The sequence below is a fragment of the Dipodomys spectabilis genome, unplaced genomic scaffold, assembly GCF_019054845.1.
Source record: "Dipodomys spectabilis isolate Male_0828 unplaced genomic scaffold, ASM1905484v1 ptg000365l, whole genome shotgun sequence".
Lineage (NCBI taxonomy): Eukaryota > Metazoa > Chordata > Mammalia > Rodentia > Heteromyidae > Dipodomys > Dipodomys spectabilis.
This window is the reverse complement of record NW_024871042.1, coordinates 7,487,340-7,559,428: the sequence shown is the minus strand read 5'-3', so window position 1 is coordinate 7,559,428 and position 72,089 is coordinate 7,487,340.

The following is a 72,089-nucleotide window of genomic DNA, read 5'->3' as shown; positions in this document are numbered from 1 at the left end:
GGGGAAAGGAAACTGGGTACACTTTCCACAACCACTAGATATGTAAGAATGCCTTCCAGCCCAGTCACATAGACCAGTAAACACAGCTGTCCTCTGACTGGAGCCCTAACTGAACACAGAAGACCATACTCAGGCCCAGAGTGGTTATATGAGTAAATATGTAGAGAAATTGAAAGCCTTCCCATGTACAACTAACAGAATGAGAAAGAAATCAAGAAAACAATTCTATTCACAGTAGCCTTAAAAACAAACAAACCTAGCTATAAGAGTAATCAAAGAAGTGAAAGGTCTCTGGAATAAAAACTACAAAACCATGAAGAAATTAAAGAGGCTACCGGGAGATGGAAAGAAATCCCATGTTCATAAGTTGGCAAAAAATAATGCAATAAAAATGGCTATAGCACTGAAAGCAATCTATAGGCATAATGCCATGCTTACCAAAATCCCAAGGTCCTTCTTCACAAAAACATGAAAATCAGTCCAAAAATTGATACAGAAGACATCGAATATCCAAAGCAAACCTAAGCAAAATAATAATAATAATAATAATAATGCTAGAGGTATCACAACATCAGACTTCAAGCTATATTACAAAGCCATAAGTAATTAAAATAACGTAACACTGGCAAAAAACAAACCGGCAAAAAACAAACCAACAAAAAACACCAGGCTCAAAGACCAATAGAACAGATCAGTGAAACAGAACAGAGATTCAGAAATAAAAACCACACAGCTACAGCTATATACATTCCATAGAATATTACTTAGCCGTAGATTAAAATGAAATTATGTCATTTGCATGTGCCATTTGCAAACTGCATCCTACATAGAGCTATTTATCATCCATCATGCTTAGTAAGATAAGCCAAGCTTGAAAAAGTCAAGTATCAAATATTCTTGCCCATTTTTGGAATATAGATCTAAAATAATGAGGAAGACGAGAAAAAAGAGGAGGAAGAAAAGAAGGAGCTGGAGAAGGAGGAGACGTGAATATAAACAGGGAACTATCTGGGAGGATCAAAAAGAGGGACGAGGGGAAGGAAAAGATGCTGAGATACTGAGGGAGGGGTAAAAGGATCAAAGGACATGATATATATATATAATATAATATATATATATAATTATGAAAGCCTGTTTGGAGTAGGGGGAAAGAGGAAGGGGAGGAATGGGAATGTAAGGAGCGATGAACCTGTTCAAAGTACACTGCATGCCTGTGTGAATTATCATAAGGAAATCCCTTCTATTACTTACTTGTGCTAATTCAAAAGTAATCTTTTTAAATATCAAAACTGGATTCATTTAGACTTTATAGCATGTGTTTTAAACCAGTATTTTCATTTTAAGAAATGCTTAGTCTAGCCACTTGTCAAGTGTGCAGCAAGTATCGCAAGCAATCGTTTGGCCAAAGTACATACTCATAGGACTCCCAGCTGAAAAGATGAAAACACATAATGGCTCTTCCTCTTCCTTTGCCTAGCTATATAAATAGCCTCTGCTGCCCAAACAAAGTTTAACTTGGCTTAAAATGTTTCTTCATAACACAAAAACGTTAGCCTCTGGCCTCATTCTCTCTGTCTCTGTCTCTGTCTCTAATATCTCTCACTTTCAGTCTATCTTTCTCCCTCCCACACTTTTTTTCTTTGTATTTCTTGATTTTATCTAATAAGTAAGAAAACTAGGAATTATCATCAAATAGTCAGCAATACTCTGATATTTAAAAATACAGGCTAAGCCAGGCCCAGGCACTGGTGGCTCACACCTGCAATCCTACCTATGTAAGAGGCTGAGATGTGAGGATCACAGTTCAAAGCTAGCCTGGGCAGGAAAGTTCAATTAACCACCAGAAAACTAGAAGTGGGACTGTGGCTCAAAGTGGTAGAACAATAGCCTTGAGTATAAAAGCTTAGGAACAGCACCCAGACGCTGAGTTCAAGCCCATAACATACATACATACATACATATTAAATTTGTTTTAAATAGAAATATATGGTGGGGCTCTATCCCAAGCTGGACAACTGCTAGGTTGAGTCCAGGAACCTAAAGGCAAAACTACTTCTTTCTCCTCTTCCTGGTCCCCCTGCGGCTGGTTGATCCCCTAGCCTCAGACCAGAGGCTGACGATGAACACAGGAAGCTAGCTTACATGGAGGTAATCTGGGGAGGACTGGTAGGAGAAGAGGGTGTAGGACTAGGAAGGAAGAGAAGTCAATAATTAGATGTGGGAAACTGACCTCAGTCCCTCTGGGATGTCTGGGAAAAGGAATGAGGAAGATAGGCTGGATATCTACTGGCTCCCATTTGTCCTTGATTAAGGGCAAATTAATCAAAGACTAAGCAGGTTCTTGTGCCCAAAGAAAGCCCCAAACCAGGGCATCTCCCTTATAAGTGACTGAAATAATGCCTACAGCAATCACACGTTACAGAGGTTGTGAAGACCACAAAGAGGGTGTGACAGCTTGGGCTGAAGCCTGACCCATTCCTATCAGTTCCCCCTTGGCACGATCTTTTGTTCTTTTTATTGCTTTTACTAGATGAGTCTCTGTGTACATATGTGTAGATTTACAAATGTACGTCTATGTATATCTCTGTGTACATGTAAGCATGGCTGTGTGTTTATCTGTCTGTATGTAGATGTACATGGATCCATATTTCTCCCCAAACTAATAATTATCAAAACCTATACTAGCTGAGTGCCACCGGTGCATGAATGTAATCTTAGCTATTCAGGAGGCTGAGAGCTGAGGATCACAGTTTAAAGCTAACCCAGACAAGAAAATTCAATATATATCCTACAAAATTAAAAAAAAAAAAAAGTGAGGTAAGTTTGGAGGGATGGGTGAGAATGTTGAAGAGTGACATTGACCAAGCTGCATTGCATTCATAAACTGCTACGTTAAACAACAACTCCTTTATACAACTAAAGATGACAGTGAGAGAGAGGGAGAGCGAGAGCGAGAGGGAGAGAGAGGAAGAGAGAGAGTGAGAGCGAGAGCGAGAGGAGGAGAGAAAGTGAGAGCGAGAGCAAGAGAGAGAGCAAGAGTGAGAGCGAGAGGGAGAGAGGAAGAGAGAGAGTGAGAGCGAGAGCGAGAGGGGGAGAGAGAACGAGAGAGAGAGGGAGAGGGGAAGAGAGAGAGGGAGGAGAGAGGAAGAGAAAGAGAGCGAGATGGAGAGGGGGAGAGAGAGTGAGAGCGAGAGGGAGAGAGAGGAAGAGAGAGAGAGCGAGAGTGAGAGAGAGGAAGAGAAAGAGTGAGAGAGAGCGAGAGGGGGAGAGAGAGAGGGAGAGAGAGAGCAAAAGAGAGAGGGAGAGAGAGAGCGAGAGGGAGAGGGAGAGAGAGAGAGAGAGAGAGAGAGAGAGAGAGAGAAGAAAGCCTATGAGACTCTTATCTCCAATTAACCACCAGAAGCTAGAAGTGGAACTGTGGTACAAGGGGTAGAGACTAAGCCTGGAACATAAACAGCTAAGAAACTACACTCAGGTCCTGAGTTTGAGACCCACTATTGGCACGTACACACACACACACACACACACATATACTCACACACACACACACACACTCACACACACTCACACACACACACACATATACTCACACACACACACACACACACACACAAGCCTAATACAATTTTTGGACAATGGCCAGGAAACGCCATAAAAGTGAGTGTGTTTATAACTTTCTAAGCTAAGAGCTGGTCATTTTCTATAAAAAGTGAGAAAGCAAATACTGTAGACTTTTCAGATCGTGCAATTCCTGTTGTAACCTCCCAGTACTACTTTTGTAGCCTGAAAAAAATCCACAGACAATTACAAGTCTATGGTTGGGCCCATATTTGGCCCATGGATTTGCCAACCATGGTTTAGGTTATAAGCCAGAATTTTTCCTTGTTTTAGTTTCTTTACCCACACAGCCCTTCTCCATCTCAATTTTTCGGCAAAGAAATCACCATCAGGATCCAAACACCTCAGCTCCAGTCCCCACCAACATCCTAAAATGACACAATTTGGCCAAAAGCAAGCTTATACTTGTATTTCTGGTACTTTTTTTTAATATAGAGATGACTCTTCTATTCTTTTTTTTTTTTCTTTTCTGTTGGTTGTGGTGCCTGAACTCTGGACCTGGATGCTGTCCCTCAGCTCTTCAGCTCAAAGCTAGCACTCTACCACTTGAGCACTCTACCACAGTGCCACTTCCGGCTTTTTCTGTTTATGTGTGGTGCTGAGGAATCAAACCCAGGGCCCATTCAAGGCAAGCACTCTACCACTGAGCCACCTTCCCAGCCCTACTCTTCTGTTGTTAAAATGCTATTTCTAATGCAATCAATTCCTTTCTTTGATTTAGCAAAGTCATTTCTCTCCTTCCTTTCATTTGCTTATCTATAAATGTCACAGTTCTTTATCCTTAATCTGCTTTCTTTTAGTTGCAGCCATTTTCTTCCTTGTACAAATAAAAGTAAACAAACAACCCACACAACTGGTTAAGAAGTTCAGACTAAGTCCATAGGGCTAATTACTTAGCATTACTAGCTCTATCACAAAACAGACAGCTGCCTGATAGAATCTTGGAATTTAACAGCAAAATCAGTCTCTTCTCTTCCTTGCCCCTTCTCTTCCATCCCTTTACTCCTTGAAAGGAAAGAAAAGTTTTCCTTGACGAAGAGGAGATATCTGAGGCAAACTTCTTTTAGTGACAACAGGGATATACATAGGAGGAAGAACATACAAAAGAAACACAAGAATCACATAGCACATTAAAAACAGCAACAACAAAGAAAAACCTCTTGTGTCCATATCTTGGGATTCATTTCTCTTAGCATCATCTTATATGTTCATATGTATATAGCTTTTGAGTTTTTCTGCTCATCTGACAAGATTATCCTAGATATATACTAATTATTGCAAATAAGGGAAACTATGGGACCTATGTTTCTTTGGGTCTGGCTTACGTCACTTAATAAGATTTTTTTTCCAAGTTTTTCCATTTCCTAACAATTGGGGCGGTATCATTCTTTCTGATGGAAGCATAGCATTCATATAGATAGATAGATAGATAGATAGATAGATAGATAGATAGATAGATAGATAGATAGATAGATAGATAGATAGATGAATGATATATATATGCTATATATATATATATATATATATATATATATATATCACATTTTCTTGATCCATTCATCTACCGAGGGGCATCTGGGTTGGTTCCATACCTTAGCTATGGTGAATAATGTTGTGATAAATATAGCTGTGCTGGTAGCTTTAGTATGGCCTTGTTTCTGATCATTGGGGTAAATGCCCAGAAGTGGGATTTCCGGGTCATAGGGGAGCTCTATGTGGAGTCTTTTGAGGAACCTCCATACTGCTTTCTAGAGTGGTTGAACAATAGTGTAGTAAGGTTCTCTTTTGGCCACATCTCCAGCATGTTGTTATTAGATTTCTTGATTACAGCCATTCTAGCTGGGGTGAAGTGAAATCTCAATGTTGTTTTGATTTGCATTTCTTTTATGGCTAGAGAAGTTGAGCATTTCTTTGTGTGTCTATTGGCCATTCTTATATCCTCTTCAGAGAAGTCTCTCTTTAAGTCTTTAGACTACTTACTAATCAGTCAGTTCTTTGAGGATTTGTTGTTGGGGGATTTAATTACTGAGTTCTAAGTATATTTTATTTATTTATTTTTATTGTGAAAATACTGTACAGAGGGGTTACAATTACATGGGCAAGATAATAAATACATTTCTTTTTTTTTTGTTTTTTTTTTGTCGGTCGTGGGGCTTGAACTCTGGGCCTGGGCGCTGTCCCTCAGCTCTTCAGCACAAGGTGAGCGCTCTACCACTTGAGCTACAGCGCCACTTCCGGTTTTTTTCTGGTGGTTTATTGGAGATAGGAGTCTCACGGTCTCTCCTGCCCGGGCTGGCTTTGAACCGCGATCCTCAGATCTCAGCCTCCTGAGTAGCTAGGATTACAGGCGTGAGCCACCAGCGCCCAGCTATAAATGCATTTCTTATCAAGCATTGTAGCCTCCTCCCTTGTTTCCCCTTCCCATCCCTTCCCATCCTCCCCCCATCCAATCCTCCCCTCACCCCCCCCCCCCCCCGCCCGCACCAAAGTTGTGAAGTTCGTTTTTGACATAACAACTTGTACATCTAATTGTTGCAATGGGTCCACCTGTATCCTTATTTAAACGATTTGTTTTTCCACTTCCCCTCCACAAATTATACCGACATGAAATACAGTGAAAGCAGGGTTATACTGAGGGGGAAGGACATACAAAGCAACAAAGAAATAATCTTATAAATGTGTTAGAAACAATTGCATGAAAGAAAAAAAAACATTTGAATACATATCTTAGGGTTCATTTCCCTAACATTACCTTATCTGACCTTTTCTGCTTGACTCAGACATATACTAGATATTGCAAATAAGGGAAACCATGGGACCTATGTTTCTTTTGGCCTGGCTTATTTCACTTAATATAATTTTTTCCAAGCCTTTCCATTTCCTAACAAATGAGGCAATGCCATTCTTTCTGAGGGAAGCATAGAATTCCATTGTGTATATATACCACATTTTCTTAATCCATTCATCTACTGAGGGGCATCTGGGTTGGTTCCATATTCTAAGTATATTTTAGATATGAGACCGTTATCCGTTGTATGACTAGTGAAGATCTTCTCCCAGTCCATAGGCTTTCTGTTGATCTTGCTAGCTATGTCCTTTGCCATGCAGAAGCTCTGCAGTTTCATGCAATCCCATTTGTCCAACCTCTCTTTGTTTGTTGTGTTCCTGGGTCTTTATTAAGAAAATTTCGGTTTGTGCCAAGGCACCCTAGAGTTTCTCCTATTCCTTCTTGTAATGTTTTCAGGGTTTCTGCTTTTACTTCAAGGTCTTTAATCCATATCACTCTGGTACAGAGTGATATGTAAGGATCTAACTTTAAATTTCTACAGGTGTTTAACCAATTGTGCCAGCACCATTTACTGAAGAGGCTGTCTTTCTTCCATTCCATTTTTTGTCTCTCTTATTGAAGATTAAGTGGGTATAGGTCTGCAGGTTCATTTCTGGGTCTTCAGACCTATTCCATTGGTCCTCAAGTCTGTTCTTGTGCCAGGACCAAGCTGTTTTGATTTCTATGGCTTTGTAGTAGAGTTTCAAGTTCAATATTGATATTGGTATTCCTCCAGCTCTGTTCTTTCTGCTAAGGATTGTTTTTGCTATTTGGGGTCTTTTATTGTTCCATATGAAATTTTGGATTACTTCTTCTATTTCATTAAAGAGTTACATTGGGATATTGATGGGAATTGCATTGAATTTGTAGATAGCCTTGGGAAGTATTGCCATTTTCATGATGTTAATTCTCCGAATCCAGGAGCATGGGAAGTTTTTCCACTTCCTTAGTTCTGCTTTAATTTCCTTTTTCAGGTTTTTAAAGTTTTCATCATAGAAGTCCTTCACTTCTTTAGTTAGCTTCTAGGTATTTTATTTTTTGTGGGGCTATTACAAAAGGAGTTGCTTTCCTGATTTCAGCTGCACTCTTCTCATTATTGGCATACAGAAAAGCCATTGATTTTTTTTGGGGGGGGGGGGGTCCGTTCGTGAGGCCTGAACTCTGGGCCTGGGTGCTGTCCCTCAGCTCTTCAGCTCAAGGCTAGCACTCTACCACTTGAGCCACAGTGCTACTTCTGGCTTTTTTCTTTTTGCTTATGTGGTGCTGAGGAATCGAACCCAGGACCTCATGCATGCAAAGCAAGCCCTCTACCACTGAGCTACTTTCCCAGCCCCAAAGCCATTGATTTTTGAGGGTTAATTTTATACATTGCTACTTTGCTGAGGCAAACTTTTACTTCACTTTCTCCCCTCTCTAGGAGAGGCCTGGAATTCTGACAGTGTTGGCAAACTTTCACTTCTTATATTACTCAGAGCCAAAACACAAGATAGATACTTACTAGTTGCAGCAAAACAAACAACATCAAAATACCTGTGGAGGTATTTTCCCCCACAGCTAGAAGGCAGGTAATTTATATTTCAAACCATTAAGATGAAGTTAGAGATTGCAAGACATGAGGTATTCACATCTGTTATTTTCAAAACACAACTCATACTGGGTTTTAAGTCAGACTTATGCTAACTCATATTTAGGGAACAAGACATGACATATTGATGTGTGTATCCCCATCTCTGGATGGTTATAGAAATTTGTTATAGAACATTGTTGAGATTACTTTCAGGGGATAAAGTCCCATTTGTTCACCTCAGGGACAATCACTAACATGAATCCTGTCCCAGGGGAGCTCAAATCCTGAAGCAAGATGGCAGTCATCAAAATGAGGAGCAGAGTTGACAATAGCAGGAAAATGTCACTGCGCCATCCCTGCTGGATGAAGTGTTTGCCTTTCTGCCCTCTATTTTCTCTTCCCGCCATGGCCCGATCTTCATCTGGTTGAGAATTCCATCTGGGTGTCTTCTGACCTCATCTGCTCCTGGCTCCTGCTGTGCCCTGCTTTGTTCTTCATTCATCAATTAAAAGTTTGCTCCCAGACGCTTTTTGGAAGTTGACACGTTGTAGTTTGAGACTGTGCATGGGGCTCCTTTATCAGGAGAAATCTGTGCCGGCAGAGCAGGCAGCGCTGCCTGCTTTGGATCTCCTTTTCTTCATCATCACACAAAAGCCTTGTGACCCATGGGCCGCTCAGCTGGGCCTGGGGATGGCATCTGTATGCACAGGTGACCAGCAATAAGTTACTCTCAAACTCAGAAACTTCACACAATGATTTCATTTACTCATTATTTTGGAGCCAGAGATTCAGAAAGAGCTTTTCTCCCTTGGAGTCTCTTTAAGTGATTCTCATCAGATATCTTCTCAAGTTTTATTGTTTGTTTGTTTAATCTTTCAAATGTTCATTGGGCTATACATCCAAGGTGACTTACCTGGCTGACAGAGGATGCTGGCTCTTGGCTGAAATCTCAGCTGTGGCTGCCAAGAGCATCTACACACCTATAGGTACCTATATATGTGGCTGTGTTTCTGGTTCTTGCAGCCTGGCTTCGTAAACAAGCATCTCCAGGGCCATGCCCACAAAGGAAGTGTTCCAAGAAACAAGGTGGCAGCAGTAAGTTGTCTTCCCTGGCCACAGAAGCTGCTCAGCCTCCTGTATGTCGCAAATACTTCACTAAGCCTGTTAGAAGGGGAAGGGACACAGACTCCATCTCTAAATGGAAGGAGGCATTTCAAAGAATTTTTACCCCCTTTAAAGGTCCAAAAGAGTAGACCCTTTCTCCTATTGAATGAATCACCTGCAGAAGCCAAATCACAAAAATGTCTGTGCCAGGAACTGGGGAAGGTTCCTCCAAGACAGTGGCAGGAGGGTGTCCCTAGTCTGGGAAGGAAATAGTTTGGTGTGGTGGGATGAGGAAACCTAGATCACAAAGATACAAGCTCAGAACCTCTTCATCCTATTGTGAAGATGAGATGGAATTAAATGAGAAACATATATGTAGGTGTACATACATATATATATATATATATTCACACACATCTATACATATATATATATTATATATTCCCAGTACATGGCCTATAGCCCATAAGTAGGGAAATGTGGCCAACAGAGCTGTAGGAAAAGACCCTCCACCTTGCTAAAGTCAGAGCTTTGCCTTACTCAGGCTACTGTATGGTTCCTTGCTAAAGTCAGAGCTTTGCCTTACTCAGGCTACTGTATGGTTCCTTGCTAAAGTCAGAGCTTTGCCTTACTCAGGCTACTGTATGGTTCCTTGCTAAAGTCAGAGCTTTGCCTTACTCAGGCTACTGTATGGTTCCTTGCTAAAGTCAGAGCTTTGCCTTATTCAGGCTACTGTATGGTTCCTTGCTAAAGTCAGAGCTTTGCCTTACTCAGGCTACTGTATGGTTCCTTGCTAAAGTCAGAGCTTTGCCTTACTCAGGCTACTGTATGGTTCCTTGCTAAAGTCAGAGCTTTGCCTTACTCAGGCTACTGTATGGTTCCTTGGGCAGGAGGTGATCCTTGCTTCTCTGTTCTCCCTTTTCTGTCTTCTTTCCTTTCATCCCTCCATCTCTTCCTCCATTTCTTTTTTCCCTCATTCTTTCACTTGTTTGATTGTACTCATACCTCCAGTTCCAAGCTGTCAATATCGGGTACCAACTGCTTCCCTTGGATTCAAGCTTCAAGGTCACCCCTGCCTCAGTCTTTTCCTGGCGTTTCCACAGTGAACTCCCAGGCATTGAGTTATGCCAAGAACACAATGGCTTGGGGTAGGCTTTGTTTTTTCTAGGTAGTCCCCCACCACGGAAGCTCTTTCTCACAGTGTCTCTAAGGAACCCATTTCTCCATGAATACTGTATCTTTGTCCCCTGGTGCCACAACTCTCCTTGCTTCCTTCAAAGTGTAAGAATGACACCATTGTGTTAAGAATATAGGACCAAGGGGCTGGGAAGGTGGCTCAGTGGTAGAGCACTTGCCGTGCATGCATGAGGCTCTGGGTTCAACTCCTCAGCACCACATAAGCAGAAAAAGCTGGAAGTGGCTCTATGGTTCAAGTAGTAGAGTGCCAGCCTTGAGCTGAAGAGCTGAGGGACAGTGCCCAGGCCCAGAGTTCAGGTCCCATGACCAACAACAACAACAAAAAGAATCTAGGATCAGCTGGGCACTGGTGGCTCCCTCCTGTAACCCTAGCTACTCAGGAGGCTAAAATCTGAGGATCATGGTTCAAAGTCATCCCAGGCAGGAAAAGTCCATGAAACTCTTATCTCCAAGTAACTACCAGAAAACTGGAAGTAGAGGTGTAGTTCAAAGCAGTAGAGTGCTAGCCTTGAGCAAAAGAGCTCAGGGACAGCATCCAGGTCCACTGAGTTTCAAGTCCCACAACCAACAAAAACAACAGCAAAAAAAAGAAGAAGATAGAATATAGAGACTGAAGGTGGAGCCAGAGGCTCAAGCCAGTAATCCTAGCTACTCAGGAGCTGAGACATGAAGATCATAGTTCACAGCCAGCCCAAGCAGGAAAGTTCATGAGATTCTTATCTCCAATGAACTACCAAAAAGACAGAAGTGGAGTTGTGGCTTAAGTGGTGGAGCACTAGTTTTAACCAAAAAAATTCAGAGCACCCAGGCCCTGATTTCAAGCCCCAATACCACCACACACACACACACACACACACACACACACACACACACACACACACACACACACACACACACACACACCACAGCCTGAATAACCTATATCTATTCCTAAAGTACCCAACACAGCTGCTCTCGTCCTAGATTCCTATCACTGACTGCACCTTGCCAGGACATGTAGCAAGCTCTCCACACACTTCCAAATAGCTTATCTCTATCATACCGTGCCATATCTGCCCTTCCACATCTACACCCATCCATGGAACCCTCATGACCAGTCTCACCAGGCTTAAGAACAGTGAGTGATCTGGGACCAAAACAAACCTGTGATGGATAATCTGGGGGTGTGAGGGGATCAGGCCTTTTTTCCCAACATTAAGCCCACCCTCAGGGTAGGAGGCCCAGGAGAGTCAGCACACCAAGAAAGTCAGAGGGAAACTATGTCAACTTTGTGACACAAAATAACCACTTGTGTTTGTATTCTCCCCCTCTAGGAGCACCCAATATCCCCTTTCCTGTTTAAAAATGATCTGCAACTTACAACATTATTGAGGTACTTGGTTCTTTGCTTTGCTTGTTTTGCCTTAGGTCATCCTGAGGGCAGAACATCTGTCAGCAACTTTTCTACAGCATAAATCCTTTCCTCAATCATGTCAAATCCTCTCTAGATATTCCGGATATTAGCCTTTCCTTCTTCCTTCCTTTCTCAATCTCCCCACCCTTTCTCTCTTCCCTCCTCCTCTCTTTTCTCTCTTCTTTCTTTCCTTCTTTTTCTTCATCCTCTCCCCTCTCCTGATCCTCCTCTTCTTTCTCTTCTTCACCTTTACCTTTTTGTTTTTTGTTACTTTTTAATTCTATCACTGCCCTTTCATTGAATTGAGCTTCTCAGTATTCACCTCCCAAGCTCTGAAATTCATCAATTCTTTGCTGGCACAGCTCCATTTATGACCACATATAGGAATCTGGGCCAAGAGCCTGCTTGAATAGAGAGGCCCTCTCTCATGAAAGGGCAAAGAAGACAATGGAAATCTACATGATGACTCCACTGAGGTAGCAAAGAAAGTACCCCATAAAGGAAGAACAAGCCTGGTGGTCCAGCAATCCTTGGAGGCATACATGATTACACCTCTTTGTTTTCAAGAAGAAGTCACTGAAGGTTGAAGGTGCTAGGTGACATTTGACAACCATAGTCCAGTTTGCACCAGTGTCCCACAAAAGATGCAATCAATCACGTCAGCCTCTCTTCCTGACCAGCCTCCTGGCAGCAGAAAGACCACGGCGGCTGGGTTGCGCTTTCATCTTTGTCTGACTTGCCTGAGGTGCCCGATCCAGTCTTTAGCAAAACCTTGAGCAGCTCTTCTCGATTCCCACCTTGCAGGGCTTTTTTTGTTTTCCTTTGGTGGCTTGAAGGAACCTGGGTGTCCCTGGTCCTATGCAAAGTGTGGAATCTCTGTGAGAATCATAGGCGCAACCTCTCTTCAGCCTCTCACAGGTGACCTGGAATGGGACTGTACCGGGTCCAACGTGGTCCATTAGGACACAAAAGGAACTGAAAATCATGCATCTCCACACTGAGTGTGTCCTGAGGTGAAAGAGTCCACAGGAAGCCTGGGTGATACAGAGGATGCTCACCTCTGTGGTCCAGGTCTGCAAGCTGAAGACAGGAGGACTGCAGAGCCATGACCATGAAATCAGAGCAGTCATGCTGCACTTGACCAAGGTGAGCCCCTGTGGGTATCACCCTAGTGGATTCTGTTCTTCCAAGGCACTGTATAGAGATGAAGAGGATGGAAGACACCGCCAGACAGCCAAAGTGGGGACAAATTTCTCAGATGATCCCCAAGAATCACAGAGATCCTCTTGCTGTTGAACTCTTGTTCCAGGGAGCCAGAAATGTCTCTTGGGGGAGCATATACGTTTGGATGGTGCTCTAAGGGACACCATACTCATAGCCTTCCTGCCTAGCCTGACCCCACCCCAAAGGCTCCAAAGCAATGTGAGCCACACTGACCTTCCTTCTCTGAGACAATTGCGTTGCTTTTGTTAAAGGGAGTCTCTCCCTAGGTTTGCCTCAACACAGCGTTTAAAATAGCAGCCAGGTCTGCTGGTTTGGAATTTCCTGGAACCACCCAGTTCAGGGATATTCAGGCTCAAGCCCACTCTAGCTGACTGTCAAAGTGCTGCTTGACCGATGGCTTTTTTCCTGAGTTGCTCCTGCCCCACCCTTACAGTCCAGTCTGAGCCAGGGGCATTCACTGCTGCTGTGTGTATCCAAGAGGGAATTTGACCACTCCTCAGCCCTGACCTCAGGGCTTGAGAGAGAGAGAAAAGGTTTTCTGGGGAGATTCAGCACCCTTCTTGGCAGGTGTGAAATTCTTTTCCTTCTTAAATTGTACTTTCTTACTTGTAGGAAATGATTCAGAAATGTGCTCAAAGTTTCACTTTGTGGGTGAAATCATTGGCATTTGACTAAGACAAATTCCTAACACTTCACAGGGAATAAAGCTGGCACAAATGGCCTCTGGTGGGAGGTGGAGGGAGAGACTGATCCATGGGGGTGGCTGTCTTGCCAGGCTAAGACATCATTTCCTCCACCTAGGGCTCCATTACAGTACAGGCTTGGGTACAACAAAACAACCACCACATCACAAGAAGCATACAACCAGACACAAAATAGATAGTGTACCAATCTGATTCCTTATTGAAGTCTAGAGTCTAGTGACATGTCTATTTTCCATGTCCTCCCACTAGACAGTATAGGGGAAGTCAGAGAATGGGCTGAGGGTTCTTGGACACGGGTTTTTTTCTCCACCTGGGCCTTGAACTCAGGGGCTTAGGTGCTAAGCCTCTTTGTACTGAAGACTAGAGCTCTACCACTTGAGCTACAGCACTACTTCTGGGTTTTTGTGAGTAGATTACTGGAGGTAGGAGTCTCACAGACTTTTCCTGCCTGGGCTTGGAACTGTAGTCCTCAGATTTCAGCCTCCTAACCTGTAGCTAGGGTTATAGGCATGAGCCACTGGTGCTGGGCCATGGATGTTTATTGGCATTCCATCAAGGTAAAATGGACTGGCTTAGCAATAGCTCTGTTCCCAGTTCATCCTACAGCAAGCACTCTGTTTCCTGGATACCCACTCCACAGACATTTTGAGTGTCATCTGCTTCCAGCCTAGAGATGACAGTGAACAAATGGACTTGTCTAGGGCCTCAGGGCCACATTGACCTCTCTCCTCAGCACATAGTGTCCTACCAGCCTAATCCTTCTCTGACTACTAAATGATTCCTACATAAATTCCCTGTTGGATGCTGCTTTCATTGTTCGTAACCCAACTTGAACATTTCTGGTTTTTTCTATATGTAGAGGCTGAAGGTGACTATCAGTTGAAGAAACAGTTTTAGGGTTCCTCCTAATGTGTCCTACATGGGTGGTGTATCACTTTCCTTTAGAGCATGGAGGCCTAGTCTGCTGGTTCCATTTTAGGATTCTCATGGGTCTCCACTCCAAAGAAGAGCAGGGGAAGGAGGCAGCCCAGGGTTGTGGTAGTCTGTCCCTTACTACCTCTATGGCCCCAGAAAGTCACTTATCCTTACTAGCCTAGTGTGTCCTCATTTGCAAAACAGTTGTCAGGGGCTCCCACTGAAATCATAAACCAGGGAGCACTTTGGAAACTTGAGCATGCTATGTAAATGGGAGCTTTTATTATGTATGGTCAAGTTTTTATGAACTGCTAAAGGAAAATTTGGCTAAACACCCCTTCCTCCTTCTCAGCCAACTCAGGAAGCTGGGACAGCTCACTGTTTTATGGAACCCACCCTCATCCTTCAAGCAGTCTTGAATGTTTTTAACACTCAGACACATCTTGTTGAGTGTTTAAATCAACACGCCAAATTGAACCAAGAAAATACATTCCTGCACAGCCCTGAAATTATGATGTGCAACCTCACCAAAAAGCAGTATGCTGTAGCTTCGCTCATGGCCTGAATAACTTTGTTTCCACATTCTGGGGATCCCATCTAAATCATGAATATTGTTATGTCAGTTAAAGCTATGCACCAACCAACAGGAGCCAACTTATGAAAGAAATCCACCCAGAGGCCTCTCCAGGAGAAATGCCACTGTCTCCTGCAGTAGAAAGTTGACTTGGAAAATAAGTCATCCTTTGTTCCTCCTACATAGACATCAATTGACCTTTGGTCAATGAGCCTTGCACTACTTGGCTATGTAGGGAACAAGATTACCCTCCATCTTTGGCCTGGCCTTCTCCATGCATCCCAACAAAGGGGCTGAGTAAGTAGTGACCTCTACTGAAACTTCATTCACAGCCAAAGTTGGCCTAGCTCTGTTGCCTGGGTTGGTCCCAGCTCCTGGGACTGTCATTTAAGCCTATAAACTCTTTAGGTTTGCGGGTGAAGGAGATTTCTCTCTGTGTTCTTGGGCTTCCTATATGTCTTTGCATCCCAAAACAGAGCCGATTCTGGTTCATAGTTTTAAGAAAACTTGGGGGAAATCATTTGTTCTGCATGATTTTTCGAGCTGAAAATTTGACTACATGAAATTCCTAGAGACGAAGGCCCATGGGAGAGCTTTAGCCCCAACTGAGCTACCCCATTGGCTCACAATGCAAATGGCACCTGAGACCTAAATCAACCCCCAGGATCAACAATATGGTAAAAAAAAAAAAAAAAGCCTGTCCTAGACCACTGCTTCCCTCAGTTCTTTAGCATCACCTTCAGCATTGTTTCTGGCATTATGGAAAATGTGCAGAGACATAGCATGAAATCTAGAACAATGTTCAGGAAGGATTACTTTAGGCCTCATTTGAAAGAGATGAAAACTGGGCCTGAGAAAAGCCAAGTGATTTTCCCAGGGCTAAATGAACGTGTGAGACCTAAAAAACCAAGTTATATCTAGAGCCCAGATCTTTTGACTCTAATCCCAAGGTTGGGAGATGATGTGGGTTTACCCAGCACAAAAATGGAGACAATGGGGGAGAGGGGGAGTAGTTGGGGAGGTGGGGAAGGAAGGGATGGTAGGGGATAGACAAAGGAGGAGGCAACAATGCTTGATAGGAAATGTACTCATTACCTCACTCATGTAACTCTAACCCCTCTGTACAGTATTTTTACAATAAAAAACGTAAAAAAGAAACAAAAGAAAATCACATGGTACATTATAAACAACAACAACAAAAATGGAGATAATCTCTGTGCTCCACAATAGTATCTTGAGTAAGAGCATAATACAAGTCCTTCCTCCTAGGGTTACATGTGAGAGAGGGCTACTTTCAAGATTTCTTTTTAAACACAGTCATCATCAGGCCCATACATTACAAGACATTCCTCGAGTATATATATACAAGCAGAGAGTTTTTCTCAGCACTGTCTCTAGCATTGACCCCGAGCCAGAGTCTAAATTCCTTAAGATTGTGGATGAGGTTCATTGCACCTTGGGAATGGGTTTAGAATTCCAGCTTAGGTGAGAAGGGTTTGAGAATCCAAGTTCAATTGGTTCCCATTGCCCACTCAACGTGGCAGATTTGGTTTCCCATCCTGATATTTCCTTTTCTTTAAGTTAAAGTATTTGCTTTTGATGCATAGGACCCATGCAGTGTCGATACTCAGCTGAACTCATGAACGTAGATATGGGTGAAGTGGGGGTGGGGTGAGGAATCAAAAGATTACTTTGGCCTTCATTTGAAAGAGGAGAAAACTGGGCCTTAGAAAAGGCCCAGTTGTTTGTTTGTTTGTTTTCAACCTGCTCAAGGAGCTCCACGACATACCCTATGCAAGCTACCTGCCCTCTCCTTCCTCACCTCCCCAGGAATCTCCCTGATGACTAGGGCTTCCTATTCCAAATAAACTCCAATAAATCCTTGTCTCAAAGTCTACTGATAGGAGAACTCTCCATCTTTACTGAGAGCATCCCTCATCTGGTGCAAGTGCCTGCTCTGCTACCTGAAATCAGGAAGTGTTTCAACACATAACTTCCAAAGAAAAGTGATACAGTTCAGGCTATGTAGGAATGAGCTTGACCATCTTGCAGGAGAGACTGACCCGGGCAAATAAATGACAACCTAGAAAAACAGGGGGCATGGGGGACGGGGCAGAGGTAGCAGCTGAAACTTGTCTGGAAGTGGCATAGAAAAGAGTATGATTGTCTGAACAAGGGACCGTGATGTTTTAAATAACTGAAATGGCCAGATGAGAAAGTGTCCCGACCCGCAGGATGTCAACGAGGGCGGTAAACCTAAGCAAGAAGGAATGAAGGGACAAGAGACACGAAGAATGACAGCAAGACAGGGATTCTGATCAAGCTGCAAATTTTTATTTTTCACACAGGGGTATTTATATGCTTGGAATAAGGAAGCTTTTTCATTGGCCATAGCAGCTGCAGGATGTTTGCTTAGGGCAGGATGGAAAGATCGGATTCCGTAAACTCAGCCTCAAGATGTTCCAGTGGCCTATCATGTTGAGAGACTCAACTTTTGGCTCCCGACAAGAAAGCAAGGAGGAGGCCCAAAGAGCGACACGAAAGAGCAAATGCAGTGAGTGAAAAGTCCTGCAGCCCAGCTCAGCCTTCGGGAATTACATGCTGCCCAGCCATAGTGTGGTCACCAGTAGCCTCCAATTGCTGGCTCTGTTAGAGTAGGTAGAGCTTGTTCAAGCCCCACAACTGACCCCACCCTAAAAAAAATAATCGATAGCGAGTAGGTAGAGCTACAGAGATCTACCTTGCTGCGGCCAACTGTTCTTGGGCTGGTGTGTACTGAATGACTGAGAAGGGCAGGTAAAAAGGCCTGGCTATGTCGACCCAATTCTGGAGCCTCTGACAAAACGCAAAATCTCCAGCAACCTGTAAAGCTAGCCTAAGTTTTTCTATTTCTGTATCACATTCAAGTTTTGTTTCTGTCTACTCTTACTTCTTATCTTCCCGCCCCTGGTGTTGATCTCCAATATAGGGACCATCAAGTCATAATAGAGTTGCCAGTTTAATTTTAATTTCAGACAAATAATGCATTATTTGGTGTAAGTATCTTCCAAATAATGCACGGGCCATACCTACATTTTTTAAGTATTCATTGTTTGCCTGAAATTTTATTTAGCTGGGTATTCTGTATTTTATCTGCCAACACTATCTCTAATACACTAGTCTTATTCTAAACTCCATCTCCTTATCTTCTCCAGGGAACCCTGGCTAAGACAGCAAGAGATACGAGATCTCAATGTAGCCTGGAAGCCACGTGAAGGAGTTGGCTGGCAGAGGAAGCAGCAGCAGGTAGAACGGAGAAGGAGGCACTCACCTAAGAAGACAGAGATTCCAATCATGGAACCAATGGGAAGCTCTGTGCTGGAAGCAGAAGAAATAGACTCTGGGTTTGCATTTCAGAAACACCCCACTGTGGAAGTTAGGAGGAGTGGACTGGAGGTCGAGCAGATATCCATAACTATTCTTCTGCTTCCTGGGCTGGACAATAATGTAAGATGATGAAGTCCAGGGAATGATGGAAGATAGAGATATGATCATCAGAAGAAACCCAGGGACTTTCTGAGATGCCTAAGAATTAGGACCGAAGGTGTGAGGATAAGTATGAGAAACAGGAAAAAAAAAAGAAAAAGGAGATGAACAGAGTACTTCTCAGGTTCCTGGCTTAGGAAACTTGAAATGCACTAGTTTAGTCCAATAACAAGTGTCTTTACTCAGTGTTTACTTGGTCAGAAACCTGGGCTAAGTTTACAAACCAGGACTTATGAGACATTTAACCCCAAGGTAACAAAGTAAGTGAGACAGTCAAAGGGGGAAGAGATGAGAGGCCAATGTAGAGTGAATGGAGGAGGCCCAGTTGTTTAGATGCCAAGGATAACTTCTGGACCAACAATATCGAGCTGCCTTCGGGCAGGTAAAGAAAGAAGTTACCCCACAAGCTACCCCACAGGCTAGTATGTGTTTTCCCCAGACTGCATTGGAGAGGTGCTTTCATGGGTTACCTGGGCATAAATGAGGACTGATAGCATGAGCAAGTGAAGAGAAACATGAAGCATCAAGACAAGAATACAGTATAGAAAACAGGTGCTAGGGACTCACCTGTAATCCTACCTACCTAGGAAGCTACAGAGTGGGAGGATCACAATTCAAGGCCAGTCCTAAGGGTGCAGATATTTGTAACTCTGCATCAACACAGTGCATTCAGATATGAAGTGTGGAAGTTTCAAGCTGAGGTCTTCTGTCTGTAACAGATAATGTGGAGAATGGGATGCAACAGAAGTTGGAGGATTAATTCCCTTTCCCACAGTTCACCCTCTTGCCAGCTTAATAAAGATCTTGAGACAGAAAATTGCTCAGACTTAAAGCAAAGAATTCATGTCCCTAACAGCATGGAAGGAATTAAAGAAAACCCTTGTCTTTCAGACACAGAACCAAGGCAAACAAAGAAAGGAATTTCTGAGCTCCTGGAATAGCCCTAGGAAACATTATCTAAAACCAATCTCTTCCTTAGAGCTTTCTCCATAAATGAGCTCATCTGTTTCTGAAACTTTATTTTTATCCCTCCTCACAGACATCTGAAAAAAAATGAAAGCTTGCTTGGATTGATACCTAATTCTTTACCTTTCATACATTTCAGCAAGAATTTCCCAGCAAACAGTAATGCCTTTCACAGTGTTGACAGGTAGAGAGTTGGAAGGAAAAGAAACAGGTAGAGTTAATGAGAAGTTCAGAGACAGACTTGAAATCCCACCTTGGAAAGGGGTACCTGGAGCTTTGTGGCTATAAAATGGCCTCTGGTGGGGTTTTGGGTTCCAGACTCTGAATATCATTTCTCAATATCATGTCTTAAATGTGCATCTTACTGGGGAGGCCAGGATGATCTCCAAGTTTTCCTATTTTCACCTCTGTGTAGCAGATTCAAAATTTTCAGAGAAGCAATGATGCAGAGTTCACAAAGGGTTGTCAAGTCAAATCTTTCACATCAGCTAACTTTTGTGTTGCTAGAGCTATGGTCCACACTGATCCCAACTGTTTGTTCAAAGACTCAGGAACTTTATGTATCTCTAGTGTGCCAGGGAACCGTCAGGGGACATTCACCCAAAACTCCAGGAAGATTCCCGGGAAAGAGGTTCTGGAAACCAAATTTGCTTCCCAGTAACTCTAGTTGTCCATCCTTCTGCTCTTGTCCAGATTAGCTCTGAGTCCTAAGGCTGAGGAGGCTAAATCAAAGCCAAAGGAGTTCATGGAGAAACCAAGACCTGGGCCAAACAACCACGTAACAGAATCAAAAATCCTGAACCTGAAATCCTGGCAAATCTTTTGACATGGCTTTTGGCCTTGCTTTGTGACAGGGATAGGGAACCTTTTTTCTGTCAAGGGCTATTTAGATATGTATAATAGCATTCCTGGGCTACCCAAAGTAATCAACTTAAAAATTAGTCTGATATGTTTGGCCGACCATTTAATGTACTCACTTACGTCTATGGCTTCTCTCTGGTGAGTCATGTGATTATTGGCTGATGTTGATGGATGTTGCTACTCATAACTGCTTTCCCAGGTGTAGGTCAGTCAAGTCTGAAGAGCAGTTGACTCTTAGCTGTATTGGTAACGCCTGTCTTGTTCCCAGTAGAAAGTTATTCTGAACACAGATGTGTCATTCAATGAACGTCTCCTCAGAGTGGGAAATATCTCCTTTTCATCAATAAAACAAGCCTCCCAAACACATCCTCCCCTTTTGTCATGCCTGGCCTCCAGTGATAGCACTTTTTCTCTGTGTGTTGAACTCTGCAGTCATCACAAAACTGGTCTGGTGGCACAGTATATTCCATGTTTCATCACAAGTCGGAGAGAGAAACTAGGAATTTCCTGCAGAATTCTTCTTTTTTTTTTTTTTCTTTTCCAGTATCTTAAGGCTAAGTCAATAATCTGATTAGAGATAGTTTTCTGAGAAAAACTAACATTGAAACATTCTTGTTTCTTCCTCCTGTACATGCTTGTCTTCCCTGAATTCCTAGAGATTTGGGGATCTGGCAGATTAGAATAATCTCAAGTGAATCAAAAGGAAATCAAGCACATCAAATCCACAGGTAAAATGGCATTTCTTTATAGTGAATGCTTCTTTTTAGCTGACTTATAAGACTGTATCAAAATATTAAGATAGGGCCACCTGACATGGTTGAGCCATAATAAGAAATATATAAAACAGGTATAGTCCAGGGACAGAGGAGGTGACTGGTCAAAAGTGTATGTTCTTCTTGGTATCAGCCTGCTGGTACCACCATCCACACATGCACTGATAGACACATGTATACAAAGAGAGCGAGTCTTCAGGGCCTTTGGTTTTTTGGTCCTCTTCCAACTCTTTCTCAGAAAGAAACCCTGTGACTTACCTTATACAGTAGTGCAGATGACTACAGAGGCAAAATTAAGACTTTTCACCCTAGCATTTACATTATTATTTTAAGTGATCAGAAATGTCAATCGAAGAATGAAAGGGCAGTGGTTCATACCTGTAATCCTAGCTACTCAGGAGGCTGAGGTCTGAGGATCACAATTCGAAGCCTACCTGGGCAGCAAAGTTCATGAGACTCTTATCTCCCATTAACCACAAAAAGCCTGAGCTCAAAGGGTAGAACACTAGCCTTGAGCATAATAGCTGAAGGACAGCACCAGGCCCTGACTTTAAGCCCCAGGACTGGTGCACACATGCACCCATACCCCGCCCCCCCCCCCCCCACACACACACGGAAGATGATTCTAATTAGAAAATCAATTCTCTGCAAGTAAATAGGCAAGAAGTTGGGAGGAAGATTCCAAGAATACTGATTTTGAATGGTATTGCCATACATATAGGCTTGATATTTTAATGAAGATATAAGGTGAGATGTGGGATTGACCCTGCACTGTAGATACAGACAAAGTTATCAAAACAAGAAGAAAAGTATAACTAGAAGTCAGAGAATCTGTGACTTCCACCCCTGTTCCTTTCTGTGCAAAAGACCAAGTGCAAATCATGTTTTGTCCTTTTCTTAGTGATATTAGAATTTGAACTCAGGACCTTGCACTTGCTAGGAAGGTGCTTTACCAGTTGAGTTATGATTCCAGCCTCTTCTGAAAACAGCATATTTATATTTATTTATTCATGTTGAAAGTAAAAGAGTATGAGTCAGGTTCAGGAAATATCAGGGGGAATTTAAAAAGCACAGAAATGATCCTTAACTATGTCACCCCAAAGCTACCAAAGTTTTCTAAAAAATAAAAATAGTTTTATGTGTATGTGACAGTATTGGGGCTCTTGCTTACTTTTGCTATTCAAAGCTGGTACTCTACCACTTGAGCCACAAGTCTACTTCCAGATTTCTGATGGTTAAATGGAGATAAGAATCTCCTAGCTTTGGTGCCCAGGCTAGCTTTGAAACACAATCTTAAGGTCTCAGCCTCCTAAGTAGTTAGGATTATAGGTGTGAACCACTGGTGCCTGAAAAGTTTTCTAAAATTTATACAAAGGACCTGCTGAATAAGTGTCAGATACCATTTTTAAGATTTCAGACTGGTTGCTTAAGGCTTGTGAAACTTCTGATGAACAGCTTATTGCATTACTGAGAGGCTGTAGAACCTTTACAATTATAGTGGAACTTAATAGAAGAAGTTAGGTCATTGGGGACATACTTTTGAAAATAGCATTGGGGTTTCCCCTGTGTACCTCTATTTCTCTGTTTGGGGAGGCCTATTGTGGGTTAGGAGTGGGGGTTGCATAAAGCTCAGTAGCTATGTACAGATGACCTTATAAAATGATGCTAATATGGAAACAAGAGGAGATTTTTTCCTTAGTGTGCTGTATGCAGTTCTTTTTTCTCCCCGCCCCCCCCCTTTGCTTTATCCCCTGTTGTCACCGTTTCTCATTTGGGTACCCTTGGTATTGTATATGACTTTATCTGATTTGGGGATGGGAAGGGGAATCACAGACATGGTGAGACAAAGGACAAATGCGTCAGTGATCCTCAAAAACACCACGTTGGAAATGAATTTTACAACTTGTGGGGGAGGAGGGGAGTTGGGGGGAAAGCAGGAGAAACCAAGGGAGAGGGCACACTGTTTAGAAGAAATAAACTATTTCCTTAGTTCTGTAACCCCTCTCTATATCCTTTACAATAAAAAATAAAATAAAAATAAATAAATTTTTAAAGAAATGGAGCATTGAGACTTCAGTCTCTTCTCTCCTACTTTTTCTTTTTTTTAAATTTTTTTTAATTGTGAAAATACTGTACAGAGGGGTTACAATTACATGGGCAAGATAATGAGTACATTTCTTATCAAGCATTGTAGCCTCCTCCTTTGTTTCCCCTTCCCATCCCTTCCCATCTTCCCTCCTGTCCCCCACCCAATCCTTCCCACCACCACCCCCCCCGTGCCCCCCCACCAAAGTTGTAAAGTTCGTTTTCGACATAACGACTTGTACTTCTCATTGTTGCAATGGGTCCACCTGTACCCCTATTTAAACGACTTGTTTTTCCCCTTCCCCTCCATACTTTTTCTTGCCAGGCACGATGAGAAAAGCAGCTCCTCAGACATGAGCTCTCACCATTATGTGCGGCCTCACTACAGGCCCCAAACCATAAGCCGAAGCCTCCTAAAATGTGAGTCCAACTGAACCTTTCCTCCTTCAAGTTGACAGTCTCAGTGTTTTGTAGTTTGGGTTGTTGTTGCTGTTAGATAACAGAAAGCCAAACCCACCATTTCAATCAGTATTTCACTACTGGCACCGATTCAGGCTCATGCTTAGCACCTGAAAGATCTACATGGGGGCTTCCAGCGTCCATGTTCCATAAACGCTTCCATAAAAGTTTCATTTGTGTGCCATGAAGTTCAGTGTAATCACCAATCAAGTAAGCCACGGCATCTAGCCAGAGAATTCATCTTGTTTCAAATAAAGGGAAAGCAAAGAGTAAGCCATGCTTATGACATTGGTGTTTCTGCCCAGAATCACAAATGCCTTTCTAGGGAGGAGAAGGTGATGACGTGCCACTGGGAAGTTCTTGGAAGGCTGAGCTGCAGCCGCCCTGTTTCCCATGGAGAAACCCCCAACCCCATCTGAGAACTGTGAATCTTTCCAGTCCAGTTATTTGACAGTGTTGGGAGACCCGTGTGGGGAGAAAATAACACGCTTCATGTACATGTGCACAAAAAGCACTGTTAGAATGCAAACACTTTCTTATGGATAAATAGGCTGATTATCAAGATCTTCTGGATTTCTAAGCCCTAGAATCACCTGCAGGTAATGGAGCCTTCAACCTTCCCTCAGCTCCAAAACCCATCTCTACTTGAACTAGATTTGTTTCAGGGTTTAAGAGTTCTGATGCTTGAAGTTTACTGTCTTTGTTATTTCGACATATAAAGTGTTCTAACAAATCCTAGCCACCCTACTATACCATGTATGTTCAAGTCATCCCTTTGTGCCCCTGATCAACATCTGCCCATACCCTGCCCCAGCCTCTCTGGGGACACCACTCTACTCTTCTTTAATTTGAATATTTTCATTTTCATATACAAGGAAGATCATGAAGGTTTTGTTTTTCAGTTTCCGGTTTATTTCACTTGCCATAAGGTCCTCCAGATTCCACACTGTGACAAAATTTCCTTTGTTTCTAAGACTGAATGTTATCCCTCCCCTACATCAACACACAAAGAATTATGACATGATTTAGAGTATGATGTACTGTACAACAGGCCGTGGAGCTCCCGTGGTTGTTCGGTTGTCTGGGCAACTTCTTTTAGCCATGGATTCATTTGTTACTCACTGTGTGCTAGATTAAAGTCTCGCACCAGAGATACAGCAAGGAAGAAGGCCAATGGCAATGGAGAAAGTATATCTCTGTGTGTGTGAGTGTGTGTATGTGTGTAGGAAAGAGAGAGAGAGAGAGAGAGAGAGAGTTGTGTAACACCTACTTCATCTCAGGAAGAGAAGTACTTCCTTGGCTTCTCATAGTGAATCTAAAAGAGAACAAATGCCCATAGGATATTGTATGGCACACTCTCTGGTGTGCTCCTTCAGCCAAGTAATCTCTCAGAGCATCTTCATGGTGGGAAGATCAGGAACTTTCTCTGAGGAGCAGGGTTCCAGGCTGATGTTGCAGTTAAATGAACTCTTCCTTCCTTCTTTCCCTTCCTCCCTTCTTCTCTCCCTCTCTCCCTTCCTTCTTTCTTTCCTTCCTTCCTTCCTTCCTTCCTTCCTTCCTTCCTTCCTTCCTTCCTTCCTTCCTTCCTTCCTTCCTTCCTTCCTTCCTTCCTTCCTTCCTTCCTTTTTTATTGGTTTGGCAGTACTGGGGGTTGAACCCAGGGCCTTCCACTTACTAGTCAGGCTCTGTGAGGATCTCATTCTAGCTTGATAGTCTTTGGTAGAAGCAGCACTCTTTTCTAGAGAATATTTTGGATGTTTCTGGAAGTGATTATGGTTGTAACAGTTATTGAGGGTACTTTCTCTATTCCCATGGAATGCCAAGTGCTATTTAATGCATGAGATGATGCCATATTAATAAACAATCACATGTGGCCCATAAAACACTGAGAGATCCCCCTGGATACTTTTGTAAGGTAAGAAAGTTGTTTGTAATTCTCTTGTCCAAGAACCTAAATCTGAGTTTTGCTATGGATTTTATATGCACTGAAGTTTTGAGGATATCCAGATTTCTGCAGATGGCAAAAATGACATTTTCTTTCTGAGCACAAATAAGAGTTTTACATTTTGCAAAAAGCATACCACAATATACATATTCCTTGTGATGATATCCATAAGGTTGTCTTTTATATTTTTACTACTTGAATTTTAATTCAGGGCCCTGAGTTTACTCATCTGGTTCTCTTCCACCTGATCCATACCTCCAGCCTTGTTTTGTGCTGGTTATTTTAGAAATAGAGTCTCACACTGAAACAAGGATATAGGTTAACCCATTGTAACAATGAGATGTACAAGACACTACGTTGAAAACAAACTTTACAACCTTGGGGGCAGAGGAGGGAGGAATTGGGGAGGTGGGGAAGGAAAGGATAGTAGGGGAAAATCAAAGGAGGGGGTAACAATGCTTGATAGGAAATATACTCATTACCTTACTCATGTAACTTTAACCCCTCTGTACAGTATCTTTACAATAAAAAATAAATAGAAATAGAGTCTTATAGACTTTTTTGCCTGGGCTGGCTTCAAATCATGATTCTCCAGATTTCAACTCCCTAAGTAGCTAGGATTACAGGTATGAGTCACCAGTACCTGGCTTTATAAAGTTGTCTTTTTACTACCAGGAAATGCATAGCTAGGACTAAGTCAGTACCTAATGATGTTTACCTTCTGTGTACATGTATGTAATGTCTCTATATACATATATATATGCAACACGTATATTTAATAAGGTTTATTTTATGGTGAATTATATGATTCCATTTGCAGAATTTTATAGCCATCTTCAAATATTTTGCAGAAATAAGCAAGACTGACAAACCTGAACAAATGAATTAATGGTTGGATGGATGAATGAATGAGAAATTATGCAACCAAGAAATCACATAAAATCTTCTTTGAGGTCTGTCTCTCTAATTCAGCTTATGGCATGAAATTCTTAAAATAGTTGCTCTTTCATTTGTAGTATTATTTTTTATCTTCCAAAAATGGAAATGTCTAAGTAAAACTTATTTTTAGTTATACAAATAATACATTCGTACTGTCTTCCTGTCAAATTGCGAACATTAACAGGGCTACATTCCCCATCAAAAATGAACTTAACCCTTACCTTCTCTTGCAGGCAGGAAATATATTCCCTTCCAGGTTTTTTTCTATGTGCTCACCTCTCACTTTACCTAGATCTATATGTCATGGATTTTTGGAGCTGTGGGTAGGTAAAAGAATTTACTGAAACAGGAGACAGAGAGAGCAGGAGACAGACACAGAGAGCAACTGGGCAGTGGAGCCCTGTGCGCCAGGACAGGATGTAGAGTGAGGTTTGTGCCTTGGGTTAAGTTGCTTCTGACTGGCCATCTTGTTTTTGTGTGAACCAACTTGACTGGCTGTCCTTTCTCAGACCATGGATCAAATTAATTAATGGAAACATTAATGTGTGTGTGTGTGTTGTTGTTGTTGTTGTTTTGCCAGCCCTGGGACTTAAGTTCAGGGCCTGGGCACTGTTCCTGAGCTTCTTTTGCTCAAGGCTAGCACTCTGCCACTTGAATCACAGCACCACTTCTGCCTTTTTCTGCATATGTGGTACTGAGGAATCGAACCCAGGGCTTCATGCATGCTAGGCAAGCACTCTACCACTAAGTCACATTCCTAGCCCCTTCACGTTTTTTTAATAACAACCAACTCCTTATTCAGATAAGAATTGATGTTATAGAGATTGACTCATGACAAGATAACATTTCACAGGCAATTTGCATCTATACTTACCACTAAGACTAGACAGTCTTCAGGGAATCTTTTTAACAAACATTTTTATTATCTTTAGGTACTTGTACAAAGGAGTTGCCATTCAACAAAGCAGTTTAGGAATATAGTATGTCTTGATCAATATCACCCCTTGAAACACTCTCACCGGCCGTTCCCAACCCACGCCATCAATGGGAACATCTTGAGAGATCAGTTTTCATGCCTGTATTCCATTTGGTTCATTTCCTTTGCTTGGCTCACCTCCACATTCCCACCTGGCCCATTTTGTGCATTTGGCTCCTCCTTGCATTTCACCTGACTTTGGTCAATTTAGCTGTCTACCCTGTGCCTCTAAAAGAGGGTCTTCTCCACACTACACCTATGCTCTAACTACACCTTTCCTATACCTTCCTCTGTATCTATGTATTGTTTACAGACCACATATGATATATATTATATGTATCATAAAAAGGAAACATTTTTGCAAGATGCCTGCATATAGGGCTATAGTTTTATCATTTGTCCCATCTAAAATGTGATGAAATATTATTCTCATCGTAAGAATATTGAGTTAGGACTTTCAAGAGGTGATGGAGCCATTGAGACCCTGCCTACAGGTTCATTTCCATAGATGAAATGAATACCACTATAAGAGGGCAAGTCATCCCCTTTTGCCTCATGGCCCTTCCGCTTTCTGCCATTTGAGGACAAAGGACACAGCATTCAAGGCTCTATCATGGAATTAAATTCACTGAACCTCTGGTACCTTTATTTTGGACTTCTCAGCCTCTGGAACTGTCCAGTAATACAGTTATGTTATAAATTGTCCAGTCTAGGCCACGTGCTGTAATCCTATCTAATCAAGAGGCTGAGATATGAGGATTGTAGTTCAAGGCCAATGCAGGTAGGAAAGTCTGTGAGACTGTTAACCATCAGAAAACCCAAAATGGAGCTGTGGCTCAAAGTGGCAGAATGCTAGCCTTGAGCGAAAGAGCTCAGGGACAGCACCCAGGTCCTGAGTTCAAACCCCATGACCAACAAAAATAAAACAATACATTGTCCAGTTTATCACATTCTATAAAGCAGCATAAATGGAATAAGACACACACACACACACACACACACACACACACACACACACACACACACACACACACACACACACATATATACATAAGACCTTTGTCTTCTCTGATACCATATATAATTTCTCTCTACAGATTCAAGCTCTTCTTATAAGAGTATGCTATGACAATTGCCTGGTGTTAAGAACCTACTGCTTACTTGAAGTAGTTTAATAATTGTTTAGTTCATTGTTCCTTATTGTCTTATCCCATAAACCCCAATTGAACATCTTCAAGGATCGGGCTTCTCATTGTGGGTTTGGGACACACAGATATCTAAAGGCAGGGAATGTGTGATCTTGCGAGGGAGAATATTACATGAAAGGCCATCACATTAGGACTAGAGTGCCCTCAAGGTGCTCTCTAACAGTGCTCTCGAACTGACATCACCTCTGTGGATCTTCTAGAAGGTTTTAGCTACGTGACCTTGGACCTGGCACACCAGGTCTTGCCACCTCTACTGTTTCCTGATGGCCCGAGAATTGGCGATAGTGATGGTGATGATGATGGTGATGATGATGATGATGATGATGATGCACTACTGTGAATTCTTCCTCTGCTCTGTGACTTCTCTTTCACATCCTAAACCATTCACCTTCTTTTTCTTTTTTTGGGGGGGGGGAGGGGTCTGGTCGTGGGGCCTGAACTCTGGGCCTGGGCGCTGTCCCTCAGCTCTTCAGCTCAAGGCAAGCGCTCTACCACTTGAGCCACAGCGCCACTTCTGGCTTTTTTTTTTCTTTTTTGCTTGTGTGGTGCTGAGGAATCGAACCCAGGGCCTCATGCATGCCAGGCAAGCGCTCTACCACTGAGCCACCTTCCCAGCCCCACCATTCACCTTCTTTCACCCTTTCTCCCTCCAGATCATCCAAGCACCCATCCCAGGCAATATAAGTAACAAGTTGTTGGGCTCCCAGCCCCTACTCCACAGATGGGCCCCCACTTATCCCAATCTGAGGGTGGCTGTGTATGGAGCAGGTTATAAACACTGCCCGGGCCTGACTGGGTCTGGGATGGCACAGTGGTTGGACTGTCTCCTCTGAAGCCCTCCAGGTGTCTCCTAGCTGTATCCTTCCCCCTACCTGAGTTCTCTGGGAATGGGCAACTTGACTAGGTCTGAATGTCTCTTCCTTCCCCTTGGGACAGCCTTACTTTTCCTTCAGGAAGGGCAAGGCTTCTCAGGCAGGAAGCTCCACACCCAGGGGACTAGGGCTCATGTGGCCTCCAACTGTGCTGTCACCTTCAAATGCCACAGGGATAGATTATAATGAGGATATATGGGAATGAGCCAAGTCAGGCTGATAAGACAGTAAGCTTACAGAAGTGATTGCACGTGTGTTCATACAACAACATGAGATCAAAGAGAACCATGAAGACTTTCCTATGAATATAAACTGTATTAAATAAAACAGGACTGCTTTATGTCACGTAATGAATTTATGAGCCAAGACTTAGAGGAGTGTGGGGAGAGAATATTCTAACAACAAATTCCTATATTCCAAAATTTTGATACATAATAGCTTTCCGATAATCATCAGTTTTTCGTCTTTCACAAAAGAATCTAAGTCCTTTTGGGTTTTATCTTTTTGAGAGGGCAGCGTTGGGGGTTGGACTTGGGGCTTTGGGTAGGCTAGGCAATTGTTCTGCCACTATGCTATATTTTATATAATTACTATTTTTATTATTCCAGAACTAGATTTCCTTTGAGAGCAACAAGAGACCCACTACTTAATCTCACTCTTTCTAAATCCACTAAAGGGACCAACATTTCTAACATTTTCCTTATGTTTAATTTCTGTTTTTCACCCTTAAGCCATCCCTTTCTGAGTTATTCTATCATAGTTCTCTGTGGATAATTTCATCTTTGCATAGCAATTAATAAGAGGAAAAATGTTGTTGTCCAGCCAAGCACTGGTGGCTCTTGCCTGAAATCGTACCTACAATGGGAGGCTGAGATTGGGAATATTGCAGTTTTAGGCAAGCCTGGACAAAGTGTCCATGAATATCCAGCTTAATAGAAAAATCTGGACAATTTTCAACATAGTATCTAGTGAGTATCACTGCTGAATTTCTTCACTATTTATCCCACCATTTCTGTGTTCCCCCTTACCCTCCCCAAAACAAATAAACTGATAAGACAAAAGGCACAGAAATCAAAAACAGCAAGAAAGGAGAAGAAATTTTAAAAACCTCTTGTTTTTATTTCTTGGAGTTCATGTCGATAAACACCATTTTATATGATAATATGCCCATAGCTATTGAACCTTTGTGATCCTCTCCTAAGAACATCTTCCTTTGGTATCAATGTGTAAATGTCTACAGTCCTATATAATTTATCATGTCCAAGTGTATTTTTTGTCTTTTACCATCCAATGTTTTTACTTGTAGATTTATCTGTTAAAAATAGAGACAGAAATAGACCTGTGGGCTAAATGTAACACCAACAACTTGTTTATACCTTGGTTTTAAACAAAATACCGTTCAGAGGTATTTATAGAACATTGAGGAAATAGCAGCAGTCATTGGCTATGATTTCAAGTTAAGCAATTAGTATAACATTATCTGCCCCAATATAGGCTGTGGGGTGAAATTTGATGATGTTTCGTATTTGGATCCAAATTTCTGCAGGATGTCTACAAAAAGGGTTGGGAGACATTGAGGGCCTAGGTCACTGATACCTAGGTGATGAGTGTATAGTGAATACTTGCCTTTGTCCCAAATTTTCCAAAGGAAACTATCAGAAAAAAATAGATTATAATGGAGGAGATGGGTGGGGAGAAATGGGAGAGAAATTGGAGAAATGGGAGAATGGGAAAAATGGGAGAAGGATGAAAGGGTTGACACTGATCAAAATGCATCATACTCATACACTGGCATGTTGAATTGAAACCTCTTTGTACACTTCCTTAAGGATAAAAATAAATAAAACTATATATATATATATATATATATATATGTATATATGTATGTATGTATATGGCTTTGGAGAAAGCAAGATGATAAAAATAAGAATTGAAATAAAATCTCACTTTAAAAAAAGCCAAGAGAGGGGAATGGGTCGGGAGGGATGAGGGAGAATGAGTTGTACTTATAAACTGATTGTGGAGTGGTAACTTCTTTGAACACTTACTGAAAGATAATAAAAAATATACTTTAAAAAAAAGCTTAGCTTTACTTATCATACAAAGGGTGCAGCAGGGAAGGTGAGACAATGTCAGGGAGCCATAGTCCACTTTACACCCCCACACACAAGTGCATGGGACTGCCAAAGGCACAGGTGAGCTTATACTGACACATTTTCCCAAAGGAAGAGGACTGCAGAGCTCCACATTGTTACACACACACACACACACACACACACACACACACACACACACACACAGGAGGAGCTCAAAGGAGCTAAGTCTTCCTCCCAAGGCACCTGGGATTGTTAGATCTACCTCAGCTCAACATACTTACCATCCTGGCTTCCCCTGTCCTTGAAAAGGAGGAGGAAGGATATTATTAGCCCATTAGCACCATAGCTCCCACTCCCTGGCTTGGGTCTCTGCGCTATGCTATTTGCAGATGAAAATGTTTGCTGATCAGGAAGCTGTAGTTCCTCTGGGAGCTATGGCCATGGACCATGCTTCTCTCCTTCCTGGATAGGGGCTCTGGGCATGGCGTTTGGGAAATAACAAGAAGACATTTCCCCGTGGTTGTTAACATATAGAGAGCTGTGAGAAGTCTTGAGTAAATGAAACAAAGTGAAATCCCTTTATCTGTGAACAAGGGTAAGCACAGAGCAGTAGACAGCATCACCAGGAAACACCCCTGATACTTCCTCTCAAACCCTTCTGGAGAACACTGTCCAGAAGTGTGCCCTTGAGGAAATCTGACCAAGTGATATTTCTTTATGGATGCCTTTCAACATTGTCTAAAATATGACAAAGTGTGAAATGGAGCAGGCTCCCATTTTTAAACTAGAACCCAAGGATTCTTTAAAAAAAAAAAAGTGACTATATGCCAGCTACTTGAGAGGCAGAAAGATTGTGGACTGAGGCCAGGTCTCAAATAAAAGACCATATTTGAAAATAAGCTATGCAAATAAGTATGGGAGCATTGCTCAATGATAGGGTGCTTTGCTAGAGACCCTGAGTTCAATCCCTAGTATTACCCAAAAAGGGGAAGAGGAGAGAAGAGGATAAAAGTGGAGGGAAGGGGAGAGGGAGGAGGATAGCTATGCTGAAGATCTGCTAACCAGTCTACATAGCAAAAGTACATGTGTCTACTATACTAGTAAAGATGCCAGTCAAGGTGTAGGACCTTATTTGAGTCTAAGCTGAGGCCAGTGGTGGTATTTGGTATCCTCTATGATGAACTTCAAGCTTTATAGTTTGGGGCCTTTGGTTTTTTTTCAGCTGGACCTTAAATTTTTATTACTTTTTAATTGATATTATCTTTGTTTAATTACCTAAAACTCATTTCTGTTGCTATTTTTCCTCTGTTCTTTAGCATAGTAACAAAATACGTCTATTTCTTATTAAATGCTTAGTAATACTTGCCCTTGTAAAGAACAGTTGGAAACCTGAAAATTACCATCATTCCAACACCACAGAAGTGACTAACATCAACAGGGGTTTGAAAATATAGCTCTTCCACTGTCTCTAGAGTCTTAAGTCCTCTTTTCCTTCCTTCCCCTGTTGGAGATAAATGGATTCCCTATATATAGTTCTACATTCTGAGGTTCCTGTGGGCTTAATGTACAGCTGAGGAGCACAAACTGCCAGTTCCCCCTCCCTCAACAAAGTCATCTGGGAAAGGGACCTTTAACAATGCCTTCCCAGGAAATATCCCCACAGTGACTTCGGAAGGGCGTGTATGCACAGGGCTATTTTGCACTGGGTTCTGAGCCCACCCCGTTCTGAGTCACTGAACTCTCCCTTATCAGCCTCACCCCTCTTACAACTACTACCTTTGACCTGGCCACATCCTCCCCTCCTCCTCACTTCACTCAATTCTGTATGTTCACCAGATGCTGACTCAATAGTATCTCAGGACAAGGAAAGACAGAAATGGTCTGAGTTAAACATGAATTGAAAATGTAAGCCTGCAGTGGTGGCACACGCCTGTAATCCTAGCCACTCAGAAGGCTGAAATGTGAGGGTTGTGGTCTGAAGCCAGCCCAGGAAGGAAAGACTTTGAGATTCTTATCTCCAATTAACTATCTGAAAACCAGAAGTGGATCTGTGGCTCAAAGTGGTAGAGAAAAGTTCAGGGACAGTGCCCAGGCCCTGAGTTCAAGCCCCCTGACCAACAAAAATAGGAGAAAGAAAAAAAGAAAGAAAGATAGAAAGAAAGAAAGAGAGAGAGAGAGAGGAAGGAAGGAAGGAAGAAAAAAAAGAAAAAAAGAAAGATTTTGACAGGGAAGGAGGAGGCAAGGAAGACAAGAAAGGAGGAAGGTAGGAAGAAAGAAAGAAAGAAGGAAAGAAAGAAAGAAGAAAGAGAGAGAGAGAGAAAGACAAGGAGGGAGGGATGGAGAGTATGCTAAGTCCTTAGCAGATTTGATCAAGAGAAAAAAAAGATGAAAGAAAAATGACATATTGCAGTATTTAAATGGAAGAAAATAAGCAATAGCCTAAATTTCACAAATACCAAAGAATTTATCAGAGAATGGTATAGTCAACCTTAAGTCAGATAGTTATATAACTTAGATATTATAGACAAATTCCTTGAAAACATGCAGCCTTAGAAATGTATTAAATAGAAAATAATTATTTGAGTATGACTCATTCTGGGCAAGGTTACAGAGCTTAGAAATAAATCCAATCGCTTCAGGGGAAACTGAAAGATATCAAAGAGTGACCCTAGATAGAAAAGGGAGATCTCATGTCTTAAAAGTTGTGTTTGGTTCCATTTCCAGAACCAACAGAGCAAATGAAAGCTATTGAATGTTTTAAATATTTCAAATTAGGGAAGGGTATATCTTTGATTTGATCAGATAGAGAATGTTGCATCTGACTTTCCTGACTCATTCACAAAGGCTAAAAATGGCTAAAAAATGGTAAGGCCGTGTGAGACTGATTGTCAGGGAGACTGTAGAATAAGGGAAGAGAAAGGCAAGTTCAGCAGTTATGTCTTCAATGGGGAGGGCTAGGAAAATAGAATCACATATGGTACTTGAGATGTACTGATCTGCTCTATAGCCCAAGCTCAGAGCTTCTGAGAGTCATAGCCTTCCTCTCTCCCCAAATAAAAAATTACCAAAAAATTATTTACATTTTTCTCCTTCTTTATAATTATTGTCCCAAATCAGTTGGAATTAGACAAGTATTGGGTAGGTTCTATATTTTGTAGAAACTCAAAACTTACCCTTATTTCTTTTTATTCCTCTCATTTTTCCTTCAGTCTACTTCTATGCTCTAGGTTTCAGTGTTTCTGCTGTTTGGAATGGTCACAGTTCTTCAGATTGCTTCCCTTTTTCTTTCATTCAAGGTGCTGTACATCCTTGGTCACTCCAGGACACCTAGTTAGATCCTTGCCATCTTCACAATGGCTGTTAGAGAAAGGTTTTGAGGCTAGATAATTGGTATATCTTGCTAGAAGGAACAAATGCATTTTTTCCACTTTATAAGCTTACTATGGAAATGCAATGAGGGTAATTTCATTGGTAAAGGCCTCACAGGGATTCTTCTTTTCAACCGAAATGACATTTTAAGAATATTTTGTGCAATACAATCTCTCTGCAAATTTATTTAGTTCCCAAGCCTGAGATTTATTTTTGTGCCCATAATTTCTTGACTTAGGAGCATTTAATTCTATTTGACATTCCCAACCAATGTCTTAGGGCTATGCCTTCAATATTGTTTGTGGGGAGAGATTTTTCTCTGAAGAAAAAGACCTGATTGAAGATTAATTCATACACTGAGCAGTCATAAGCATTGGGAATGAGTTTTATAGGAACTCTGGTATCCAAAAAAGTGGGGGTAATCATATCATTTGCACTCTAACTGGGGGCATGTGGAAAATGGAACTCTATTTTAGTTGAGTATTTATTTAGTTGAGTAACCTGATGGAATATTATGCTGGGTATGGGATGGTGAGTATTTGATAGGGACACTAAGGAGCTTTAGATGAGAAGGGACAATAAGAGACATAAATGTAAATTGTAGAATTTAGCATCAGCCAGCTTGGATCTGGCTCTGACAATGACATTTGTGATCTTCTGGCCTTGGTCATGTATGTTAGCCTCCCCTAGAATCTGACATTAACTCTGACTTGAGTTGTAGTTATCTATGTTTATTATAAGCATAGAGCTCCCCTATAACCCAGCAACCCCACTTCTGGGTATTTATCCAAAATGACAACAAACAAGGCCATACTAAAGCTACCAACACAACCATGTTCATTGCAGAATTATTTACCGTAGCTAAGATATGGAACCAAAACAGATGCCCCTCAGTAGATGAATGGATCAAGAAAATGTGGTGCTGGGCACTAGTGGCTCACGTCTGTAATCCTAACTACTCAGGAGGCTGAGATCTGAGGATCACAGTTCAAAGCTTACCGGGCGCTGGTGGCTCACGCCTGTAATCCTAGCTACTCAGGAGGCTGAGATCTGAGGATCACAGTTCAAAGTCAGCCTGGGCAGGAAAGTCCATGAGACTCTTATCTCCAATAAACCACTAGAAAACCGGAAGTGGCGCTGTGGCTCAAATGTTAGAGTGCTTGCCTTGACCTGAAGAGGGCAGGGACAGTGCCCAAGCCCAGAGTTCAAGCCCCAAGACCGACAAAAAAAAAAAAGCCAGCCTGGGCAGGAAAGTCCGTAAGAATCTTATCTCCAATAAACCACTAGAAAACTGGAAGTGGTGCTGTGGCTCAAGTGGTATAGCTCTTGTCTTGAGCTGAATAGCTGAGGGACAGCACCCAGACCCAGAGTTCAAACCCCATGACTGACATAAAAAGAAAGAAAGAAACAAAATGTGGTTTCTTCTTCTTGTATATACATTTTTCTAATTTGGGGAGGGGAAGGGAAATAACAAAATGCTTAAATAAGGATATAGGTTGACCCATTGTAACAATGAGATGTACAAGACACTATGTTGAAAACTAACTTTACTACTTTGGGGAGGGGAGGAGTTGGGGAGGTGTGGAAGGAAGGGATGGTAGGGGGAAAACAAAGGAGGAGGTAACAATGCTTGGTAGGAAATGTACTCATTACCTTATTCATGTAACTGTAACCCCTTTGTACAGTATTTTTACAATAAAAACATATATTAAAAAAGTGTGGTATATATACACAATGAAATTCTATGCTTCTATCAGAAAGAATGACATCACCTCATTTGTAAGGAAATGCAAAGACTTGGAAAAAGTCATATTATATTTATTTGGATGTTCCCAACAGAGCTCTTGGGGAGAGGACAAGGAAGCCCATGAGAAAATTACTTCTGTAGGCATCTGGAACCCACTCCTGCTTGAGCTTCTGGATGACAGTAGTGACCTGTGTCTCCATCATCCCATGCAAGAGGAGAGGAAGTTCCAGTGAAATCCACCACATTCTATTTGTTTTTGCCTGAGAATTGATCCAGGCAGTAGGACCTTCTTCATATTTCTATGGAGCATGTCAAAATTATGTCATGAGACAATTTCATATTTATTACAAACTTATAGATACTATTTATAACTTACTAATGCTTCTAAGTATCAAGCTTATCTTTATGAAATCACTTAAGAGTAACTTGAGGACATAATGTCACCCAACTTTTTTTTTCTACACACGAGAGTATTCTCTGACGCAACCACTGTAAAACAGAAAATCATCAGTAGCCCATTATCCCAAATAGGTCTGAGTTTTATTCAGGTTTCATTGTCCCATTCTTGTCCTAACAATGGCTTTTGTAGAAGGATCCATTTCCAAATCATGGGTTGTGTTTACTCATCAAGTATTTGTATTTTATTTTTTGCAATGTTGGGCATGGAAACCAAGGCCTCACATACAGTCTCACAATAGTCTACTACTGACTTTTATGGCCCTGATATTTTGAAGCATATAGGCTGTAGTGTTTAACATACTGCTCTATTGTTCTGTCATGAGGAATTTCAGGACTTGCATGTTTGCCAGGAACATCCCATAAATGATATTTTGCTGTTCTCATTTCATCTTACCAAGATCCACATGACTTCAGCTCACCCTCTTACTGGTGGTGTTATCTTTACTAGCAAATTAAGGAGATGTCTGCTGAACTTCCTTATCGAGCTACTTTTCCCCTTTATAATAAATATGAATACTAGGGGGAGTATTTGATGCCATGTGAATACCTTGTGTCTCACCAAGTCATCCTCAAACTTGTGACTGCAAATTAATATACCATTCTGGTCAATAGTATAGAAGTTTCTCAAAACATTCATCATAGAATTTCCCTATGATCTAAATAACCCCATTGCTGGGTATTTATCCAGAGAAACTGCAATCAATCCATTGAAGAGATAGCAGCACTACTGTGTTCATTCCAGACTTATTTTGCAATGGTAGAAATATGGAGATGAACTAAATGAAGACCAACAGACAAATGCATAAAGAAAACATGACATATGTTCACAATGGAATACTATTCAGCCATAAAACAAAGGAAATTCTATCATTTGTGACAACATGGATGAGACTGGAAGACATGAAGATATTATGCCAAGTGAAATAATCCAAGCACAGAAAGATTAGGACGATAGCCTTTGTATCTATAATCTAAAAAGGTCAGATACATTTTAAAAACTGAAAAAAAGCAAGAGCAAACAGGAACAACAACAAAAGTGGAATCTGAGTTGTTACAAGTAGGTATGGTTAAGGGTTTCAGCAAGAAGACAAAGAAGGAGAGAAGGAGAGGAACCATCGGGTGGGCAGCAAGGCCATCAGTGATGCCAGGTGACCGGAAGTGAGAAAATGATTTGATGCTGCTTGCACCAGATCACTCCTGGCCTCTGTTTCTTCCTCTGAGAGGGATTGTGCTGGCACAGGAGATGCCCTGAGGATCAAGAAAGGCTCTTCCCCAGAGCTTTCAGAAAGCTCTCATAGAGAGCAAGAGCCAAAGCAGCCTCTAGGAACAAGAGACAGTGAATTCTGGTTGTTTAAAATCAGCCTACTTTATGCACTTGTTCTCATGGCTGTCCTGGGAAGTGAACATGAAGGCTCAGCATACTAGGAAGGTTTTTCCCTAGTGGCTGTTTATTTGTGAACAGCACAGTGGTGCTGTGGGTACAGCCATGCGCTATAAATCACTTAGAGATGCACATGTGTTCCCTCTTATTGACCACTCCACTTTTTTCTAGGGTCTCTAGAAGACCTTCTGCAGGGTGGTGGATAGTAAGAGAAAAAGAGAGAGAGAGAGAGAGCTAGGGAGAGAGACAGAAAGAGAGAGAGAGAGTACAGAAGCCTCATGGGACATTTAGGGTCAAGCTGTGTAAGTGGCACTCATATCTGACTGTCCAGAGCCCAAGCACAGAGCCCACCCCAAGCAGAAGGAGGATGGAGCTATCATTCAATATATACAAAGGAGGGACAGGAAGCCAGTTTGCTGAAAACGTTGTATTTTAAAACCTCTGCTTCAAACCTCAAAAACTTGTTTCTGGAGGCAGAGATAAGGAGCTTTATGGCTCAAGGCCAGCTCAGGCAAAAAGTGAGATCCTATTTCAATGAACAAGCCAGGTATGGTGGCTTGAGCACCTGATTCCAGCTACATACGACACCATAGGTATGAGGTTATCAGTCTGAAGATGGCCCTAGACCACATTGCAAGAGCCTAACCAAAAATATTAAGGCTCAAACACTGGAAGCATGATTCAAATGGAATTGTGCCTGCCTAGCAAGCTTAAGGCCATGCGTTTAAATCCCAGTACCGGCACAAGTTAGTAGAAAAGAAGTCAGTCAGGAATTGCAGCCTATGCAGTGTACAGATGGCAGGATACGCTGATAAACCAAAGCCTGCCTGACAAGAAATGGGGGCAGGAGGGCTACAAAAGAATAAGGAAGTAAGAAGGAGAAAACAATGAAGAAATAAGAATGAGCATAAATCTTTGGTGCTACAATCTTATTGCAGCAGAAAGGAGAGCTACCAACTAGAGTTCTCCCAAGAGCAGTCTCAGTAGTGAGGAACACAGCCCAGATGGCAGAGGTGAGCTGAAGTGCTGTCATCCTGGCGCATATCTATGCCACGTGCTCTCTTTCTCTGCCATATTTCTTTTCTAGTAAACTTTCCTATCATCTTTACCTATGTTTGCTTCTCACCTGAATTATTCTCTTGCCAGACACAAGGACCAAAGTCAACAAAGCTGCCTTAAATTGTCTGGTAACACACAGTGCATTGGCCAGGAAATAAGAGATTAAAATACATTGCTTTCTGACTTGGGTTCATCAAAAAGTAACAGCCCCATGGAAGGGGTCAGGATGATCCCTAGATCTATTGTTTGTAATAGGTACAGTTTGGCTAATTTAAGATGCATCTGTATGGACCAATGTCCAAGCCAGTTCCGTGTGTCCTTGGGGAACATTGCCGTGTGTCTTCTCTTCTCTCCTGTCTATGCACAAGCTTTACCTTGGGCTTCCTTGCTCCACCTTCCATTGTATTCCTCTCTGGATAAAATCCATAGAAGATAGACCTCTGACAAGAAAACTTGGGATAGAGCGCCTGGGTTTTCAGGTGGGCAGTGTTTGCTGTGGCCTCTGCTTCCCTTCTTAATAGAGCCAGTTAGAGCTGCCCTTCTCTGCTGTAACTGCTGAGATCATTGGATAGTTTTCTCTGGGAAAGAAGCCAGAGCTCTCTGATCCCCTTGGGCACTGAATCGCCAGCAGAGCTTGGCTGGCTGAGGGCCCAGCTGTGAGCAGAAGAAACGAGATAGACAGATCTGTGTGTGTCTCTTTTATTATCATCCTAGTGCATCTGGAGCCCAGGAGAGAGGATGGGAGCACGAGCAATTAATCGGGGACTGTGAGGTTCAGCCAGTCCTATCGCAGTCCCTCTGTGGTAGGGTCATTTCCATTTCCCTTTTGTTCTCCTTTGCATATTAATCAGCAAGAAGAGAGCAGTATTATTAGAGCAGTGGCTGGTGCCAGCACTAATCTCATCTGTCCCTGCAGCAGGCAGTCTCAAGTAGCTGAATCTCCCCCAAATCATGGGGCCTTCTGCCCACTCCCTAAAGTGCAATTACGCTTCTACTTTTTTTTCCCAAATAGTGGAATGCACACATAACACATACACAGATGGACACATACATGTGAATACACATGTCCACATGCACAGAACATAAACACTACACAGGGTGAAGTGGGGCTTTCCTACCACACACCAGACAGCAGCTCCTTACAATGGCTTCTTCTTTGTCTTCAGTCAACACTTTGAAGTCCAGCCTCCAGCACAAATGCAAAGCATATAAAATATCATTGAGACAGGTGCTGGTGGCTTCTAGCTACTCAGGAGGCTGAGATCTGAGGGTTGCAGTTCAAAGCCAGCCTGAGCAGAAAATTCCCCATGAGACTCCTATCTCCAATTAACCCCTCAAAATCCAGAAGTGGTGCTGTGGCTCAAAGTGGTAGAATGCTTCCTTGAGCAAAAGAGCTCCAGGGACAGGTCCAGGCCATAGGTTCAAGCCCCATGACTGGAGATAGATCGATAGAGAGATAGATAGATAGAGAGAGAGATAGATAGATAGATAGATAGATAGATAGATAGATAGATAGATAGATAGATAGATAGATGATAGATAGATAGATAAATATGATCTAGCTCTCTCAATTCTTTCTGCCAAAGGGAAAATAGATTGAACTTCCTCCAACTTATAAGATGGAAAGAAAATGACAGCAAGGAAACAAAGAGAGAATGTGTGACAAAGATGTCATGATTATAAAAGGTTGCTTTCACAAGTACATCTATTTCCATTCAATCCCTGAAACTTCTGTGACTGACAAATTGGCCACCACTTGCTTATTCTGTGGCACTGTCTTATTTCTGCTGGACTCCAGGGATATGCTGGATGGTAGGCCTACAAACTTGCTTCAAAGAACCTTGTCCTATGGTTACCCACAGCCTTGTAAGGCTGGTACTCAGGTAATAGCTGCATTGGCTGGTAGGTTTGAGGATGAGACAGAGAGGGACCTTTAGTGCTTCATCTGCACTAACCGAATGAAGGAGACACACTCCTGTGTGCTCCAGAGCTGAAAACACAACAGTTCCCATTAACCACCAAGTGAAGCTGAGCACAGAGACTGGGAATTAGGTCATCAGACTCAGTGTTCAAGGAGTGCACATCTGTTTTATAGCTTCCATGATTCAAAGGCAAGCAAGACAAGCATGTCACTTTCCTGAGAAGAGCAACAGAAATTGTCATCATCTTGAGTGGTGACATTTGTTCAAACGAGTGATAAGTTGTCCTCATTTGCCTCAAAATCAGCTCTTTTTTTGACATTTTAATACATGCATACCATGAAGAATGATTAAATCAGGGAAATTGGAATTCCATCATCTTCAACATTTCTTTGTGTTGGGAACATTCAAAAATCTTTCTTTTAGCTATTTTGACATATGTGATAAGTTATAGGTTATGAAGTCAGTAAGTCAATAATAACGTCAATAAGCTATTGACTGTGCTATGGAACAGTAGAGCTTTTTTTTTTTGTAATTTTATGCTGGTACTAGGGCTTGAACTCACAGCTTTGCATTCTTGCTCCATTTTTTTCACTCAAGGCTGGTGCCCTTACACTTAAGCTATCCCTCCACTTCCAGTTATTTATATGTTTTTTATTGTAGAAATACTGCACAGAGGGGTTACAGTTACACGAGTAAGGTAATGAGTACATTTCCTACCAAGCATCGTTACCTCCTCCTTTGTTTTTCCCCTACCATCCCTTCCCTCCCCATCTGCTTCCAGTTTTTTGGTGGTGAATTGGATTCTCTTGGTTAAAACGATTCTCTTGGATTTGTCTTCATGGGATGACTTTGAACTTCAATTCTCAAGTCTCAATTCTCCTGAGTAGCTACAATTATAGGCTTCTTCTTTTTCTCCAACTGTAATTTTGTACCCAATCACTGAGTTTTATTCACTCCTGCCCCCAATCGCAGCTCCTGGGAACCATTATGCTACTCTCTACTGCTCTGGGGTCAATTTGCTTAGCTTCCACATGTGAATGAGAACATGAAGTGCTCCTTTTTCTGGGCCCAGCTTATTTCACATCACATAATGTTCCTGTTCCATCCTTGATGCTGCTGCGGTGAAAATGTTCAACATCACTAATCCTAAGAGAAATGCAAATTACAATCAAAATGAAAACCACCCCATCCTGTAGAATGGCTATCATCAAAATGACAATAATAACAATAGCAGTTATAATAATAGCAAATGATGGCAACGATGTGGAAGGAAGCTTTCACACACTGCTGGGTGGGGGATGCAAATCTGCATAGCAATTTTTTAATATAAACTAGGGCTCATGATCCAAAATCATTGAAATAACATTCTCTTTCCTTTCCTTCTGATACATTTTTTTAAAATCTAAGTCAAGCCAGATTGAAATGAGCAGCTGGGAATCCCAGGAAAAATGGGGGGGGGGGGGGAAGGGAACAGAGTTGGAAAAGGGAAATGTGAAATCCAAATTATATTTATATTACATATATATATTGAATATGAACATGCTCTGCCCTAGATATGTGAAGACCTTGGGCCTGGAAACTATATCTTGAGTTCAAAACAAGCAAAAGAGGCCAGATGAACAGGCGAGTGTCTAGACTACAGCGAGGAACTACATGGGGTAAGGTGGGAACAGACAGATCAGCAGTTACAGAAATAAATGCAGGGTTCCAGGAAGGCTGCTCTGAGAAGATGCTTGGGAGCAATGATGCAGAAAGCATGTATGAGTCAAGTCCGTGTGTGGAAAAGTGTGTGTGTGTGTGTGTGTGTGTGTGTGTGTTTCTGAGCTTACAGAGGCCAGTGCAGCTGCAATAAAATGATCAGAAAAGAGAGACCTAGGGACTCAAGTCCAGAAATGAAAGGATGGGCAGATTGGTAAGGCTGGCAGGAAATGACAAGGACTTTGCGATGAAGCCTGTAGGTTTGTAAGGGGAGGGACCATGAGTGACTGAGGTTTTAGAAGGATATTCTTTCTCTGGTGTCATGTTGAAAACAGATTACAGGAAAACAAAGATGAAGGCAAGGGAAGCACTTAGGAAAATACTGAATGATGGTGCTGGTGCTTGAACCGAGGGACTAGCAGAAAAGATAGAAAGAAAGGGCAAAAAGGCAGAAAGGAAGATGGGCAGGTAGATGTTGGTGTCAGAATGTTTTTGGAACTTATCTGGTTGTTTATATTCTTCTCATAAAGTTGGAAGTAATAGAGCACTAGCCTTGAGCCCCGGCCCTGAGTCAAGCCCCAAAAAAGAAAAGACAAAGAAGGAAAGGAGGAGGAGGAGGAAGAGGAGGAGGAGGAGGAGGAGGAGGAGGAGGAGGAGGAGGAGGAGGAGGAGGAGGAGGAGGAGGAGGAGGAGGAGGAGGAGGAGGAGGAGGAGGAGGAGGAAGAAGAAGAAGAGAAGGAAGAAGAAGAAGAAGAAGAAGAAGAAGAAGAAGAAGAAGAAGAAGAAGAAGAAGAAGAAGAAGAAGAAGAAGAAGAAGAAGAAGAAGCAGAAGCAGAAGCAGCAGAAGCAGCAGAAGAAACAGAAGAAGAAGGAGGAGGAGGAGGAGGAGGTGGAGGAGGAGGAGGAGGTGGAGGAGGAGGAGGAGGAGGAGGAGGAGGAGGAGGAGGAGGAGGAGGAGGAGGAGGAGGAGGAGGAGGAGGAGGAGGAGGAGGAGGAGGAGGAGAAGAAGAAGAAGAAGAAGAAGAAGAAGAAGAAGAAGAAGAAGAAGAAGAAGAAGAAGAAGAAGAAGAAGAAGAAGAAGAAGAAGCAGCAGCAGCAGCGGAAGCGGAAGCGGAAGCAGCAGAAGCAGCAGCAGAAGCAGCAGAAGCAGAAGCAGCAGAAGCAGCAGAAGCAGCAGAAGCAGCAGCAGAAGCAGCAGCAGAAGAAGCAGCAGAAGCAGCAGCAGCAGCAGCAGCAGCAGCAGCAGCAGCAGCAGAAGCAGCAGAAGAAGAAGAAGAAGAAGAAGAAGAAGAAGAAGAAGAAGAAGAAGAAGAAGAAGAAGAAGAAGAAGAAGAAGAAGAAGAAGAAGAAGAAGAAGAAGAAGAAGAAGAAGAAGAAGAAGAAGAAGAAGAAGAAGAAGAAGAAGAAGAAGAAGAAGAAGAAGAAGAAGAAGAAGAAGAGAAGAAGAAGAAGAAGATGCAGCAGCAGCAGCTGGCACCAGTGGCTCACAACTGTAATCCTAGCTATTCAGGAGACTGAGATCCGAGGGTTACAATTCTGAGCCAGCCCAGGCAAGAAAGTCTGTGAACTCTTATCTCAAATAAACTACCAGAAAAGCCAGAGGTGGCACTGTAGCTCAAGTGGTAGTGTGCTGGACTTGAGCAAAAGAAGCTCAGGGACGGTTCACAGGCCCTGAGTTCAAGCCCCAGGACCAGCACAGAAAGCAAGCAGCAAGCAGGCAAGCAAGCAAGCAGGAAGGAAGGAAGGAAGGAAGGAAGGAAGGAAGGAAGGAAGGAAGGAAGGAAGGAAGGAAGGAAGGAAGGAAGGAAGGAAGGAAGGAAGGAAGGAAGGAAGGAAGGAAGGAAGAAAGGAAGGAAGGGAGGGAGGCAGGGAGAGAGGGAAAAAGAGCTCCAGGAAGCTGCAAGGAGCTACAAGGGTCCCTTACATCTCCAGCTGAGTGTACTTGACTTTGAGGAAAGTTCCTTTCTGGTTTGAAGAACACCTTTGCCAAAACTCCTGCTGGAACTTACTCCCCTAGGGAGAGAGGAAGAGGTGATTAGGTCTTGAGGACTCTGCCCCTGTCCACGCCTTAATCCATTCAAGCATTGAGGGCTTAGCGCATTACTGTGGGACAGCCTTGGCTAGAAAATGAGATCCCTTTGCCTACTTTGCTCCATTTCATCACGAGTTAGCCTGCATCCCCTTGAGTCTCTGCAGAGTCCTCACTAAGCAAGAAGACCTTCCCCAGATGCAGCTCCTTGAACCTCTACAACTGTGACCTAACTACGTCTATTCTCTGTACAAATCACTCCATCTGTGATTCTCAGTTACAGCAGCAACAGCAAAAGAATCACGACAGTAAACAAGGGTGAGGAAGAACCATCTGAAAAGACAAGAGGGAGCAAGTTGTGAAGCTCCCACAGGGCTAGGGAGTTGGCCCTGCACCCTTTGCACAGTGTACTAGTATTGGTAGAGAACTCAGAAGGGACTTGGCTCCACAACTGGGCAAAATGAACAATACAGCCTCACTGGCAATGCTTGAATGCAAGGTCCTGTATGCTATCATGTGCAAGCTAAAGTTGATCTCCAAAGTGTGGAAATGAGAGTCATGCTTACCAGAGCCAGGGAAAACCAAAGGGGGAGGTGAGATGATGGCTGACCAGGTACCAGGATGTGGTTGCAGAGCACAAATAACTTAGAATATTCTAAAATAGTACAGCTATGGTTGACAACAATTAATTGAATACTTCAGAAGAATTAGTGGAGATGCTGTGTGTGTGTGTGTGTGTGTGTGTGTGTGTGTGTGTGTGTGTGTGTGTGTTGGTTCTGGGTCTTGAACTTATAGCTTGGGTTCTGCCCATTAGATTTTTTGCTCAAGGAAGGTGCTCTACCACTTGAGCCACACCTCTACTTTTGGCATTTTGGTGGTTAATTGGAGATAAGAGTCTCACAGACTTTCCTTGCCTGGCTGTCTTCAAACACTTATCCTAGGATCTCAGCCTCTTGAGTAGCCAGGATTACAGATGTGAGCCATCAGTGCCCAGCTTAGAGAGGCTTTTAAAGGTTAATGTAAAGAATTAATAAGTTTGAGTTGACAGATATGCCAATTCATCTAATCATTCATATGGTACATACCACATTGTACCCCATGAATATATACTATTTATCATGTGTCATTTTTTTTTTGGTCAGTCGCGGGGCTTGAACTCTGGTCCTGGGTGCTGTCCTTCAGTTCAAGGCGAGCGCTCTACTACTTGAGCCACAGAGACACTTCTGGTTTTCTGGTGGTTAATTGGAAATAAGAGTCTCATGGACCTTCCTGCCCAGGCTGCCTTTGAATCATGACCTTCACATCTCAACCTCCTGAGTAGCTAGGATTACAGGTATAAGCCCAGCTCATGTGTCAATTTTTAAAATAAACATAGGATTACAGGTATAAGCCCAGCTCATGTGTCAATTTTTAAAATAAACATAAGGTAGGGCAGATCTCTCCTCAGAGATCTGAGGACTGCAGTTTGTAGCCAGCCTGGGCAAGAAAATATTTGTGGCTCTTATCTCCAATTAACCACCAGAAAAACTGGAAGTGGAGCTGTGGCTCAAAGTGATAGAGCTACTGCAAGCAGAAAAGCTCCAGGACAGTGCCCAGACCCTGAGTTCAAGCCCCATGACTGACAAAAAAAAATTAATTTAAAAAACATATTAGAACAATAGCAAAAACAAGATCCTAAATGATCAAATGTTACCTTCTTAATAAGTTAAACAGAGCTCAAGAATATTCCAGGTGCCAGTGACTCATACCTGTAATCCTAGCTACTTAATAAGCAGGGTCCTGGAGGATTGAAGTTTGAAAACAGTCTAAGAATAAAAGTCAATGCTATTTCATCTCTAATGAACTAGCAAAATGCTGGGGAGCATAGTCAGTATGAGCAAATCAAGCAACGGTGCGAAGCCCTGAGTTCAAGCCCTGGCACATGCACACAAACATGTTCATGCACACACACACATACACATTCAAAAATGCAATATTACTCAACACCAACAAAGCAAAATGCTGCAGGATGGATGGAATGGTTCCCAGCAGACTTGGATTGCTGGGCTTTGAGTTCTACAAGGATAAGCTAGAAGCACAGGGCATGGTCATAAAGTGGGATATCTGAACACGAGATAGTAGCAGAGCTGTAGTTGCTGCTAATATCAATGTCTCATATGAATTATGAAAGTGTGAAGAGGATGAAATCTGTGGAAGAGAGAAGTTCAAGAACTGAGCAGCTGCATTATTTACCATAGCTAAGATATGGAGCCAACACAGATGCCCCTCAATAGATGAATGGATCAGAAAGACTTGGTATATATACACAACGGAGTTCTATGCTTCCATCCAAAAGAATGACTTTGCCCCATTTGTAAGGAAATGGAAAGACCTGGAAAAAATTATATTAAGCAAAGCAAGCCAGGCCCAAAGAAAAGTAGGTCACATGGTTTCCTTCATTTGTAATGACTAGAATGTCTATATATTCTTAACAAGGATCACAATAGCTCGATTGCTAAGTGCACAGGACCATACATAATGAAGCATATCAAAATGAACTCCAAGAATAAGAAACTCTTGTTTCTTATTATGTCCTGCATGCAGTTATTTTTTTCTGTTTTAGTTTTCTACCATTTGTCTTGTATATAAGTTTATATGATTCGTGGAAGGGAAAGGGAGTCACAGAAACAGCAGGACAAAGGATGAACCAATGCAACAATGATACTCACTAGACACTGTTGGAAATGAACTATCCACCTTGCGGGGAGGAGTAAGCAGGAGAAAATGAGGGAGTGGTAACAGTGTTTAAAAAGAAATGTATTCTAGGCCGGGCGCTGGTGGCTCACGCCTGTAATCCTAGCTACTCAGGAGGCTGAGATCTGAGGATCGTGGTTCAAAGCCAGCCCGGGCAGGAGACCATGAGACTCCTATCTCCAATAAACCACCAGAAAACCGGAAGTGGCGCTGTAGTTCAAGTGGTAGAGCGCTCGCCTTGAGCTGAAGAGCTGAGGGACAGCGCCCAGGCCCAGAGTTCAAGCCCCACGACCAACAAAAAAAAAAAAAAAGAAATGTATTCTATACCTTATGTAATTGTAACCTGTTCATCACCTTTATATAAGAAAGATACTTTAAAAAAGAAAGAAACTGAGCAGTCAGCTTGCAGAAAGGAATCTTGTGTACACACATTGAAACTGTTGGGAATTAAGCAGACACATTGTTGGAGCGAAGGACATGGAGCCCAGATGTTTAACCAGCTAGATAGAACAGAACACACCCTTTTCAATAATCATTAGCTGTTTATGGCTATCCTTATTTTGCTTTCTGAATCTAAATTAACTACTGGTAAATAAAGTTCAAAATCACTTCTTTAGTTGCAGGAGCTGTATGTGGCTGGCAGCTAAATATTGCAGTTAAAGAACTGCAGTTAGAGAACATAGTTAAAGAATATTTTCTAACCAATAATAATAGAATATCTGTGATGGTTGGAAGTTCTGCTGAACAGTGTGGCCCACATTTGAGAAGTGACTGAGAGGAGGACAGTTAGGCAGCAAGGGTAGTAGAGACTTACTTGGGAACACTGTCAATCAAGACTGGGGCTTAAATGCCAACAGACCCATCCCTTTCCTCCACCTGCTGCCTGCACCAGAAAGAAACCTGGCTGGAGGTCAGGTGTGTTCCACCAGGAAATACTTTAGTTCATGAACAGGTAGGTAGGATAATCCCAGCCGGAACTTTTCATTTATTTTGAGCTTGAGTCTCCTTAGACTCTGCCATTAGTAATGGAATATTTTTTTGTTTGTATCATTTTTTGGTGTTAAAGAAATATTGTAAAGGTGATGTACAGAGGGGTTACAGTTACATAAGTCAGGTAATGAGTACATTTCTTGTCAAACAGTATTACCCCTCCCTCATTTTCTCCCACTCCTCCCCCACTGACTACCCTCCCCCCCAAGTTGTAAAGTTCATTTCCTACATAGTGTCTAACATGTATCACTGTTGCATTGGTTAACTCTCTGTCCCACCATTTCTGTGAATCCCCTTCCTTTCCCCAAATCAGATAAACATATACCAGACAAAGAGTACGGGAATCAAAAATGGTGACAACAAAAAACAAACCAAAAGAAGAAAAAGAAAGGAAAAAGAAATAACTGCAAACTGTACTCTTAAAAAAAAACTCTTGTTTCTTTTTCTTGGAGTTCATTTAGATAAGCATCTTTTTAAATGGTCATATGGACATACCTTTGAGCTACTGTGATGCTCTGCTAAGAATATCCTAGACATATTCTAGTTATTATAAATGAAGGAAACAATGGAGCCTATGTTTCTTGGGGTCTGGCTTACTTCACTTAATATATTTTTTCCAAGTCTTTTCCTTTCCTTACAAATAGGGGGAACTCAAAACTTTGCTTTCCTTGGTCCAGTGTCTACTCAACAGAGGTTGCATGGGATAGTCCACAGATTTGGAAATAAAATGATGCTAGGTGATTCTTATGAGAGAAGATAGAATCTGGTCCCTTTATTCCACCAGACTCAGGTCAGAGTAGTGAGGCTTCATGCAAGATGCCTCTCTCTGGCAGCAATTTTCTGCAGGATCTTTCCAAATTAATTTCTGGTGGAAGCAGAGAATTCCATTGTCTATATATGGCACATTTTCTTGATCCATTCATCTAGTGGGGCATCTGGGTTGATTCCATATCTTACCTATGGTAAACAATACTTCAGTGAACATGGTTGTTCTAGTAGCTTTAGTGTGGCATTGTTTGTTGGCATTTGGGTAAATGCCCAGGATAGGGGAGCTCTACTTTAGTCTTTTGAGGAACCTCCATATTGCTTTCCAGAATGGTTAAACAAACTTACATTCCCACCAACAGTGCAGTAGTATTCCCTACTGGCAACATCTCCACCAGCACATGTTAGTTTTCTTGATAATGGCCTTTCTAGCTGGGTGAGGTAAAATTGGGAATGAGATGAGGATGTCCTCTCTCTCCACTCTTCTTCAATATAGTATTGGAATTCCTAGCCAGAGCAATAAGGTAAGACACAGACATAAAGGGGATTCAAATAGGGAAAGAAGAAGTAAAACTCACTCTCTTTGCAGATGACCTGGTCATGTATTTAAAGAACCCTATAGATTCCTCTCTCAAATTACTTGAGTTGGTTCATATCTGTAAGCCTCTCAACTGCTCTGTATTTCTGGTATGCTCCTGAACTACTGTTGGCATCCCTGATGTTCAGGGGGAAGGGGGCCTTGGATGGTGGGCCCAGGTTTTCCAGAGAAGTTGAGACAATCTCCGCACAGCACCAGGGTCATTGTGAGCACAATAATAGCAAATAGTAAATCTTTAGATGGTCTCTACTCTGAGAAAGACATTAGTAGGCAATCAAAGGTGTGAAAAGAAACTGAAGAACTTAAATAAAGAGTTAATTTGCTGAATGACGCAGACCAGAGAGACACAGAAATGAATTTGGAAAGATCCTGCAGAAAATTGCTGCCAGAGAGAGGCATCTTGCATGAAGCCTCACTACTCTGACCTGAGCCTGGTGGAATAAAGAGACCAGATTCTATCTTCTCTCATAAGAATCACCTAGCATCATTTTATTTCCAAATCTGTGGACTATCTCCCATGAAAACTCTGTTGAGTAGACCCTGGACCAAGGAAAGCAAAGCTTTGAGTTCCCCCAAGAAACAGAAAATTTAAAATAAATAAAGACAAGTTGCCCCAGGGCTCACAGCTGGTATCAGTTTTAGTCCTGTAAATGAGACAACTTGGGGAAATAGGTATACTTCCTTGAGCAAGTATCAAGATAGGCTAGGTACAGGAAGAATTGAGGTACCTGGTTTAGTACCCCCATAGTAGAGATATAGGAAAGTTAGAGTGCAAGGCAAGATAGCAGTCCCTCAAATACAAGGGCTGCTTTCTGGGCACCAAGGCCAGCAAGTCGACGGTAATAGGTAGCTTTCTGTCATGATGACACCGTGTGTACCTGAGGAAAATCAGCTTAGGAAGAGAAAATATTTATTTTGGTTCGTGGTTTCTGAAGTTTCAGCCCATAGCTGCTTGGTTTCAGTGCTTTTGGGCCTGTGGTGAGGCAGAGCATCATGGAGGGAGCAGATGGCAAAAGTAACTGCTCACCTATGGCATCTAGGAAGCAAAGAGAAACAAGGCAGAGACTAGGGTTCCAGTAGTCCTTAAAATCATGTCCTGAAGGAGGTCACTTTTTCCCACCAGGCCCCACATTCCATCACCTCCCAGAGCTCCTTCACTTGGGGATTATCCTTGATAACACTGATTAACATTGAAGGACCTTTAAGATCCCAAACACAGCACTGACTTGACTCTGTGATTCTTGTGACTTATTTCCTCGTGTAGGCTAAGTGCCCCCTGTGCCTGGAGCTCAGCCACTGAGGGAGGACCGCAGGGGTGGGCACCAGTCAGACTATCCTTTCAGGCAGAAATGGAGACTGGACAAAGCCCATGAAAGGTTTTTCAGCATGAAACCCGGAATGGGAAAGAAGAACAGGATCCTACTGTCCTTCATGTCACTCTGTAGATGATTTCGGAACTTTGATACCCAGGGCTAAAGGTTTGCAAAATTGCTAGGAACACAAATTCATAAAGTCTGCTTGAAATGGGGTTCACTTCCTCATTCCCAGGACAGGCCCTGGCTTCTGTCTTTTCTCTTCCTGTTGTGGACTATTTCCAGTATGGTCCTATTGACACTGATAGAAATGTGGAATGAAGGGAGAAGCTCAGCCTGATCCCAGTCAGAAACCCAAGCCCCTCAAAGTAGAGAACTTCCAGAGTTTATGCAACAGGATCCTGGGTTTCGAGGTGATGGATGTAAGGGTCTGCAGGAATCTCGAGGTGATTCTTCAGCTTCGTAAAAGCAAGCAACTACCTAAAGGCCCAAAGCACTGTCTACACAAGGTACAGGGAAAGATGGACACCACGATAAACCCAGCTGGGTTCTGCCGGCAGCTGTTCTACTCCCAAGCCATGTGCATTGGAAACTGGGAACTTGACTTTTCTCAGCTCTGTTCAGACTCTCTGAATGGTAGGAGGTGGAGGTGGTTTACACCACAAGCCTCTCGGTCAGGCAAGCCTGAGCTCTGACATATTGTGGCCTGATGCTCATACTGGCAATGGGAGGCAGACTTCACCTTAGCAGAACTGGCCCTGTACACTCCACCTGCTGGAATGGAGCGCGAAGCTGTTGTCTGGGCTGCAGATTGAACCACAAAACAGCATCTTCTGCTGCCCTCTGCTGTCAACTCTGCTACATTGCAGCTGGCTCAAAGGGAATTAAAAGAGTAGAAGATATGATTTCTCTTCCACCTACTTTTAGGCCTTGTACATTCGTTTAATGGCATAGATCTTCTAACTAGGAGCATTATATACTGAGTCAATGACCCTCCCCTGGAAGTTAGGACACAGTCATCCATCGCCCTCAGTATCAGGAGAAGGATATGTAGCTGTAGTTTGGGCTGATGGTGCTCTAGGAAACTATAGCTGAGCATAAGCTTTCCCCCACAACATGTGCAAACCTGTGCAAGAGATGCATTCACCGGACAGCAGAATGCATTCAGATCTGAGCACAAATCTGAACATCACTTCTTCAAAGCCTCACAATGCAGCTCGTTATGCAGTTGCTAGGCTGAGTGCCTGGGATGATAAGGAGAGATTTAAGTTCGGGAGTTTCTGGCTCTCTCAGGATAGCAAGGTCACAATGGTCTGATGCTGTGTGGACTTTTCCTAAAGTGAGGCACCCTGGCTCTGTCTCCCCCAAGCAGCAGTGGCTTCTGAAAACTTTGCCTCTCTCTGCAACTCTGTGACAGAAATTGCCAAGGATTTGACTGCAAGGACTAAACACCAGGATCTGTACACAGAGATGCTGTAGTCCTATTCTGTGCTCACTGCAGGAGCTGGGGAGGGAGACAATATTCAAACAGACATCACCCCAACCTTCAGTTTCTCATCAACTGCTTAGCTGCATTCCTAGGGAGAAGATGTAGTTATCAGTCAATGTGGATGTGGGATAACCATAGCTCCAAAGAGAAGAAGATCTCCACTGTTAGGGACAGTCAGGAGGGAGCATCTCCCTCCGTACCTGCGTTCCTGACAAGGTGGCTTGTGTAATGCAGCATGCCTTGGCTCCTCTCAGGTGGAGGTATGTCATGGTCCAGCAGGAGACACTACACAAGTGGAAGAGAAAGGGTCAATACTGTGAGATGCCCTGTGTGGGCCTAGAGTCAAGAGGCCAGTGACATAAATGATGCTCTCCAGGCATACGAAGAAGATTTGTCAGACTCAGCTATTTACCAGCTAAGTCTTAAAAGCGTTCATGATAATTAAACGAACTAATCGGATTTTCAAAGAGCACCAGGACCATGTAAACAGATGGGGATTTTATTTCCTGCTCATAGGGTGTCATTTGAAGTTAGGGGGGGGGGTGGTGAGGTGCTGTAATATGTAATCTTCCTGGAGAGGAAGCATCAGCCTCTTGACTTCCCATGCTGGAGAGGGATGGAGGGATGCTGAATTTTATCTCCAAAGTCTCCTCTTTAGAGGACAAATGCTCATTGTTTATCGTTGTTTGATTTTGGGGAGATGGGAGAATCTTGAACTCAGTGCCTGGGTACTATCCCTTAGTTTGTTCACTGAAGGCTGGCACTCTACCACTTGAGCCATGGCTCCACTTCCAGCTTTTTGGTAGTTAATTGGAGATAAGAGTCTCACAGACTTTTTTTGCCCAGGATAGCTTTGAACCTTGAACTTCAGATAGCAGCCTTATGAGCAGCTAGGATTGCAGGCATGAGCCACCAGCATCTGGCTGTAGTCTAAACCTTCTGGTTTTGCTTGTGATTTGAATTGCTCTAATGTCACTAATTTGTATTTGTTTTTAATTTTTTTTAATTTTCACCTATGGGTATGAAACACTTGTGCCCATGGTTTGTGATCTGTCCCCAGATCATGCCACAACCTGTCCGGGAAAACAGTATTTTTAAATCATTCTTGCTAGCTAGCTTCCGTTTTAGGCTTGGCCAATAGGAAGTTCTATGAAGAAATACAGATGAGAGGAAAAGAGAAGTTGGAGTCTTTCTTCCCTCCCATCCACTCCTCACTCCTGATAGAGCCCTTGAAGGAGGCCACCTTGTCCATCAGCCCCAGACCCAGCTGGGTGACCCTACTTTGCCACATTGCTCACTGGGAGACCCCTTCCCCCACCTCCTCTTTCCTTGGCTCTTCTAGCTCCCATCTTTTTGGTAGCTGTGGCATATTTCTGAGATGCTAACCTACCTGGTGCTTATTCCAACAAGGTTTAACTAGTACTTAGTGTTAAATGACTTCTCTTGGGCTACCTGTTGTGGGCTATTTTCCTGACTAGACCCTACTGGATGAAACCTATGGCTACAGTATAGTTTTTTTATGTTAGTTTGTCCTTATTATTTGATTGCTGTCTTAGTCTGTGTTGTTTGCATTAGTCAGACTCTGTAGGGACAGACACAACAGTGTGGTGTGTGTGTGTGTGTGTATGTGTGTGTGTGCAAAAGGGACTTTTGAGAATGACATATACAACTGGAGGCTGAATCACTCAACATGGCTAGGTGTACTCTAGAGAACCAGACAACCAGGTCACTGCTCAGAGTAAGCAGCTGGCAGCCTCAAAATGAGGACCACCAATGATGCAGCCTCAGGGATCCATGCTCTGTCCTCACTAGGAAGATCACAAGCAAGGGGCAGCCAGGGGAGGCAGTGGCTCACTGCTGTTACAGAAGTTGTCTTTACCCAGAACTAAGATGGGGAAAATTGCTAAGAAAATGGTGACCAGCCTTAGTTTGTTTTCTGGGATTCCCCCAAAGTGAGCCCAGAAAACAGGACTTGAGTGCAGGGTAGCTTGTTGGTAGCACAAACGAGGCCAGCGCATGGAGGTGGGCAAGGTAAGGACGAAGATGGCAAGTTATCAGGTGGACACTGCGATGCCACTATGGTAGAGGAGACTGGAAAGTACATGGAGCTGGGGTGGGGGTGGGGGGAGGGCGGGGAATGGGGGACGCAGGGAAGCATGTGGTCCTGTGCATTTCTATCCCATCCTTCTCTAAGCATGTGTCCTGTGTCTTCTGCTTTCCAGACACAGCGGGTTTGCAGGGAAGCAGGCCCCTGGGGTGGGGAAGCAGAGAGGAGAGGTGAGGCCCTGGGGGTTGGGAAAATCACTGGGAGCTGTGGGGGGAGGGTAACTCGGGCGGGCTGAAGGGACACAGGACAGGCAACATGAGCTGCACGAACCAGTGATGTGACAAGAATCGTGTCTTCTCTTTGCATCAAGATGCTTGTCACCCACACTGCCACAAGACATGGATGATCAAGGGAAAACCATGTTATAAATGGCAAGCAAATACCACCTGCCATTTCAACCCAGGTCCTTGTTGATCAAGACGCGTTGTATCATACATTGACCTGTTGAACTGAACCTCCTTCCATAGCTACTTATATTTTTTAATATATAAAGAAAAATTTAAACATAGGTTCTGGTCCAGAAGAAGACACATCAATGGGTAAGAGGGTTTTCCTGGGATCCTTTCCATTTCAAGTCTGCCTGCATCCAACTTACCTCCAAAAGTGATGAAGAATCCAGAGGCTGGACTTGTAAATGGCTTTATGACTAGCAGTTGGAATCAATTGTTCCCGTTCAGTGGGATCGGGGCCTTTGCAGTCTTCTTCACCAAAGCAAGACCTCTTGATTTTGTCAAGGGGAAGTTCATTCGTTCGCTTTGAATGTCAGGTCATCAGAAATATAGTATAACAATGCAAACCAAGTCTTCCTCAGGTCCTGTCCCTTGTTTCACAGATAGGTCATCCCTTCCAAAACAGCTACTGTTCCAAGCTTTGTGCCTGTATCCTTTTGAGAGATGTTATGTATAAGTAAGTGTTTATCTCTGTGTGTGTGTGTGTGTGTGTGTGTGTGTATTCACATATATGTATTTACATCCTCCCTTGCTTACAATGCCCTTGCATGTTTCTCTCATTTGTTGGCTCTATATATGATGCATTATTACACTCAGAGGTGCTTTGCTTATTTTAAAATTATTTTCCTGTATTTGTAGTATAGAATATGTAAGAGATTTCTCAAAAAATGAATATATCATTCCTTGAAATGCTTTAATTTTGACCTTATTCATGGCTTAAACTATCTCAAAACTTTCATTTAGTTAGCAAATTTTTTTTCCATGCTACCATGCACCAGGCAAGATGTTGGGTTTGATGTTGAGAATGTGAACTTTATACTCTAGTAGACAGAAATAAGCAAGGAAATGAGATAGAAAGTTGAGTCACCTGCTGTGAGGATGGGGTCTGCGGGGTTTAGAGGCAATTATCAGACAGAGCTTCAGAGAAAATAACGTTTTATTTACCATCTCATGTTACCTGAGCAGGGAGTAGGAAATTTGAGAGAGAAGAAAAGTGTCAGCCATGGAAAGAGCCAGCAGATGAGCATTCATAGTGGAGGGAAAGCTAATGCAAAGGCCGGGAGTGGGAAAGAGGCACACTCCTTAGGATACAAAGGATATCCAAGAGTCAGAAACCTCAGTGAGAGGAAGGGATATGAAATACACTGGAGGAATAGGCAGGACCTATTTAAAACAACAACAGAAACCTCCTTAGGTATTTCCCACAAAGACATACAGGAATTCTTCTTACACAATAATTTTCTTTTACAGATGGAGGCGCTGAGCAGCCAAAACAGAATCAATGACAAAAGGCAAGCCAGAGGCTGATACCACCTCTAGGCCGGAAGGGCAAAGAGAAAGGGGGGGAAGGCCAAAAATCTGAGGTCTCTGCTCAGGCCTATCAAGCACAGAAGCAGAATAATAAAGGCGACTTGCCTTGTGCAAAAGCTGATGTCATGGAGCACAGGGCCAAGGAGAAATGGGAAGAGAGAGGCAGATACAACTGCACCCTCCCCTCTTGCATCTACCAAATTCCCACCAATGCCTCCCATTGGCTGAACCCAACAGGAAGCCTTAGAGCAAAGGGTCCTGGGAAATGGAGTTTCTCACCCTGAAGCCTGTAGGAACTAACCTGGAATGGCGCTACAGGGATCATATAGATACCATCCTACTTTAGCCCATACCTACAGTTAGCCCTAAAGCCATGGCCAGATTAAGTGTTTAATAAAAGCTTATTGAATTGCCTTTAAAATCATAATAACTATGATCATCCCACTCAAAGTCAGCATAATGTTCAACAGCCTCATCCACCTTACCCAATAATTGACTCTACAGTTCCTTTAACTACTGGATGGGGGATTTATGTCATTGAAGGCACAGAGCCCCAAGCCCCTGGCTGTGCACTGGTAGGGGAATTGTGGATATGACTTGTGTGGTCTGCATACTTACCTCCATTTTAAAGGGCATGCCATACCACACACTCCCTGCCACTGGAAGGCAGATTCACACTAACTCTTACATGTCCAAAAAAGAGTAGCTGTTGCCATAGCATCAGATGAACATTTTGCTCATTCTACCTGGGCTCAGGTATTTTGAAGCCTGGCTCTGAAGTCCAGAGCAACTGTCCTGCTACACAGACTCAGTCCATGCAGAGATGAGGCAGCAGGCGATTTGCAGCTGGTTACTCCTGAATAACTGTTCCCTTCTCCTCTCTCACTCTGTAGGCTTGTGCCCCATAACCACCTCATACCAGCCATGGCTTCACATTCCTACCGTCATCTCCTTCATGATTTCAAAAAGGTTTAATTCTTTACTTGGTAGAAGATGTGAAATTCAACAAGCAAACTAAGCATACTCTAGTCTGGGACACGATGTAACAATTTTCGTAGCGATTTGTTAGCCAACCTATATGTTTCCAATGCCCTACTAATGTGGTCATAGCTCTGAAGAGCATGGTAGATTGCCTCCATGGTCTGTCCCAGAACCCAAATCCCCCTTGAGGGCTGAGCCAGACTCCTGCTGAGTAGACTCAACTGAGTTGCTTCCCATTGTCCAGTGCTTCCATGAAGTCATGTGACTCATTCATGTCTGGAGACCCAGGTGAGAGAGGGCAAGTGTGCATGCATGCCCTTTAAAATGGAGATATATGTGCAGACCAGGCAGAGGTCCTATGTGTGTCCACAATTCCCCTACCAGCTCACAAGCAGTGCCATGAGCATTTTGTGTCCAGCAGTGCCTCCCACCCAGGTCAGAGAAAAGATGGAGGAGAAATACAGGCTTCCTCCTCTTGGAGGGAGGGACAGGAGAGGGTGGAGAGGACTCAACACGAATCCTCAGGTGTCTTCCCAGGTGAAAATTCCAAGTCTCGGCTCCTCACCCTTTTCTCCTCTTGCCCCCACAATCTAGCCTGTCCTCTCTCTCCCTTCCACATGCTTCTGGGGATCCCATCTCAAATAAATTGCTTGCGTAAGATTATAGAGAGCTCAGATCTAAACCAAGAGACAAAGACCTGTTCTGAGGGGAGGCTGCACTTGACACCAGTCTGAGCTAGGGAGAAGTATGGGGTAAAAGAGTGAAGGAGAGGCTAGGGAGAAGGAATGTCACATGCTGAGTTTCTGAGCATGCACAGCCTACTTTCTCCTAGGCCTGTCCCCCAGGCCATTCCCATCTCTCCAGATGGAAGCTGGGTTCCCTACAGTGGGTGGCTCTGTTAACATTTGAGACTGGATTATTCTTTGTCATGGAATGCATCCCTGACCTCTCCCTACTAATGCCAGTAACATCCTTGAGTCATGTCAACCAAAAAGTCTCCAGACCTTGTCAAATATCACAGAGGTGGGGCAGATTTGTCTCGTGAGAGGCTGGGGTAAAGAACTGTGAAGGATGAGCGAGCTCCTGAAGAGGGAGAGATGGCTGCTGCGCTATTCTCCCTCCTTTGTACATCCACAGACAAACCCATTTCCAAGTGTGTCTCAAAGCCAGTGTCCAGGGCCTGCGGAAGTGGTCGTCAGGGAACTGGGATACAATGAAGAGTAGGCAGGATTGTCCTGAACTTCTTGACAATGTCCACTAGATGGCGCCATAGCAATGCTGTATCCAGGACAAGGGGGTGAGGCCAGGATTCTCTGGTTTGGAGAGGAAGGTGAAGAATTTGATGTCAGAAGACTTTCATAGTTGAGCTCTTGCCCACCTCCTCTAACACTGGACTTCAAAGAGCTGCACTGTTCCCAGGAGAATTCGACAGCCAGGGTGGACTGTGAAGTCCTGCGAGCTGACTCTCAGCACCTTGAGTTCTAGTACTCACTTCCTTGTCTGTAAAATGAGAGTGCTAATTGCATTGAATGAGATGCATGGTAAGAGGTGTGCAACCCAGCTAACATGAGCAATCTTCAGGATGAAGTTTTTGCATTCTAGACCCTGCAGCACAGGAAAAAGGCATAAAGAAAATCACCGTTTTTCTCTCCAGAGCTCAACATTTGCTTCTCAGGAACGACACTGACATCTCTGATATCATGGGATAGAAGACCCTTATATCTATGGCATGCTCAGGATGTCAAGATCAAGTTAAAACAAGAGCTGTAAGCTTTGTACTTATTGTTATAAAAACTATGAGCCAGCCACTGTTGGCTCACGCCTGTAATCCTAGCTACTTGGGAGACAGAGATGGGGAAAATTGCACTTAGAAGCCACTGCATTTAATTTAATTAGTGTACTAAAGATGGTTTCTATTGAATTCATCATATCTTCCCATCTTTGCAAAACTAAAAAGCCCCCAGTCTGACCATTGTAAATTGGAGGCAGTCTATAAATTACCCTAACATGTACAATTCTAGTTCACAAGAAATAGTTCATGAAGCCGGGCACTGGTGGCTCATGCCTGTAATTCTAACTACTCAGGAGGCTGAGATCTAAGCATTGTGGTTCAAAGCCAGCCCAGGCAGGAAAGTCCATGAGACTCTTATCTCCAATTAACCACTAGAAAACCAGAAGTGGCGCTGTGGCTCAAGTGGTAGAACTGAAGATTTCAGGGACAACATCAAAGCCCAGAGTTCAAGCCCCACAACCAACAAAAAAAGAAAGAGACAAAGAGAGGAAGGAAGGAAGGAAGGAAGGAAGGAAGGGAGGGAGGGAGGGAGGGAGGGAGGGAGGGAGGGAGGGAGGGAGGGAGGGAGGGAAAGGAGGAAAGAGCTCATGAATTTAGGTTTTAAAGAACCAATACTAGCCAAATATATACACTTTAAAACCAATGAATTCAAATTACCAACGTTCATTTAACATGCTAGATTTTTTAAAAAAATTTTTTGCTAGATTGGGGTGAAGCTAAAATGTCCATATTTAAATTTAAGTAGAAAGATTTAGCTTTTCACCATGCTTTCCTGTCCATTTTGCTGCTAAGAATGATGAATCAGTCAGGTGCTAGTGACTCGTGCCTGTAATCCTAGATCCTCAGGAGGCTGAGATCTGAGGATCGTAGTTTGAGGCCAGTTTGGGCAGGAAAATACATGAGATTATTATCGCGTTAACCAGCAAACATTCAGAAGTAGAGTTGTTGTTCAAGTGATAGAGCACTAGTCTGGAGAACAAAAAGCTCAGGGACAGCAACCAGGCCCTGAGTTCAACCCCTTCCCCTCTCCCCACCCCCACCCCCCCCAAAAAAAAACTGGCTTTTTTTTTTTTTTTTTTTTTTTGTCGGTTGTGGGGCCTGAACTCTGGGCCTGGGCGCTGTCCCTCAGCCCTTCAACTGGAGGCTAGCGCTCTACCACTTGAGCCACAGTGCCACTTCTGGCTTTTTCTGCTTATGTGGTACTGAGGAATAGAACCTGGGGCCTTGTGCATGCAAGACAAGCACTCTACCACTGAGCCACTTTCCCAGCCCCAAACCTGACATTTCTTACTCAGCAAACAAAATTGCAAATATGGCAGTACAGAGGAAACGGCAGAACTTCTAAGTGAGATGCAATTAGAAGCAGCTAAGGGTTCCTGTCTCCCAACCTCACTGGCTTATAGATGAGCAGAGACTTCCGACAACTCATGTTCTTGATGCCACACAACGAGAGCAGCCAAGGAAACTGCCATTACAATGTGCTTTTCTCACGTTCTCGCTTTGGCTTTGAGCATCGTTTGGAGCCTTGGTGGGAAAGGTTGAAGAGGTCCCTAGATCAACTTGGGAAAGTGCTTTTCCTACTTTGCAGTTTCTTTCAAGGGTGGACCTGTAAGCAGGTCAATGATCCATTATGGAAGCCAGCCAGACCCAGAGAGAGGTGGTAAGGAGAACATGACCTGGAGAGAAAAGAATTAAAAGAATGTTACACTCATTTGCTCACCCATTTTTTTAAAATACATTAGTCACCTTGACAGTGCTAAAAAGAATTTTTCAAGAGCCTAAGTTTAAAAGGTAGGCAACATGTCCAAACAAAATGCTCAGGGTCACGGAGTGTGGTCCACTGGATTTTCACTGCTATTCACTGCTACATTTCACTGCAATTTCACTGGATTCCACCGCCAGGATGGGATGGGGATCTGACTGCCACCCTCTTCCTCCAGGGCAGCCACAAAGCTCTCCCTGATGAGAAGGTATTTTGCTCTTCAAGTGGCCAAGTCAAGGAGAACCTTCCCAGACAGTCTTTCCAGGCTGTTCCATGCTGGCTTGCCAAACCTAGTTAAGCACATTCATGCCTAGCATGAGACAATAAAAATAGCACATGCCAATCTCATCCAAAGCACTTCTGCATTTGACAATAAACATTCAATATCTGAAACAATTGGTAAGTGCTTATGCTTTCCAATGCATGACCTTTTTTGATGTTCAAAGTGTCTCTGCCAATAATCGAGACCACATCAGCCTACTAGGTGATGGGAGACACATCTTTTGTGCCCAAATGACATTGAGTTAGCCACTGGGCTTGTCTATAAGGACATTCTAATAGTCCAGTTCCAGCCAAAACCTTTCAGTGATAAATAATTCCCATATATTGCTTTGGCTTTTTTAAAAAACCAGTCCTGGGGCTTGAATTCAGAGCCTGGGCACTATTCCCGAGACTTTTTGTGCTTAAGGCTAGCACTCTACCACTTGAGCCACCGCACCACTTCTGGATTTTTCTGAGTAGTTTATTGGAGATAAAGAGTCTCATGGACTTTCCTGCCCAGGCTGGCTTCAAACCACGATCCTCATATCTCAACCTTCTGAGTAGCTAGGATTACAGGTGTGAGCCACTGGCATCCAGCTTGGACTGGCTTCTTAGACTGCAAAAGCTTCTTGATCCAGCCCAAGAAACTCCTTTATAGATTTTGGTCTTAGCATCTCTGAGCATAGAACTACCTGGATTAACATCTTCTGTAAATCTTTTAGGTTGTAGCAATCCTGTCTCAATGATTCATTATGCTGAGGCATGTTGGTTAATAATCTTACCCAAAGTTTCCACTGAGCTCTAAGGTTCCATTAGTGTTTTAACGCCTCTATCATTACTAAAAACAAAACTGTCATATTGAAGTTTTCTTGGAAACAAAGCCAGGAAGTGATCATATTCACAGCCAGCTGGAGGGCTGATGGAGGCCGTGTGTTTGGTCTCCAGAAAGCCAAGGCACTAAGGGAACCTCACCTTCACCCCCAAAGCCTCCACCTTCTCTCTGCAGGTCCTGTTGTGAGTTTGAAGAGGAAATGGATAGAATGTATTTCATAGTTCAAATGAGTGGACATGGGAGGATTCAAAATAACATTGCCATATGCCAGCGGCTCACGCCACTAAGTAATCTTAGCTACTCTGGAGGCTGAGATGGAAGACACTTAGGCAGGAAAGTCTGTGAGACTCTTATCTCCAATTATCCACTAAAATGCTGGAATCAGAGCTGTGGCTCAAGTGGTAGAGCATTATCCTTGAGCAAAAACTAAACTAAAATAAAAGCTTAGGAACAGCACCCAGGCCCTAAGTTCAAGGACTAGAACACCATAAAATAAAATTAAATATGTTGCCACAGCCAACATGAAAAGATAGAACTTTTATTTTCTTCCTGAATAACTAAAGAAAATTTAAATAGAGACAAATGATACCTTCTGTCATTTTTTAAATGCTGCTCCAAAGTATATAGAAAAGTTTCACCTTGGGGTTGAAAATGAGAAGTGTAGACCTTGTGACCAGTATCATTCCAACATCCTGAAATGTTTTTCTCCAATGCATAACTTTTTTTTTTAGTAAGTTTTTTATTGTGAAAATACTGTACAGAGAGGTTACAATCACATGAGCAAGGTAATGAGTACATTTCTTATCAAGCATTGTTGCCTCCTCCTTTGTTTTTCTCCTACCATCCCTTCTCTCTCATCTCCATAACTATACTCCCCCTCACCCCCTTACCTCTCCCCACCTTCCCCCCCCCACCCCACCCCCGCCTAAATTGTAAAGTTCATTTTTCAAAATAACGTCTTGTACATCTCATTGTGGCAATGGGTCCACCTGTATCCCTATTTAAACAATCTGTTTTTCCCTTCCCCTCCCCAAATTATACCAACATCAAATACGTGAAAACAGGGGTTATACTGTGAGGGAGGGACATAGAAAGCAACAAAAAAAATCACGTGGTAAAAAGGCAAGAAGTTCTAAAAACTCATTTAGAACATTTTCAGCTAGTATCTGGGAGAAGATAGATTTTCTTGAGTGGCTGTGTGTTCAGAGTTTCCACAGTGTATTCATTAAAATGAATACAAGCCACGGTGATAATGATGTCATAAACAGAAGTTCATACCTAATTTAAAAAAATGAAGTCCAAAATGAGCCTGCCAGGTGATGGGGATTCACAGCCTTCTTCATGTTGGTTCAGTTATCTTCGGTAAGTAGCTCCAACCACAAGACAGAGGAAGAAGAAAGAGATGGATGGGAAAAAGCTTAATCCAACCAGCCAGCACACAGTACATATCTCCTGTGCCCATGTTGCATTGGTTGACATCAGTCACATGATCACACCTAACTACAAAAGAGGCTAGGAACTGTAGTCAGCTTCACAGATGGCCACTAATGAATGATTTCCCCCATAATAATGGGAGTTATTGTCACATCCCAACTGGGAGGTTCTATGGCATTTCATTTCTAGGGCGATTTGGAAGAAGATCTGTTTGCCTGCCCAAATCACTTCCCATATAAAACCAATGAACAAATGGACACACTGTCCCTAGGCTCATACTAAGAGTTAATTGCCTTGAGCAAAAGCAAGCTACCATTGTTCCCATTGGGACTTTACTTGAAATTGAATAGTTCTGACATACTCAATTAATGGTTTGAGACTAAGGTAACATCTATTTCCATGCATGTTCTCCTGTGTCATATTTCCATACCTATTGACATATTTTCCCAGAATATGAGAGTGTATACAATTGAAAAATGGAAGTCTTTTTTTGGGGGGGCCGGGGAGATCATGAGGCTAGAACTCAGGGCCTGAGAACTATGCCTGAGATTTTTGCTCAAGGCTAGTATTCTACCACTTTGTAGTCTTTTTTTTCTGTCGGCTGTGGGGCTTGAACTCTGGGCCTGAGCGCTGTCCCTCAGCTCTTCAGCTCAAGGCTAGTGCTCTACCACTTGAGCTACAGTGCCACAGGCTATTCTACCACTTTGAATCACAGCTCCACTTCTTGTTTTCTGGTGGTTAATTGGAGATAAGAGTCTCAAGGACTTCCTTATCTGGGCTGGCTTTGAACCACTATCCTCAGATCTAAGTCTCCTGAGTAGCTACGATTACAGACATGGGCCACTAGTGCACAGCTAGAACACAGTCTTAGATGCTAATTCATACTACATAGTGGCTAGCAAGAAAAAGGTGTGCATATTCTAGGCTCTCACTATGAGAAAAGTCTACACAGAAAGACCAGAACAAAGCCATCATAGGAGCTTAATAGCCAACATAGCAGAACTTGTGATCACAATCTATTTGTGAGCCTGGTATCAGAAAGAATTTTGTTGAGAGTTATTTTTAAAAATTATTTAGTGGGCCAGGCACCAGTGGCTCATACCTGTAAACATAGCTACTCAGGAAGTTGAGATCTGAGGATTTCTGTTCAAAGCCAACATTGGCAGGAAAGCCTCTTACTTCCACTTAACCACCAAAAAGTGGAGCTGTGATTCACATGGTAGAATAGAAGCCTTGAATGAAAAAGCTCAGGTACAGTGCCCAAACCCTGAGTTCAAGCCCTAGAACTGGCACAAAACAAACCAAAACAAAAAAAAAATAATTAATAGACAAAGTAAGCTCCAAATAGAACAATCTTACTATGTGTGTATTTGCTCAGGATCATGCAGTAGACTAAACCCAAGCTGGTCCTATTCTCATGTGCTCAGTGAAAAGAAATGGACATTGTTTAGGGGGCCAGACATTAGCAGAGGAAGGGGTTGTCCATGTGGGTTTCAGTTAATAGGGAATCCCAGGTTATTGGGATTCTGAAGGGCAGCACTTGAAAGAGGTCTGACTTCGTTTTGTTTTTAGAAAGTGCAACAGAGGAAGAATTCTTCAAGTTGGCCTTAAATCTTCCAGAAAGAAGAGCAATACACCATCAATCTGCCAGGAGGAAAAATACCTCTACCCTTTAGCTTAGCTTGTCATTGAAAGACCAAGCCGTGTATGGGAAAAGTCAACGCAACTCTTCCCTTCTGGATGGTATATGTCAGGTGTGAAGCTTGCCAGTCTCCAGCCAGGTCTGGCTTTGAAATCGGCAGCTGAGAGGAAATCAGCCTCTGCGAGGTGCTGCTGGAAGCTGGATGCTTCCCGCAGGGAGAATCCACATCCCTCCTGCCTGTGGCTCTTCTCCCTTGGGATGGGGATTGCCCACCTGTGTCCAGCCTGCCCAGTGTCCCCACCCTGCAGAGGACCTGTGGGACAGCTGCAGTGAAAGCAAGCCAGGAAGCTCCTGCCACCCCCAGGGGGGCTTTGCATCACAAGGGGACATTATTTCCTTGGCTGCCAGGCTCTGTTTGTCTGAGACCCCAGGGGACTGATGAGGTAATAATCTGGGGACCTGGAGGACCCATGAGCCTGCTTGAGGAGCTACCTATGAGTCTAAAAACAGCCAGAGCTAGGAGGACGAAATTTCCCAGGCAAGACTAGACCTAGCGCAGTACAGAGGAGGCATGTAGGCCGGAGATCCGATATGTGGTTATGGTTCCTTAGCAGTACGCATTAGGGGTCTGTCTCCAGCTCTGGAGCCAGAGGTGTGCCTTTGCCAGGGTCTGTATCCATAGGAAATTATGTCCTTCTATGGAGTCCCCAGTGTGGTGCGCTGAGCAAGCATAGCAGGACCTCAAGGGTCTCAGCCATTTCTTCACACAGGGCTCAATTCTTCCCTAGTGGAAGATCTGGCCTTTTTGAGATCAGTCTAGAGACGGTCAACAACAACTAGGCCAGTTACTTGGATTACCACAAGCATCAGCTGGAAGGATGCTGTGTTTTATAGCTTAAAATAGGAGCATGACTGCAGTCAGACTTGATGCCAGGGGCTGCCAGCAGTGAATGTGGGTTGTTACACAGAGCACAAGACAGGAAGCAGAGGGGTCTGTCTCAGGTCTGGATGGGCAGTCACCCACAGGGGACAGCATCCCCTCTGCTCCCTTTCCTCCTGAACTGATTCTGGGCAGCACTGGGGAAGGGGGAGGGGGAAGCTGCTGAGAGCTGTCATCGGAAGCCCAGCTCAACTCACACTTCTAAATGCACCCCACGGTCCAGATGTGCAAACATCTGTAATGAGGAGTTCTTCTCACTAGGCATCACAAACACCTGTGCTCGCTTCCAGATGGCAGGGACCGTATTTTATTTTTGCTTCCACACTGGCTCGCATATACCTCAAGCCCAATAATCATTTGCTGAATAAAAAATGTTAATGTTCACTCTTAGTGGAAGCAAAACTTCAGGGACCACAACCATCAGAATAAATGTTAGTGTACGTTCTGAGCACCTTATTGCAGATCCTTGTAACAGCTTCTCTCATCCTTGAATTCAAGTTCCAAGGGCATTTCTTGGCCATGATCTGGTCAGTCATATGAGCTGGCTCTGGTTCCTACAAGGGGCCTGACTGACTCAGGACTCTTGTCCTAACTCGCAGGCTGTGCCTAAGGTGGGGGCTCTACAGATGCCAGTCCACTGATGCTAGGATGTGGCCTTCCCTCAGTGCCCTCCCTGTACGGAGTGCTCAGACCACTAGGGTGTTCTTCTCAGTGTTGCCATTACCCAGAGCCAAGGCTTTACCTGGTCTGACCAGCCAAAGGGATCCAAAGCATACATCTTCAGGTTCAATGATGCTTTGCTTTGGAGAATTTCAATTCTAAGAGATCATAATTTTGCTACCTGTCTTTCTGGCAAAGTTTTCAAAAGTCAGGTAAAAAATCATCTTTGTAACAATTTTAGAGGAAATCTGGTACCACTGGCTATCAAGAGGGGTGTCTTCTTATTTAAGAAATAAGCATTGTGGCTATACATTGAGTTCATTGAAGCTTTCAAGGAAACAGATGGTCAGATGGAAAAAGGGCCTGAAAGGGACCAACAGTTCCACTGCCTCCCACAGCACCTCCTGCAGGTGAGGCAGTGGAATCCATTCAACTATGTAGAAAGGTGAGACCAATAGTCTTCTCCCTACCAGGTGCTCTGCTTTTTGTCCTTTCTGGGCCAGGGCAGTCACAAGGGGGATGAATCTTGCCACACAGACCACAGAGCTGATCCATTGACTAAAGTCCCATAAAGCCAAGAAGATTTTTCAAAATACAAGAGCTACCGCTGCTTAACTCAACCCACAGAAGGTATTGCTCAAGAAAGGAGACGCACAAAATGACCATGACATAAATATAGAAAACACTGGAAGAAAGATACTGCTATCCCACTCACTGAAAGTGTCAAGTGAGCATCACCAAATCACGGAGGCAAGAATTCTATAACAAGTCATCTGATCATTTCGCGCACACACTTGCAAATGGTGCTTTGTTTTATTGTTTTATTTATTTATTTACTGGGACTTGAACTTAGGATCTCACATTTTGTTCAGCTTTTTCTACTCACAACTGGCAGTCTACGTAGCTTGAGCCATACTTCCAGTTCCAACCAATGGTCAAGTTAAAGCTCTGTCCCCTTAAATTTAGGAAGCATTTTGAGATGTCATTGCTCATCAGATATGTCAACGTTAGATATGTGGTCATGTAGATCTCACTCAGTTGCCAACATCTGGGTCCTTCATGTCATGAAGACTCTTAGATGGCTTCCAGAGGCCACTGAGTGACTCTGAAGGCTTCCAGGGGAGCTTTACTTCTGTAACACATTTTGCAGAGAACTTTCTGAATGTCCTCATGCATGAGTTTTCTGGAAGGGGATGATGTTAACATTTAACAACCTGTGATGCTTGTTCCCTACTTCCTGGAGTGTAGCCTTAAGAAAGGTTACACCCTCATTTGTTTTGTTTGTTTTGAAAATGATATTCCTTTCAGAGGATAACAAGATTAGAGCTGACTTAGCCACTCTTCCTAACACAGCCAGCCACTTGTTGATTGTTTCTAATTAGCAGCTCCTCCAGGACCCCCTTTAGAATTTGTTGCTCCCCAAGAGGCAATGGTTACCCACAGGAAGTCCCAGGGGTAGAGGGGGGAGGGGAAGAGATATTCACTAGTAGTTTTGAAATGATGTAAGAATGAAAATTCTTTTTAAAGCCTAGGGAATATTTGTATTTGCCACCTCTGGATTACAGGAAAAATGTCACCAATTCTATAATATTTTGAAATAGGTATGAATTTGTCAAATCTGTTTAACCAGAAATTCTGCTTTCACGTGGTACACTCACTGAATAACTTGCTCTTCAATCCATTTTAAGACTTTCTATAATATGGATGGGCTCCTGTGAACTGATGACACTTTAGCTATTCTGCTCATAAATGAATGGCAGTGTATATATCTAGTGTCATCGAAACAATGTTGGTATTCTAAATTCAATGAGATACACTTGGTAGGAAGTAGAACATTTACTCAGCCACTAGCCATATTTGGTATGGTTTGAGGGCTCTTAGAAAGGATTTCTGCTTCTCCCTAGGAATCCTCCACCTCAAGGACAGGAAATTACCACTCTGGTATATCCAGCATTTAGATTCACCAATCAGGCATGGGTAGATGTAACAAAGTTAACAGTCTTCCTCTGAGACTTTTGTACCTGGTACATTCTGTCTCTGGTTGCTCTGGAAGACTCTGGGGTTAGAAGATTGCTATGTACCTCCAGCAGGATTTCACTTATCCCCCGAGTTCTCTGCTTCGAGCAACAAGATCAACCACCACTGCTTAGCTGTGCTGTCTTACAGAGCCACTATGTATCTGTCTCCATGTTCAGAAAAGTAGCAAACCTGTAGCAAACTCTATCCAAGAGCTTACCTATTTCCCTGATGACAAGTTGAAGCAGTTGGAGAGGAAAGAAAATAGGATGCCACACTGTGAGACCCTCCCCGCACCCCACTAGAAGGTTCTGAGAATTTCAGAAAAGGGTTTAAACTTGGACAAGTGTAATAGTTTAGCTGGCTGTTGGAGGATGGAATCTAAATCCAAACAAAAAAAGAAAATAAGGGCTGGGGGGTGGAGCTCAGTAGGAGAGTGCTTACCTTACTTAGCTCTAGCACCCTGGGTTCCTTCCCAGGGACCACAACAAAATTCAACAGAATTTTTTAAAAAAATGATTCTACCTCTGTCTCCGTAAGAATGATCATATCTTTAAAAACAGGGGTTAATTGGACATCCACCATCTTCTAGAGGTGTCTCATTCTCAGCTCTGCCCTCATGAGACAGGGCCACAACCCTCTCACTGTGACAGCAAGAACTGACCCACAGGCTGTATGGCTCCAGAGCCCGTGACTGTTACAAGGACCCTACACAAGCCTAGGAGGGCCAATAGGACCCACTAAGTAACAAGGAAGAAGGTACTTCACAAAGGGGAGGAACAAAGCCCAATGTTAAAAGTAATTATGTAGGTCAATTTCTACTATATTACCTTGGGTAAATAAGCCAGACTCTCTGAGCTTCAGTTTTCTCAACTGTATGTAGAATGGAGACACTATTGTTTGTCTCATTGTATTCATTCCCAATAGTAAATTACACAATTAAAATTAAGCAATGTAGCCAGGCACCTGTGGCTCATGTCTATAATCTTAGCTACTCAGGATGCTCAGATCTGAGGATTGCAATTCAAAGCCATCTCGCGCAGGAAACTTCATGAGATTCTTACCTCCAATTAACTACCAAAAAGCCAGAAATTGAGCTGTAGCTCAAAGTGGTGAAGTGCTAGACTTAAACAAAAGCTCAAAGACAGCACCCAGACCCTGAGTTTAAGCCCTACACATATACATACCAAAAAAAGGTAAAGCTGGGTGCCAATAACTCACATCTAGAAGTCAGGAGGCTGATATCTGATGACTGTAGTTTGAAGCCAGACTGGGCAGGAAGAGTCCATGAGACTCTTATCTCCAATAACCTACTAAAAATGTCAGGCATTGTGGTTTGAGTGGTAGAGTGCTAGCCGTGAGCAAAAGAAGATCAGGGACAGTGCTCAGGACTGGCACTCTGACACTAAAGAGAAAGAGACAGAAAAAGAGAAACAGAGGGAGGAAGAGGAAGGGAGAAGGGAAGAGAAAGTAAAGGAAGGGAGAAAGGAAGGGAGGGAGGGAAGGAGGAAGGAAGGAAGGAAGGAAGGAAGGAAGGAAGGAAGGAAGGAAGGAAGGAAGGAAGGAAGGAAGGAAGGAAGGAAGGAAGAGCTGGTGCCAAGAGGCTCACTCCTGTAATCCTAGCTACCCAAGGAGACAGATCGGAGGATCATGGTTCAAAGGAAGTTAGCTTGGGCAGACTAACTCAGAAAGTCATCTACCACTAACTAACTAGCAAAAACCAAGAAAAGATGTGGCTCAAGTGGCAGAACACCAACATAGAGCAAAAAAAGTTAAGCAAGGCTGTGAAGCCCTGAGTCCAAGACCCAATATGAACATGTGTACATGCACACACATACAGGGTTGGGGGGGAGAGAAGAAGGAATTACTACTTATTTATTAGTCTCTTTATTAGTAAAGAGTTGTGTGTCCATAGGAAAGAGATTTTTTTTTACAGGAGATCTTGTTGATTAGGATCCATAATCTTTGTGGTTCTCACCCCAGATTCCTTCATGAGCTTGGAAAGAGGTTGAGTTTACGAAGCGTGGCAATGATGCGCCTCAGGTGTGGCCAACCTGCCTTTCTCCTCACCTGCCAAATGGATCTCAAGAAATGAGCCTTAGAGTCATGCAGATCTTGTTTAAAAAACCCACATGTCTGGATTCCCCCCTTCCCTAATTAACTATATTTGAATGGTTTAGAATGAAGCCAGCTCTCTAGGGGCTTTGCCCAGAAAATATGCTATTTACCAAACACTCAAAAAATGGCTCTCCTTCCTCATGGGCTCCAGGTGAGGACAATGCGAGGGAACCGAGGCAGGGGAAGCCGCGCAGTTACTTCCATTGAGGGAACCTATTTTCTCTGCAGGACCATTTGGGTGTTTATGACATCAGTTGCAGGGAATACATGATTCTCAATACAGGCAGCTGACCGCAGAAAGCCAATGAGAAACATTGAAGAAACCTGGATGTCCGTCTCTTCCCAGCTCAAATGATGCTGTGGCCTTTTGTGCCCAGTCGAGAGGACTTTTCCCAACTCTGCTC